Raw genomic sequence first — 72,089 nt, forward strand, 5'->3', positions numbered from 1 at the left:
TATATTTTGTGTTGTCTTGCAAGATTCCCTGCACTGCCTGAGTGAACCAAATAGCAGCATGTTCCTGCCAAAATTCGGGGAGCTTGAGAGCAATGGCGTTTGCAGCCATGATTGTAAAACAAGCGAATCCACTCCGGAATCTGTAACCGGCACACCAGTCGTGAGCTGGAAAGTTCCGAGAGAGGAGGTGGCGCACAGGTCTGGGAGTGAAGTTTAAAAGGGGAAAGCTTCACGGGAACTCAGCTATAACCGGCGCACCAATCGGAAGGTTCAGGCATTAAGGGGATACACTGCCTATTGGAGCGGTCATCAACGGAGTGGTCTGAGGCAGAGTGGTAGGGCTTTGGTTCATTCGGGCTTCAGCGAGGTAGGTGGGAAAGTGGACTTTGTTTTTCCTTGCATATTTTTTTGAGGAATAGACAGCATGTCTGTACGGTTAGTACTTTGCTCTGGGTGTCAGATGTGGGAATCCTGGGATTCTTCCAGTCTCCCAGATGGCCACATCTGCCCCAGGTGCACTGAGATGCAGCTCCTCAGAGACCGTGTTAGGGATCTGGAGCTGAGGCTTGATGTCCTACTGCTTATTAGGGAAAGTGAGCAGGAGATAGATAGGAGCTACAGGGAGTTAGTCACCCTGAGATTGCTGGAGTTAGACAAGTGTGTGACTGTCAGGGAAGGGATGTGAAGAGCTCAGATAGCAGAGAGCACAGCTGTGGCCGTCCCCTTCAGTAATCATTATCTCACTTTGGGTGCTGTTGAAGGGGGTGACGACAGAGGCCGAGCACAGTGATTGGGTCTCTGGCACTGAACCTGGTTCCTTGGTGCAAAGGGGAGCAAAGAAGATAAGGAATCTGATGGTCATAGGTGATTCTCATGACGGCAACAGAGAGGAGGTTCTGTCAGCCTGATAGAGATACCCACATGATGTGTTGCCTCCCAGGTGCCAGGGTACGGGATGTCTCCGATTGGGTGCAGAGTATTGTGAAGGGAGAGGATGAACAGCCAGAAGTTTTGGTACACGTTGACAATGACATAGGTAGAAAAAGGGAGGAGGTCCTGAAGAGAGAATTCAGGGAGTTGGGTAGGAAGCTGAAAAGCAGGACGTCCAGGGTAGTAATCTCAGGATTGCTGCCTGTGCCACGTGCTAATGAGTGCAAGAATGCCATGATCAGGCATATTAATGTGTGGCTGACAGACTAGTGTAGGGGCAGGGCTTCGCTTTTCTGGATCATTGGGGCATCTTCTGGGGGAGATTTCACCTGTACAAAAAGGACAGGTTCCACCTGAACTCAAAGGGATCCAATATCCTAGCAGCACACATAAAAGTTGCTGGTGAACGCAGCAGGCCAGGCAGCATCTCTGGGAAGAGGTACAGTCGACGTTTCAGGCCGAGACCCTTCATCAGGACTAACTGAAGGAAGAGTGAGTAAGGGATTTGAAAGTTGGAGGGGGAGGGGGAGATCCAAAATGATAGGAGAAGACAGGAGGGGGAGGGATAGAGCCAAGAGCTGGACAGGTGATAGGCAAAAGGGATACGAGAGGATCATGGGACAGGAGGTCCGGGAAGAAAGACAAGGGTGGGGGGGGGACCCAGAGGATGGGCAAGGGGTATATTCAGAGGGACAGAGGGAGAAAACGGAGAGTGAGAGAAAGAATGTGTGTATAAAAATAAGTAACACATGGGGTACGAGGGGGAGGTGGAGCATTAGCGGAAGTTAGAGAAGTTGATGTTCATGCCATCAGGTTGGAGGCTACCCAGACGGAATATAAGGTGTTGTTCCTCCAACCTGAGTGTGGCTTCATCTTTACAGTAGAGGAGGCCATGGATAGACATGTCAGAATGGGAATGGGATGTGGAATTAAAATGTGTGGCCACTGGGAGATCCTGCTTTCTCTGGCGGACAGAGCGTAGATGTTCAGCAAAGCGGTCTCCCAGTCTGCGTCGGGTCTCGCCAATATATAAAAGGCCACATCGGGAGCACCGGACGCAGTATATCACCCCAGCCGACTCACAGGTGAAGTGTTGCCTCACCTGGAAGGACTGTTTGGGGCCCTGAATGGTGGTAAGGGAGGAAGTGTAAGGGCATGTGTAGCACTTGTTCCGCTTACACGGATAAGTGCCAGGAGGGAGATCAGTGGGGAGGGATGGGGGGACGAATGGACAAGGGAGTTGTGTAGGGAGCGATCCCTGCGGAATGCGGGGGGGGGCGGGAGGGAAAGATGTGCTTAGTGGTGGGATCCTGTTGGAGGTGGCGGAAGTTACGGAGAATAATATGTTGGACCCGGAGGCTGGTGGGGTGGTAGGTGAAGACCAGGGGAACCCTATTCCTAGTGGGGTGGCGAGGGGATGGAGTCAGAGCAGATGTACGTGAAATGGGGGAGATGCATTTAAGAGCGGAGTTGATAGTGGAGGAAGGGAAGCCCCTTTCTTTAAAAAAGGAAGACATCTCCCTCGTCCTAGAATGAAAAGCCTCATCCTGAGAGCAGATGCGGCGGAGACGGAGGAATTGCGAGAAGGGGATGGCGTTTTTGCAAGAGACAGGGTGAGAAGAGGAATAGTTCAGATAGCTGTGAGAGTCAGTAGGCTTATAGTAGACATCAGTGGATAAGCTGTCTCCAGAGACAGAGACAGAAAGATCTAGAAAGGGGAGGGAGGTGTCGGAAATGGATCAGGTAAACTTGAGGGCAGGGTGAAAGTTGGAGGCAAAGTTAATAAAGTCAACGAGTTCTGCATACATGCAGGAAGCAGCGCCAATGCAGTCGTTGATGTAGCGAAGGAAAAGTGGGGGACAGATACCAGAATAGGCACGGAACATAGATTGTTCCACAAAGCCAACAAAAAGGCAGGCATAGCTAGGACCCATACGGGCGCCCATAGCCACACGTTTAGTTTGGAGGAAGTGGGAGGAGCCAAAGGAGAAATTATTAAGAGTAAGGACTAATTCCGCTAGACGGAGCAGAGTGGTGGTAGAGGGGAACTGATTAGGTCTGGAATCCAAAAAGAAGCGTAGAGCTTTGAGACCTTCCTGATGGGGGATGGAAGTATATAGGGACTGGACATCCATGGTGAAAATAAAGTGGTGGGGGCCAGGGAACTTAAAATCATCAAAAAGTTTAAGAGCGTGAGAAGTGTCATGAACATAGGTCGGAAGGGATTGAACAAGGGGGGATAAAACCGTGTCGAGGTGTGCAGAAACGAGTTCGGTGGGGCAGGACCAAGCTGAGACAATAGGTCGGCCAGGACAGGCAGGTTTGTGGATCTTGGGTAGGAGGTAGAAACGGGAAGTGCGGGGTGTGGGAACTATAAGGTTGGTTGCAGTGGATGGTAGATCCCCTGAGCGGATAAAGTCGGTGATGGTGTGGGAGACAATGGCCTGGTGCTCCTTAGTGGGGTCACGATCGAGGAGTAAATAAGAGGAGGTATCCGCGAGTTGTCGCTGTGCCTCGGCAAGGTAGAGGTCAGTATGCCAGACTACAACAGCACCCCCCTTATCGGCGGGTTTAATAATAAGGTTAATAAGGTTGTTTGCAATATCCTAGCAGGCAAGTTTAATAGAGCTGTTAAGGAGGGTTTAAACTAATTTGGCAGGGGATTGGGAACTGGAGTGATAGGGCTGAGGAAGGGGAAAACAGAAATAAACCAAAGATAGCCAGGCAGGAAATGAGGCATAATCACTGCCAGTGGGATGAGTTACAGGGCAATAGAGGCGTGGTGCAGTTAAAACAGAAAGTAACAAATACTGGACTGAAAGTGTTATATTTGAATGTACACAGCATAAGAAATAAAATGGATGATCTTGAAATTCAGCTACAGGTTGGCAAGTATGACATTGTGGCTATCTCTGAAACTTGGCTGAAGGTTGGCTGCCATTGGGAGCTGAATGTCCAAGGATAGACGGTGTATTAGAAAGATAGGTTAGTAGGCAGAGGGGCTGGTGTGGCCCTGTGTAAAAGAACTAATATTAAATCATTAGAAAGAGACGACATAGGATCTGAAAGTGTAGAGTCTCTATGCGTTGAGATAAGAAATGGTAAGGGTAAAAGGACCCTAATGGCAGTTGTATACAGGCCTCCAAACAGCAGCCGGGATACGGACTACAAATTACAGCAGGAGATAGAAAAGGCATGTCAGAAGGGCAATGTCATGATAATCATTGGGGATTTTAACATGAAAGTGGATTGGGAAAACCAGGCCAGTACTGGACCTCAAGAGAGGGAATTTGTAGAATGTTTAAGAGATGGCTTTTTAGAACAGCTTGTTGTTGAGCCCACTAAGGATCGGCTGTGCTGGATTAGGTGTTGTGCAATGATCCAGAGGTAATAAGAGAGCTTAAGGTTAAGGAACACTGAGGGAACAGTGATCACAATATGATCGGGTTCACTTTGAAATTTGAGAAGGAGAAACTAAATTCTAACGTTTCGGTATTTCAGTGGAATGAAGGAAATTACAATGGCGTGAGAGGGGAGCTGGTCAAGGTTGACTGAAAAGGGACACTAGCAGGAAGAACAGCAGAGCAGAAATTGCTGGAATTTCTGTGAAGAATGAGGGAAGTGCAAGACAGATATAGTCCAAATAAGAAGAAATTTTCAAATGGAGGAAGGACACTACTGTGGCTGACAAGTGAAGTCAGAACCAAAGTAAAAGCAAAAGAGAGGGCATATAATGAAGCCGGAGCTAGTGGGAAGATAGAGGATTGGGAAACTTTTAAAAACTTGCAAAAGGAAATTGAAAAATTGCAAATATTACTCCACTATTTAAGAGGGGTGGGAGGCAGCAGAAAGGAAATTATAGACCTGTTAGCCTGACATCAGTGGATGGGAAGATGTTGGAATTGATAGTTAGGGATGAGATTACAGAATACCTGGAGGCACATGACAAGAAAGGCCAAAGCCAGCATGGTTTCCTGAAAGGAAAATCCTACCTGACTGATCTTTTGCAAATTTTTGAGGAAATTACAAGCAGGGTAGACAAAGGAGATGTAGTAGATGTGGTGCACTTGGATTTTCAGAAGGTCTTTGACAAGGTGCTGCACATGAGGCTGCTTAGCAAGATAAGAGCCCATGGAATTACTGGGAAGTTACCAGCATGGGTGAAGCATTGGCTGATCGGCAGAAAACAGAAAGTGGGAATAAAGGGATCCTGTTCTGGCTGGCTGCCGGTTACTAGTGGATTTCTCGGGTTTGTGTTGGGACCGCTGCTTTTTGCAATGTAGGTCAATGATTTGGACTATAGAATTAGTGGATTTGTGGCTAAATTTTCCAATGATACAAAGATAGGTGGAGGAGCGGGTAGTGTTGAGGAAACAGAGAGCCTGCAGAGAGACTTAGATTGTTTAGGGAAATGGGCAAAGAAGTTGCAAATGAAATACAATGTTGAAAAATGTATGGTCATGCACTTTGGTGGAGGCAGTAAGTGGGCAGACAATTATTTAGATGGAGAGAGAATTCAAAATGCAGAGATGCAAAGGGACTTGGGAGCCCTTGTGCAGGATACCCTAAAGGTTAACCTCCAGGTTGAGTCAGTGAAGAAGGTGAATGCAATGTTGGCATTCATTTCTAGAGGTATAGAATATAAGAGCATTAATGTGATGTTGAGGCTCTATAAGGCACTTGTGAGGCCACAGTTAGAGTATTGCGTGAAGTTTTGGGCTCTTTATTCACTCTGACATTGGAGAGGGTTCAGAGAAGATTCACAAGAATGATTCTAGGAATGAAAGGGTTACCGTATGAGGAATGTCTGACATCTCTTGGGCTGTATTCCCTGGAGTTCAGGAGAATGAGGGGGGAATCTCATAGAAACAGTCCAAACGTTAAAAAGCCTGAACAGATTAGATATGGTAAAGTTATTGCCCATGGTAGGTGTGCCTTGGACAAAAAGGCACGACTTCAGGATTGAAAGTTATCAATTTAGAACAGAGATGTGGAGAAATTACTTTAGTCAGAGGGTGGTAAATCTGTGGAATTTGTTGCCATGAGTGGCTGTGGAGGCCAAGTCATTGGGTGCATTTAAGGTAGAGATAGATAGGTTCTTGATTAGTTAGAGCATCAAAGGATATGGGGAGAAGGCAGGGCAGTGGGGATGACTGGAAGAATTGGATTAACCCATGACTGAATGGTGGAGCAGACACAATGGGCTGAATGGCCTACTTCTGCTCCTATATCTTATGGTCTTATAATCGTTTGGAGGATAGTCGGGGTCACCAATGTAGGAGTGCCGACAAAAATCAACATGAGTGTAATTACTTCCAGTGCACACTTTATTCCCTTGCAAGCAAATGGCGGCATCGCGTGTATGTATTAAAAAAAACCCAGTCCAAACTGTAATAATGTACAACGTAACACAGAGGGTGAACTTAACCCTTAACAGTCTGGGTGGATAATTGTGAACAACATGTTATGAAGAGTCCTTGAAAATAACTGCATAGGTTGTGGGACAAGTTCAGTGATGGGGCAAGTGAAGTTGAGTGAAGTTATCCCCACTGATTCGGGAGCCTGATGGTTGAAGGGTTAAAAATCTGTTCCTGAACCTGGTACTGTGGAACCAGAGCCCCCGTAGCTTCTTCCTGAAGGCAGCAGTGAGAGGAAATTCTGATGAGGAATCCAGAAGCAGTAGACACCTGCTTTCAATTTTGGAACTTTTATGAGCACTCAAAACTGTTAAAATGACAAATAGCTACCTGGGAAATAGTCAATAGATATGCAAAAAGTTGCAATTGTTGAGTTTAATATTCTGAAGGATAATGGAAGCTGCCTTCTGTGTATTTAAATGAGATAATCCTTTCAATGTTTGAACCTTTGAACAGGCAGACTGCTTGGAGTTAAGTACCATCTTTGCCCAGGCTGTACCTTGCACACTCTTACTCACCGGGAACTATTGCCTCGTCTGATTTTTAGTTAGTTTGTATGAGAATCTATGTTGTTTGATTTCAGAATGAAATTGAAGTGCAGCAAGTTTCTAAAATACCGTATTTAATGAAAGAAAACCAATCTTTATCATTCAAAGGTTTTCAAGAAGAAAGCTGTAATTGCTAATCCCAGATACCTTCAGTTGGATAAGCTGGATGGATTTTCTCATTCAGCCCAAGCTTAGTTCCTATCACTCGCATACATCTCTGTGCCAGCTCCTGTATACGTACAGTTCAATCCCACCTGCTAGTAAGCACCTCACATTTGTCAAAGTGCTATCTCCTGTACGTGTGATATGATGAGGGTGAGTCGCGAGCCCACCGTAGCAGATGAACCCATACATTTATGATGAGAGAACTAAGGATCTCTGGACTATTTACCTCACCAGCACACTGAGCCTTTACCAGTTCTATATTGCACCATATATCATCTTGTGACTGTGCTTACATTGAAAATTCACAGCTAGATTTCTGCCTTTGCTGCTGTTTGTTCAGGCATGCTTTGTGAAATGATCCCCTAGAGCCAGAAATGATCACAAATTCATCTTGCAATATTGATCTCAAAAATACATTCAAGATGACCTGAAGCCATGACAGGATGATGGTGACACATACCAGTGCCCAGGCACTTTACACCACAAGTTTCAGGATATGCGTACAAGCCAACAATTCCCCACACAGTGGGATTTCAGTCTCACAGTGCAGAGAGTGAGAGCAAAAATGATAGAGGAAGAGAAGAACAGAACTGAATTTGAATAGAATCGATTTCATTTCTTACATCCTTCAAATACATGAGGAGTAAAAATCTTTACATTACATCCCCGTCTAAATGTGCAACGTGCAATCATAGTAATATATAATAATTTATAACAAATAGTACAGTCAGTGTAACATAGAAATACACTCAAATCAGCATGAGTTAATCAGTCTGATGGCCTGGTGGAAGAAGCTGTCCTGGAGCCTGTTGGTCCTGGCTGTTATGCTGCGGTACCATTTCCCGGATGGTAGCAGCTGGAACAGTTTGTGGTTGGGGTGACTCAGGTCCCCAGTGATCCTTTGGGCCCCTTTCTCACACCTGTCTTTGTAAATGTCCTGAATCATGGGAAGTTCACAACTACAGATGCTGTCCGCTCCGCTCTCTGCAGAGTCCTGCGATTAAGGGAGGTACAGTTCCCATACCAGGCAGTGATGCAGCCTGACAGGATGCTCTCAATTGTGCCACAGTAGAAAGTTTTTAGGATTTTGGGACCCATGCCAAACTTCCTCAACTGTCTGAGGTTAAAGAGGCACTGTTGTGCCATTTTCACCACACAGCTGGTGTGTACAGACCACATGAGGTCCTCGGTGATGTGGATGCCAAGGAACTTAAAGCTGTTTATTGTCTCAACGCCAGATCCATTGATGAAAATAAGGGTTAGCCCATCTCCATTCCTCCTGTAATCTACAACCAGCTCCTTTGTTTTTGCGACATTGAAGGAGAGGTTATTTCCTTGACACCTCTGTGTCAGAGAGATGACTTCTTCCCTGCCGACAACTTGTTATTGTTTGAGATTAGGTCAATCAATGTAGTGTCGTTGGCAAATTTAATTAGCAAATTAGAGCTGTGGGTGGCGATGCAGTCGTGGGTATACAGTGAGTAAAGGAGGGGACTTAGTATACAGCCCTGAGGGGCTCCTGTGTTGAGCATCAGGGGGTAGAGGTGAGGGACCCCACTCTTACCACCTGCCGGTGATGTGACAGGAAGTCCAGGTTTCAGCTACACGAGGCAGGAAGAAGGCCAAGGTCGCTGAGCTTCCTGTCGAGCCTGGATGGAATTATGATGACCAAGAACAGCATTTTCACATAAGCAGCCTTCTTCTCCAGATGTGAAAATGTTTCAGGAACAGTTATTACCCGACAACTATAAGGCTCCTATAGACAAACCAGGTATGACTCGCAGGGGGTTATTTCAAGAGCAAAGAAACAATTCCAAGTGAAGTTTGAGGTGACATTGGATGCATGTCAACTCTGGTATCCATTATTAAGGACACGCATTACCCAGGACATGCTCTCTTCTCATTGTTACCATCAGGAAGGAGATACAGAAGTCTGAAAACACACACTCAGCGATTCAGGAACAGCTTCTTCCCCTCTGCCATTTGATTTCTAAATCGACAATGAACCCATGAACACTACCTCATTTTTTAAATTACTTCTGTTTTTGCACTATTTTTAACTTAATTATTTAATATACAAATATGTACTTACTGTAATTGATTTACTTATTTTTTTCCTATATTATCATGTATTGCATTGTACTGCTGCTGCTAAGTTAACAAATTTCACGACATATGGCAGTGATATTAAACCTGATTCTGATTCTGATAGTGGAGGGTATCCTGACTGGTTTTCTCCTGGCCTGGTATGGAAACACCAATGCCTGGGAATGGAAAAGTCTACAAAGTATAGTGGATACAGCCCAGTCCATCACATTTGAAGCTCTCCCAACACATCTACAAGGACCGCTGTTGCAGGAAAGCAGCATCCATCATTAAGGACCCCCCCCCCCACACCCAGGAGATGCTCTCTTCTCACTGCTGCTGTCAGGAAAATTGTACAGCAGCCTCAGGCCCCACACCAACAGGTTCAGGAACAGTTATTATCCCTTAACCATCAGGCTCCTGTACCAGCATTGGTAACGTCACTCACTTGAACTCTGAACTGACTCCACAACCTACAGACTCTGTGGGAATGAATTACATAGATCCACTACTCTTTGGCTAAAGAGATTCCTCCTCATCGCTGTTCTATAGGGACATCTTTGTATTCAGAGATTGTGCCTAGACTCTCCCACTATTGGAAACATTCTGTCCATGTCCAGTCTATCTAAGCCTTTCAATATTCAATGAGTTCCCTTTTCATTCTTCTAAACTCCGGTGAGTACAGACCAGAGTCATCAAATTCTCTTCATATGTTGCCCAAACAATGAAGAACAAGTCCTGACTGCTTCACACAAGCTCAAGCAGAGGTTTTAATATTAACTCCGTCTTGCCTCTTTTCAGACAATAGACAATAGGTACAGGAGTAGGCCAGTCAGCCCTTTAAGCCAGCACCACCATTCACTGTGATCATAGTTTATCATCCACGATCAGTACCCTTTTCCTGCCTTCTCCCCATATCCCTTCACTCTGCTATCTTTAAGAACTCTATCTAACTCTTTCTTGAAAGAATCCAGAGAATTGGCCTCCACTGCCTTCTGAGGCAGAGCATTCCACAGAACCACAACCCTCTGTGTGAAAAAAGTTTTTCCTCAACTCTGTTCTAAATTGTCTACCCCTTATTCTTAAACTGTGGCCGCTGGTTCTGGACTCCCCCAACATCGGGAGCATGTTTCCTGCCTCTAGCGTGTCCAATCCCTTAATAATCTTATCTGTTTCAATCAGATCCTCTCTCATCCTTCCTTTCAGGGACAATATAATGATAGGTGACTGAGGCAGAGATAAGAATGAGGAATGAAAATGCCAGATCTAAAACTAATGTAAAACCAACTTATGAAATAAGATTTTATATTCACAATGGCAGGTTCTTTGCATATCATTAAGTCAGTAATTCAGGCTCAGGCGCATGTGCTGAATGTATACATGGAGGAAATCTGTTCAAGAGGGAGCTACACTACCTCCACTGTGCCACAGAAAGCAAGCAGCAGTTGTGAAAGAAGATTCTGAGCAACCAAAAGACTCAACCATTAATCACAGCCCCCACTTCCTCGTGCTCACAACGCACCAGAATATGTGGATCCTGGATTGGCCACAACCACCTGAAGACATGCCAATGGACAGCCCCTTCGGAGAACTTCATACTCAACTTGAGTATGGATGTAATGGACTTGGAGTTCAGGAGCAGAGCAGCAAACACAGACCTGTCATCAGAGCATGACCCTAATGTGCTTTCCTCTCTGTTAATCTGCTTTGTTCAATGATATTGTAATGTTATTTGTATTTTGCTATTTTTAGAAATACAGCACAGTAGCAATATCTATGTCAGGCTGCTATTTATTGACTACAACACCATCATACCCTCATACAAATCAAAGCTCCAAAACCTGGGCTCTTTCCTTTTCTCTGCAACTGGATCCCTGACTTTCACACTGGGAGACCACAGACTGCGTGTATCGAAAATAACGTCTTCTCCTCGCTGACAGTCAACACAGGTGCACCCCAAGAATGCGTGCTTAGCCTGCTGCTGTACATCCACGATTGTGTGACCAGGCACAGCTCAAACACCATCTATAAACCTGCTGATGACACAACTATTTCATTCGGAGATTGGGAGATTTGGCACGTCACCAAAGACACTCGCAGATTTCTACGGATGTACCATGGAGAGCTTTTTAACTGGCTGCATTGCCATCTGGTATGGGGGTGGGGGCATTGCACAGGTTCAATCTAAGCTGCAGAGGAGTTGTAAACTCAGTCAGCTCCATCATGGAAGCTAGCCTGCAGAGTATCCAGGACATCTTCAAGGAGAGATGCCTCATCCATCATTATGGATCGCCATCACCCAGGACAAGCCCTGTTCTCATTGCTACCATCGAGGAGAAGTTACAGGAGATGAAGGCACACACTCCATGATCCAAGAACTGCTTCTTCCCCTCTGTCATTAGATTTCTGAATGAACATGGAACCCAAGAACACTAACTCAGTATTTTTCCTCTCTTTTTGTACTAAGGAGAGAAGATGGTGGCGCAATGCAGCGCGCGCGGCCGCTCTGAATTGATATCGTATTTGTGAAGTAGGATGCCGTGCGCAATCCTGATTTGATGAAGACAGCCGTAAGAAGCATGGAGGAACATCTGGAGAAACTTCTGAAACGCCCACTTTGCTGCTGCTGCTACTGAGCGATTGAGAATCTCTGGAGAGGAAGGCCCCAAATCCTCGGCTTTGCCTATTGCCGGGGCTGGGGTCGAAGCGCTCGGCAGAGATGGTGCTCGGTGCTCAGTGTCGGAGGGCTGGTCGGAAGCTCGAAGTTTCCGGATGGACTCAAGAGTCGGCTGTGGTCAGGTGCTTCCAGGGTGCTGCATCGGCAAGTTTGCGGCGCTGGAAGCTCATGGCAGAAGAGAGTTTTTCTTCCTTCTACCGTCTGCGTGAGATGATGGGACTTTCGAGAGACTTTGAGATTTTTTTACTGTGCCCATGGTCTGTTCTTTATCAAATTATGGTATTGCTTTGCACTGTTGTAACTATTTGTTATAATTATGTGGTTTTTGTCAGTTTTTCAGTCTTGGTCTGTCTTGTGTTTCTGTGATATCACTAAATGACAATAAAAGAGGACTGTGTGTCCTCATAATCTAATTTAGTCTAACCTACTACCTATTTAATTTAATTTAATTTGTTTTTTAAATATATACTTCTTACTGTAATTCATAGCATTTATTATTATGCCAATGTACTCCTGTCGCAAAACAACAGATTTCATGACATATGCCGGTGATATTAAACTGGATTCTGTAGGCCGAGTAACCTGCTCAGTGTGTCATAGCAATGTGGGAAGAAAGCAGAGCACCAGGAAAAACACACTTGGTCACAGAAGAAACATACAAACTCCTTAAAGATAATGAACCCAAATTGTTGGTGCTGTGATAATGTTATGCCAGCCACCATACTACTGTACTGCCCTAAATAAAAAATAATTTTGGAGACAGCCGGAAAGAAGGTCGGTGTCCCAACAGACTGGTGTGTCGTGGGAACTGGAAGATCTTTGGCTGTTTGCCTAGAGACTTGAGATCTTTGGGCACAGAGCTCAGCAAAAGCAACGCAACGGACTATTAACATCATTAACCAATGAGTTGTTTGTTACGCTTCCCCTCTCGCTATGAAACGGAGACACCTCTTTGTCCCTTATTAGGAAGAGAGAGAGCCTGTGGTATGTCGAATACCGGGTGAACAAGTACTCTTTGGGCTACTGCACGTCTGTGTTTTTGCTGTACACTTGAGTGCTCGGTGACGGGTACCAATGCATCTTTTTTTTACTGGTGGAGGGGAGGGGAATCATGCTCGCTGCCGCTTACGCGCAGGAGGGGGGAGCTGGGGGGGACTTTGAGATTCTAACATTTAACTGTCATTCATTCTTTGGGGCACTCCTCTGTTCTCATGGATGTTTTGCGAAGAAAAAGCATTTCAGGATGTATATTGTATACATTTCTCTGACATTAAATGTACTTTTGAAACCTTTGAAACCTATGTAAATAACACTCAAAGATCAAAGTTCAAAGTTCAAAATAAACAGTACGTACTGTATATGTCACTATATGCTGCCCTGAAATTCAATTTCTTGCAGGACTTCACAGTAGAACAAAGAAATACAATAGAATCAATGAAAAACTACACACAAAGACTGACAAACAACCAATGTGCAATAAAAGACAAAATGTGCAGGTTCAAAAGTAAACATGTACATACTGTAAATAATACTGTTACTGTTGTTCGTCCATCGTTGACGTCGATGAGGACCTCAACACCATAATGATGGTGTCGAGACTAGCGCGTGATTTGGATTTAAGTGAGGGAGAGTTGCGCAGCGTCAGCCTCACTCTCTCTTTCCAATTCCCATCTGGATCCAGTGGCAAGACAGAGTCTAGACGGCTGGAGATGGGACTAGGTGCAGTGGATGACCAGGACGTCTTCTGTGTCTTGCCCTGCTCTACACATTCCACGACGCTTGCAGAGACCGTCTTCTTGACCGTTGGAACTTCCGCTGGTCTCATCCACTCAGTCCGCCAGAGTCTGTCTTCACATGCTGGGATAGACAACTCCCTATCTCACCAAGGGTTTGAGACCCGTCGGCTACCCTCACCTGGTTTAGTCGGCTTGTCGAAGCCGTTGCCCCGCGGTGTGGCTGCTGTCGCATGCAAACAGCTACGAGGAGCCACAGGTGACAGCTGAGTGCCAGGTGGGGACCAAAGGTGGGGGAACTGTAAATAATACTGAGCCATGGGTTGTAGAGTCCTTGAAAGTGAGTCTGTAGGTTGTAGGCTGTGAGTTTGAATCAGTTCAGAGTTGAGGTGAGTGAAGTTACCTACACTGGTCCAGGAGTCTGATGGTTGTAGGGTAATAACTGTTCCTGAACCTGGTGGTGTGGGACCTGAGGCTCCACATCTATTGGTGGAGTAAATTATTAAATTGGTAAATTTGATTATTATTGTCACATATACAAGAAACAGTGACAACCCGTCACATTATCTCCATTGGGCAGGAAGTACTGAGGCCTTAGGTGCACTTCTATTGCACCCCTATCACGCTCTTAAATAGACCTCTTGTTCGATAAATTGACCTCACAATCTACCTTGTTATGATCCTGCGCTCTATTGTCCACCTGCACTGCCCCTTCTCTGTAACTGTTACACTTCATTCAGCATTGTTATTGTTTTACCTTGTTCTACCTCAGTACACAGTGTAATGATCTGATCTGTATGATCAGAAATGACAACAATAATCCAATTCCAATACTTCCCAGTAATTTGCTCTGAAAGAACCACAGTGCAAAAACTAAGAAACTTTTTTCCGTTCAAAAACAACTATCGACTTATACGTTTCATCAATCACAAAGACAGTTTAGTTCCACCCCCCCCCCCCACCACCACCAACTCTTCTGTCATTATTCTTCTAGAAGATCTGGTCAGAATTTAATTTAATTTCGTTAATACCTGCCTTGGCAACTATCCATTTTCTGTTGTTCAGCAGTTCCATTGCCCAAACCTCAAGTACTAGTGCCCTGTCTAGCACTGTTCCACTCAGCTAGACACTCCATTCTTATCAGATGGTTTTAAATCCCCAGTTTTAAATCTTATCTATTAACTTCCACATGAAATGTCCCCTAATCTGAGGAAAGACATCTTTGCCATAGAGGGAGTACAAAGAAGGTTCACCAGATTGATTCCTGGGATGGCAGGTCTTTCATATGAAGAAAGACTGGATGAACTGGGCTTGTACTCGTTGGAATTTAGAAGATTGAGGGGGGATCTGATTGAAACGTATAAGATCCTAAAGGGATTGGACAGGCTAGATGCAGGAAGATTGTTCCCGATGTTGGGGAGGTCTAGAACGAGGGGTCACAGTTTGAGGATAGAGGGGAAGCCTTTTAGGACCGAGGTTAGGAAAAACTTCTTCACACAGAGAGTGGTGAATCTGTGGAATTCTCTGCCACAGCAAACTGTTGAGGCCAGTTCATTAGCTATGTTTAAAAGGAAGTTAGATATGGCCCTTGTGGCTACAGGGGTCAGGGGGTATGGAGGGAAGGCTGGGTTCTGAGTTGGATGATCAGCCATGATCATAATAAATGGCGGTGCAGGCTCGAAGGGCCGAATGGCCTACTCCTGCACCTATTTTCTATGTTTCTATGTTTCTATGTTTACCTATCCCCAATGTCCAACACGCTCAAAGTCCCTCACACAAACACACACACATGCACACTCACACACTCACACACACACACACACTCTCTCTCTCTCACACACACACACACACACAAACACAGACACACACACACATGCACACACATACACACACACATACACACACACACGCGCGCACGCACGCGCGGACATTTCCCGCTTTTCGAGAGGCGGTGTCTCAGGAAGGCGACATCCATCATTACGGATCCTCACCATCGAGGACATGCAAGATCAAAGTTCAAAGTAAATTTATTATCAAAGAACACACATATGTGTCACCATATGGAAATAAATCTCAGGGTTCTATATGGTGACGTGTATATGTACTTTGATAATAAATTTATGTTGAACTTTGAAGGATGAGGGAGGGGCCTGAAAGCCCACACTCAGTGTTTTAGGAATAACTCCTTCCCCTCTACCATCAGATTTCTGAATGGTCCATGAGCCCATGAACACGCTCTATCCCTCTATTGCACTATTTACTTAATGTAACTCACTGTAAATGTTACGTCTTGCTTTGTACTGGTGGCACAGAACAATAAATTTCACAACATATGTCATCGAAAATAAACCTGATTCTGATTATGTTCTGAATAATGTTTTAGCCTCATCATTATTCGTACTCCTGAACCCCTTCACACAAAAAATGTGTCACTTAACTATATCAAACAAGTCTGATACATTATAGGTGCATTCACAGGATAAAGTAAATCAAAGATCAGAGTAAAGAAATAAAGTGAGCAATATCAAATTCACTATGAACTAATGTTATTTGGGCATCTGGAATGAACATTACTGGCATAGTTGGTCAGAATTTGGACATAGTACAGTTTCTAGGCTGTGACACTAAACCAAAACCATGTATTTCTTCAGGTGAGCCCATTGCTCTATAAAAACAAAGACTCCTTCACCTTTCCCTTGACCAATGTCCTCCCCTCCTAAAGCTCCATCAGAACATTGTCACATGCAAGTCATCAGTAAGAAGTTTGTATGCTCCTCCTCGTGAACTCTTGGGTTTCCTCCGGGTGCTACGGTTTCCTCCAACAGTCCAAAGATGCACTGGTTAATAGGTTAATTGGTCATTGTCAATTGTCCTCTGATCAGGCTCAGGTTAAATCAGTGGGTTGCTGGGTGGTGTGGTTCATAGGGCCAGGAGGGGCTGTTCCGCACTGTATCTCCAAATAAATAAATGTCAAATGCTGCCTGCACACGTACTGTACCTTGTTGTAAACTAAATGTATTTGTCCATCATTGACTGTGTTTCAAAAGTAATTCAGTTCTAACACAGAGCTTTGGGACAACCTATGGATACCATGGGATTTATCTCACTCCTTTTTTCTCTCTTTCCCTTATTGAATATGCAAATTTTGAATCCAGGGTATGAAGAGTTTAATTGTAATTAGTAGTTAATTCAAAATTAATTACATTCAAGAAATAATTAATAAGTTTCATTAAAACTGAAAAACACCTTGCTTGATTAATCCAAAAACCTCAGGAGTAATTTCATAAAATTTTCTTCCCAGTGGGTAAGAAGCATGTCTTTGTAAAAGCCACCCCACTCGTGTTATCTACCAAGCCATTCACATGACTCTGTGATTACATATTACTGCTCCCCGGCACTTACGTCTTCATCATATTATTTATAGCACTAAGCCCATCATGTGACTATACACTCAATGACTACTGTACCTAATAAAGTGGCCACTGTGTACGTCTGTGGTCTTCTGCTGCTGCAGCCCATCCACTTCAAGGTACAACGTGTTGTGCGTTCAGAGATGCTCTTCTGCACATCTCTGCTGTAATGTGTGATTATTTGAGTCACTGATGTCTTCCTGTCAGCTTGAACCAGTCTGGCCAAGATGGAGTTCAACCCAGATAAGTGTGAGGTGGTTCATTTTGGTAGGTCCAATTTGAAGACAGAATATAATATTAATGTTTTAACTCTTGTCAGTGTGGAGGATCAGCCAGATCCTAGGGTTCACGTCCATAGGACACTCAAAGCTGCTGCGCAGGTTGACAGTGTTGTTAAGACGACGTATGGTGTGTTGGCATTCATCAACTGTGGGACTGAGTTCAAGAGCCGAGAGGTAATGTCACAGCTATACAAGACCTTGGTCAGACCCCACTTGGAGTACTGTGTTCAGTTCCGGTCACCTCACAACAGGAAGGATGTGGCTACTATAGAGAGAGTGCAGAGGAGACTTACAAGGATGTTGCCTGGATTGGAGAGCATGCCTTATAAGAAAAGGTTAAATGAACTTGACCTTTTCTCCTTGGAGTGACGGAAGATGAGAGATGACCTGATAGAAGTGTATAACATGATGAGAGGCGTTGTTCATATGGATAGTCAGAGGCTTTATCCAGGCTGAAATGGCTAGCATGAGGGGGCATAGTTTTAAGGTGCTTGGAAGTAAGTACAAGGGGGATGTCAGAGGTAAGGTTTTCACACAGAGAGTGGTGAGTGCGTGGAATGCACTGCCAGTGAAGGTGGTAGAGGCAGATACAATAGTGTCTTTTAAGAACCTCTTAGATAAGTACATTGTGCCTATTTTTCTAGGTGGCTATGTGGTGGGGAAATTCTTGGCAGTTTCTTGAGTAAGTTACATGGTCAGCACAACATGGTGGGGCGTAGGGCCGGTAATGTGCTGTAGATTTTTATGTTTCTATGACCATTCTCATCTGACCTCTGCCATTAGCAAGGTGTTCTCACCCACAAAACTGCCAGTCAAAGTACATTGATTATCAAAGTATGTATGCAATATGCAACCCTGAGATTCGTCTTCTCACAGACAGCCACGAAACAAAGAAACACTGTAAAACCCATTCAGAAAAAAACATCAAGCATCCAACACACAAAAGGCAAAAAAAAAGACACGCAGAATATAATACATCACACCGCTGAGTCACGGAAACAAGTGGGGAACATTCTCACTGGTTGCATTTTGGGTTTTTTTGCACTATTCTCTGTAAATCTAGAGACTGTTGTGTGTGAAAATCCCAGGAGATCTGCAGTTTCTGAGATACTTAAACCACTCCACCTGGAACCAATAGTAATTGCATGGTCAAAGTCAGCTGGATCGTATTTGTTCCCCATTCTGATGTTTGGTGCTGCTATATGATTGGTTAATTAGATATTTGCATTAACGAGCAGGTGTACAGTTGCACCTAATTAAGCATATGCACTCTGGAACAGTTCTGATGTAATCAACTTTTAAGTTCCTTCATGTCATACCAAAACTGATCGTCAAAACAAACACATTGTTTGTTCCAATGCTACCGTATTTCCTCCACACAGAGGAGGTTATGTTTTCTTTACAAAGGCAATTCCTCTTCTAGGTTTCTCCTTTGAGACATCTTTAACTGCCTCTGAAGATGTTAGGATCAGCTTTATTAATGTCACATGTATGAAGGGATATGGGTAGCGGGATGTTGGTACTTCTCTACCAAAGGAAGTGTAAGGCGCTCGTTTCCTCAGCTAGCCTGCAGGGTCAAGGTGTAGCATCTGCTTAGCCCCCGATCAAGGTCACGTGAAACCATGGGAGCAGGTGGTGGATGGTTGTATGAGCAACTGGTGCATATCACAGGTCCTGGTCATGTGACAGCTGACACCAGGCAGACAATCTCTGAAGAGTATTGATCATGGCTGGTGTCACGTGTCTTGTAAAGAAGCTGCACAGAAGAAGACAATGGCAAACTAGTTCTGTACAAAAATTTGCCAAGAACAATTGTGAACAAGGAAAGTCTATGATCTAGTCTGAGACTAGTACGAGGGGCCTCAAGATTTGGGGGAGTAAATTTAGGATGGAGATGAGGGGGAACTGCTTTTCCCAAAGAGTGGTGAATCTGTGGAATTCTCTGCCCAATGAAGCAGTGAAGGCTACCTCAGTAAATATATTTAAGGCAAGATTGGATAGATTTTTACATAATTGGGGAATTAAGGGTTATGGGGAAAAGGTAGGTCAATGGAGATGAGTACATGGTCAGATCAGCCATGATCTTATTGAATGGCGGGGTAGGCTCGTTGGGCCAGATGGCCTACTCCTGCTCCTATTTCTTATGTTCTTATGTATCACCAATGTAATATGACATGGCATAGCATGAACAAACTAAGGATAATGTAAACTTGTCTTGCATACTGTTCATATAAGGTAACATACACAAAAAGCTGGAGGAACACAGCAGGTCATGCAGCATCTATGAAGAGGAGAGGAATAAACAGTCATGTTTATTCCTCTCCATAGATTCTGCCTGATCTGCTGAGTTCCTCATACATTTTATGAGCATTGTTTCAGATTAAGGAGCAGCGCAGGCAGATAATATCTGCAGCTTAATGTGATAAAAACTAAGGAGCTGGTGGTAGACCTAGTCATAGTCATACTTTATTAATCCCGGGGGAAATTGGTTTTCATTACAGTTTCGTTACTGAGGAGAGCTAAGGTACCGGCGACCCCTGTTTCCATCCAGGGGGTCAATGTGGACATGGTGGAGGATTACAAATACCTGGGGATATGAATTGACAATAAACTGGACTGGTCAAAGAACACTGAGGCTGTCTACAAGAAGGGTCAGAGCCGTCTCTATTTCCTGAGGAGACTGAGGTCCTTTAACATCTGCCGGACGATGCTGAGGATGTTCTACGAGTCTGTGGTGGCCAGTGCTATCATGTTTGCTGTTGTGTGCTGGGGCAGCAGGCTGAGGGTAGCAGACACCAACAGAATCAACAAACTCATTCGTAAGGCCAGTCATGTTGTGGGGATGGAACTGGACTCTCTCATGGTGGTGTCTGAAAAGAGGATGCTGTCTAAGTTGCATGCCATCTTGGACAATGTCTCCCATCCACTACATAATGTACTGGGTGGGCACAGGAGTACATTCAGCCAGAGATTCATTCCACCGAGATGCAACACAGAGCGTCATAGGAAGTCATTCCTGCCTGTGGCCATCAAACTCTACGACTCCTCCCTTGGAGGGTCAGACACCCTGAGCCAATAGGCTGGTCCTGGACTTATTTCCTGGCATAATTTACATATTACTATTTAACTATTTATGGTTTTATTACTATTTAATTATTTATGGTGCAACTAACGAAAACCAATTTCCCCCGGGATCAATAAAGTATGACTATGACTATGACTATAATAAGGGGCAAAGTCACAACCAGATACTGTAGATAGATTGATCCTTCTCATCGTCGTAGAGAACCATTGAAGAGTCTAATAACAGTGCGTCAGAATCTGTACTTGAGTCTGGTGGTATGTGCTTTCAAGCTTTTGTATCTTCTGTCTGATCGGACGAGGGAGAAGAGAGGATGTCCATGGGGTGTGGTCTTTGATTATGTTGGTTGCTTTACTGAGGTAGCACCAAGTATAGACAGAGTCCATGGAAAGAAGGCTAGTTCTGTGATATGCTGAGTTGTGTCAAGGTCAGGTAGAAAGGGAAACCTCATCTGTACGGAGCGACAAGTTCCAGTTATAACGTCTGTAGGTTCTTTGGTGCTATGCTTAGCAAAGCAACTAATAGAAATGATCCAATCAATGAATCATTTACAGAGACAGATGGACAGGTGTGTGAGTATGTTGATTAAGCTACTGGATTGACAGCTGGAACTCAAGGCCATTGATCCATGGCTGGGAATTCAAATCCCACTTTAGCAATTCAGCTAAATAAATAAATGTGGAATTACTTTATACTATATGGTCGCCAAACAATTGATACTAGAGCGTACAATCATCACAGCGATATTTGATACTGTGCTTCGCACTCCCTGGATTACAAATCGATAGTTAACATTAAACATTTATATTATAAATCATAAATAGAAAATAGAAAAAGGGAAGTAAGGTAGTGCAAAAAAAACTGAGAGGCAGGTCCAGATATTTGGAGGGTACGGCCCAGATCCGGGTCAGGATCCGTTCAACAACTATTTTCTGTTTTCAACAAGGTGAAATAACACAACTAATTATTTACAAGAGCTAGAGATACTGATGCGGATATGTGGTGTAGTATGTCTGCACTATTTATTTATCCTGTAGCTTACAGCTGAATTATATCTTTGCACCGTCCTGCTGCCACAAATCAACACATTTCATGTCAGACAATAAACACAAGTGATGTTGTAGATGCTGGAAAACTTGAGCAATGTACACAAAATGCTGGAGAAACTCAGCAGGTCAGGCAGCATCTATGGAGGAGAATAAACAGTTGAAATTTTGGATGGAGACCCTTTATCAGTACTGGAAAGGAAGTCTTCACTCTCCAGGGCGCAGGCCTGGGCAAGGTTGTACGGAGGACTGGCAGTTGCCCATGCTGCAAGTCTCCCCTCTCCACGACACTGATGTTGTCCAAGGGAAGGGCATTAGGACCCATACAGCTTGGCACCGGTGACGTCACAAAGCACTGTGTGGTTAAGTGCCTTGTTCAAGGACACAACACGCTGCCTCGGCTGGGGCTCGAACTCATGACTTTCAGGTCGCTAGTCCAATGCCTTAACCACTTGGCTGGCCACGAGCCCACATAACTGGAAAGGAAGGGAGAAGATGCCCGAATAAGAACGTGAGGGAACAGGAAGGAGGACAAACAAGAAGGTGGTAGATGCAGCTGGGTGGGTGGGGTACGGGCGGTGAAGTAAGAAGCTGGGAGGTGATAGATGGAAAAGGTAAAAGGCAACAGAAGAAGGAACCTGATAGGAGAGGAGAGTCGGCCATGGGAGAAAGGGAAGGAGACGGGGAACCAAAGGGAGGTGTTGGGCAGGTGAGGAGAAGGGAAGAGGTAAGAGAGAAAACAGAATGGGGAATGGAACAAGAGGAAAAGAGGAGAGGGAGAAATTAGAAGATATTTTCCTTCCTTATAATCTCAACTAAGCATTTGTAAAGGTTGGTAACATTACATGCTATTGTAAAGATTTTCATTAACATCGTTTCAGAACTGAAACTGCATGTCAAATAGATTTTGGCTTTGCTGCTGTGGGTCTACATACACAGGGATTAAAGGCAAACTGACAGCAGCATATTTCACTTGTAATCATTAATTGGCTTCAATAAGAGTTCACCTGCATCTATTGCTCTTGGGAGTGTGTGCCTTGAACTCTGACCTCCAGAAATTAGAGGTAGAGATTCAGCAACGTGTCCTTCAGAAAGAATCAATGAAGGTAAAAGCAAGCTGATGGGGAAGCCATGAAACACTTATACAGTTGGACAGAAAAGATTTTTTTAATAGTTGTGGCTTCGGTGTGTGTGTGTGTGTGTGTGGGTTTGTGTATGTGAGTGTGTGTGCATGTGTGTGCGTGAGTGAGAGTGTGTGTGTGTATGCACAAGTACGTGTGTGTGAGTGTGCATGTGTGTGAGAATGTGCATGTGTGTAAATGAGTGCACATTTGAGTGTGTGTGAGTGTGTAAGTGTATGTGTGAGTGAAAGCATATGTGGGTGTGAATGTGAGTGCATGTGTCCTTGTGTGTAAATGCAAGTGTAGAGTGTGTGTATGTGATTGTGCATGTGTGGGTGAATTGTGTGAGTGTGTGTGAGAGTGTGAGTGTGTGAGTGTGAGTATATTTGTGTGTGTGTGAGTGTGTGCAAGAGCGCATGAGAATGTGCGTAGGTGTGTGCGTGAGTGTGAGTGAGCATGCATGAGTGTATGTGAGTGTGTGTGGGTGAGTCTGTGTGAGTGAATGTCTGAGTGTGTGAGGATGTGTGAAAGAGTACATGTGGCTGTGTGTAAGTGTGTGTTTGAGTGTGTGTAGTGTGTATATGTGAGTGTGTATGTGAGTGTGTATGTGAGTGAGTGTGCATGAGTGTGTGTTGGTGAGTGTGTGAGTGACCGTCTGTTTGAGTGTGTGAGGATGTGTGTGAGGAGTGTGTGTTTGAGTGTGTGTGAGTGTGACTGAGTATGTGTGAGTGTGTGTAGTGTGTGTTTCTATATGTGGGTGTGTGTGTGAGTGTGTGTGAGAGTATGTGTGGGTGTGTGTGAGTGTGTGTGGAAATGTGAGTGTGCATGAGTGTGTGTGGGTGAGTCTGTGTGAGTGAGTGTGAGTGTGTGTGAGAGAGTATGTAGTGTGGGTGTGTGTGGGTGTGCGTGAGTGTGTGTATGAGTGTGAGTGAGTGTGTGCAATCATATGGAGGAAATGGTTGTTGGGCAGAAGGCTGTTGGGAAAGTGTTGATCTGATATTCTGTCAAAATCTTCAGATATGATCAAAGGCAATCCTTGTATTCTATGACAGCCACAGGCAATATTATGTTGCAACAACAATTCCTTAAAGACATATTAAATCTGGGATAAATAATTGACTAACTTCCAAAATAAACAAAATACTTGCCAGTCTCTATTTCTTGTAACATGGACTGTAAGAAGACAAAAAATGTAAGGAGCAGCAGGAGATGGTAAACTGCAGAAACAAGCCCCAGAGCTCAAACGCTCTATGGATCACAATCTGTAATCTATATCTCAAAGCTTAACGAAAAGTACAGATAACGCCTATACACCAGCTGGATTATCTTGCGACTAGAGAGAGAGTCACAGGAGCTGGGAGTGGTGTAAGCCAGTGATGCGAGTGAAATTCTCATTAACTTACAAAAACAAGATGTGGGCTCATGAGACATGTAGTCACATAGCGGTGAGAGTCGTGGTTAGCAATATGCTATCACAGATCCACGTCTTGCAGTTTAGGGTTCAATTCCTCTGTAAGCAAGTTTGTACCTTCCTTCCCGTGTGCACATGGGTTTCCTCCAGGTGCTCCGGTTTCCTCCTACAGTCCAAAAATGGGTCAGTTAGTAGGTTAATTTTAAAGTTAAAATCTGTCCCGAGCCTTGTGGCCCATCAGGCCGGTGCTTATGCCAGTTTCTGTGGTGTGAAGCGACTGATAGTATGAGACTCCCCCCGGATAAGACGCCAGTCTATCGCGAGGTTAACCCCAGGCATTTGCTGGTACCCATTTTCAGCTGGATGGACTGGAGCAGTGTGTGGTTAAGTGCCTTGCTCAAAGTCACAACACGCTGCCTTGGCCGAGACTCGAACCCACGACCTTCAGATCGTGAACCCAATGCCCTAACCACTTGGCCACGTGCCACACAGTAGGTTAATTAGTCATTGTAAATTGTCCGGTGATGAGGTTAGGATTAAATTGGTGGGTTACTGATGGGTGCAGCTTGAACAGCCAGTGGGGTCTGTTCCGTACTGTCTCTAAATAAATAAATAAAACAATCTTCTTTCATTCTGTTCTGTTGATGTAGTGCCGGTTAATAAGCACATGATGGTAAGATATTGGAGCAGAACTAGACCACTAATTTATTATCCCCTCAAACCCATTCTCCTGCCATCTGCTTGTGACCTTTGACGCCTTTACTAATCTAGAATTCATAGCGAGAGGATTCGAGTACAGGAGCAGGGAGGTACTACTGCAGTTGTACAAGGCCTTGGTGAGACCATACCTGGAGTATTGTGTGCAGTTTTGGTCCCCTAATCTGATGAAAGATATTCTTGCCATAGAGGGAGTACAAAGGTTAACCAGATTGATTCCTGGGATGGCAGGACTTTCATATGAAGAAAGACTGGATGAACTGGGCTTATACTCCCTGGAATTTAGAAGATTGAGGGGGGATCTGATTGAAACATATAAAATTTTAAAGGGATTGGACAGGCTAGATGCAGGAAGATTGTTCCTGATGTTGGGGAAATCCAGAACAAGGGGTCACAGTTTGATAAAGGGGAAGCCTTTTAGGACCGAGATGAGGAAAAACTTCTTCACACAGAGAGTGGTGAATCTGTGGAATTCTCTGCCACAGGAAACTGTTGAGGCCAGTTCATTGGCTATATTTAAGAAGGAGTTAGATATGGCTCTTGTGGTTAAAGGGATCAGGGGGTATGGAGGGAAGGCAGGTACAGGGTTCTGAGTTGGATGATCAGCCATGATCATACTGAATGGCAGTGCAGGCTCGAAGGGCCGAATGGCCTACTCCTGCACCTATTTTCTATGTTCTATATTTCTAGAAATATAGAACCTATCAACCTCTGCTTTAACTATAACCAGTGACATGGATTTCACAACTGTCTGTGTGGTAATGAACTCCACTGATTCACCACATTTGACTGAAGAAATTCCTTCTCATCTCTATTCTAAAGGAACATCTTTGTAATTCTGAGGCTGTGCTTTCTGGTCCTAGACTTTCCCAATATTGGGAATGTTGGATAGTCACATCAGATACGATAGACTGACCCTTCCTGAACATCAGAAAGACAACATTTACCCACTATGTGCTGCCTTTCCTACACTGAGATCCCCTGCTTACACGATCCATGGGAGACTCATCTCTTACACCGCCACTACCTCGGAACAAGCACCAGAGGTGAGGGAGAGGGGCCGGCGTCCTGGTGAGGCTGAGACAGCGTACAAATTGGCTGCCGCTCCCTAGCATACTCCTGGCTAACGTTCAGTCCCTGGATAACAAGCTTTGTGAACTGAGAGCCAGAATCTCCAATCAGCGGGAAACAAAGGAAAGCAATGTTTTGTGCTTCGTGGAGACCTGGCTGATGGAGGATTTTCCGGATCATGCCATCAAACCCTCTGGGTTCTCCCTGTTCCAGGCGGGCAGGTGGAAAAACCTCACTGGGAAGAGTAAAGGAGGAGGGGTATGCTTCATGGTCAACAATGCTTGGTGTGACCCCCAGAATGTGCATGCACTCAAATCCTTTTGTTCCCCAGACCTGGAATACCTGGTGCTGTTGTGTAGACCCTACTGGCTGCCTAGGGAGTTCACGGTTGTTATCATCACAGCAGTGTACATTCCATCGCAGGCTGATATCGACCTGGCTCTCAAGGAACTGTACATCAACACACTGGAGACTGCATACCCAGAGGCTGACTTCATCATCACCAGTGACTTTAATCGAGCGTCGCTGATGAAAGTCTCTGTGAAGTTTTGTCAGCACATCCAGGTGAGCACTCGTGGAGATAAGACACTTGACGACTGCTACAGTCCCTTCTGCAATGCTCACAAAGCTCTCCTTCGCCCAGGTTTTGGAAAATCAGATCACTCTTCGATCCTGAATTTGCTGATGTACAGGCAGAAACTGAAACAAGAGGCAGCCACAGTTAAAACCACCCACTGTTGGTCCGACCATTCAACCTCCATGCTGCAGGACTGCTTCGATGACGTTGACTGGAATGTCTTCCATGATGAGGGATGTCTCCAAGTTCACTGATGGAGTCACCTGCTTCATCCAGAAATGCATCGACGATGTTGTCCCCCAGAAGTCGATCAGGGTCTTCCAAACCAGAAACCCTGGATCAATAGTTCCGTGTGAGCAGCATTTACAGCCAACATCGAGCTTACATCGTTGGAGATCAACTAGAGCTCATAAAAAGTAGCTATGATCTGCACAAAGCTATTAAGGCTGCAAAACAGCAATATAGGGACAAGACTGAGTCAAGATTCACAATGAATAGCACATTTGACTTGTGGTGAGGGTTGCATACCATCACAGACTTCAAAGCCAAACATTGTGGTGCCGCTAATATCGCGGCTCCTCTCCCAGATGAGCTCAATCGCTTTTACGCTCAGTTCGATGTCGCTAACTCTGAGCCTCCGAGGAAAGCCACCGCTGCAACGTGCAACCTGGTCATCTCCAAGGCTGAGGTATGCAGATGTTTCCAACGAGTGGACAGTGGCAAGGCTGCGGGACCAGACGGCATCCCAGGGCGAGTACTCAGGATGTGCGCAGCACAACTGGCAGGTGTGTTAATCTCTCCCTCTCCCAGTGAAGAGTGCCCTCCTGCTTCAAAACATCCACCATTGTCCCTGTACCTAACAGGTCCAAGGTAACATGCCGGAACGACTGGCATCCTGTGGCACACACATCAATAAAACCATTGAAACCATAGAAACTACAGCACAGAAACAGGCCCTTTGGCCCTTCTTGGCTGTGCCGAACCACTTTCTGCCTAGTCCACTGACCTGCACATGAACCATATCCCCCCATACACCTCCCATCCATGTATCTGTCCAATTTATTCTTCAATGTTAAAAAAGAACCCGCATTTACCACCTCGTCTGGCAGCTCATTCCATACTCCCACCACTCTCGGTATGAAGAAGCTCCTCCTAATGTTCCCTTTAAACTTTTCCCCCCTCACCCTTAACCCATGTCCTCTGGTTTTTTTCTCCCCTTGCCTCAGTGGAAAAAGCCTGCTTGCATTCACTCTATCTATACCCATCATAATTTTATATACCTCTATCAAATCTCCCCTCATTCTTCTATGCTCCAGGGAATAAAGTCCTAACCTATTCAACCTTTCTCTGTAACTGAGTTTCTCAAGTCCCGGCAACATCCTTGTAAACCTTCTCTGCACTCTATCAACCTTATTTATATCCTTCCTGTAATTTGGTGACCAAAACTGAACACAATACTCCAGATTCGGCCTCACCAATGCCTGAAACAACCTCATCATAACATTCCAACTCTTATACTCAATACTTCGATTAATAAAGGCCAATGTACCAAAAGCTCTCTTTACGACCCTATCTACCTGTGACGACACTTTTAGGGAATTTTGAATCTGTATTCCCAGATCCCTCTGTTCCACTGCACTCCTCAGTGCCTTACCATTAACCCTGTATGTTCTACCTTGGTTTGTCCTTCCAACGTGCAATACCTCACACTAGTCTGTATTAAACTCCATCTGCCATTTTTAAGCCAATTTTTCCAGCTGGTCCAAGTCCCTCTGCAGGGTCTGAAAAGCTTCCTCACTGTCTACTACACCTCTAATCTTTGTATCATCAGCAAACTTGCTGATCCAATTTACCACATTATCATCCCGATCATTGATATAGATGACAAATAACAATGGACCCAGCATGGATCCCTGTGGCACACCACTAGTCACAGGCCTCCACTCAGAGAAGCAATTCTCTACCACCACTCTCTGGCTTCTTCCATCGAGCCAATGTCTAATCCAATTTACCACCTCTCCATGTATACCTAGCAACTGAATTTTCCTAACTAACCTCCCATGCGGGACCTTGTCAAAAGCCTTACTGAAGTCCATGTAGACAATATCCACTGCCTTCCCTTCATCCACATTTCTGGTAACCTCCTCAAAAAACTCCAACAGATTGGTCAAACATGACCTACCACGCACAAAGCCATGTTGACTCTCCCTAATAAGCCCCTGTCTATCCAAATGCTTGTAGATTCTGTCTCTTAGTACTCCCTCCAATAACTTACCTACTACTGACGTTAAACTCACCGGCCTATAATTTCCTGGATTACTTTTCGATCCTTTTTTAAACAACGGAAAAACATGAGCCACTCTCCAATCCTCCGGCACCTCACCTGTAGACAGCGACATTTTAAATATTTCTGCCAGGGCCCCCGCAATTTCAACACTAGTCTCCTTCAAGGTCCGAGGGAACATACTGTCAGGTCCCGGGGATTTATCCACTTTAATTTTCCTCAAGACAGCAAGCACCTCCTCCTTTTCAATCTGTACAGTTTCCATGGTCTCACTACTTGATTCCCTCAATTCCATAGATTTCATGCCAGCTTCCTTAGTAAATACAGACGCAAAAAACCTATTTAAGATCTGCCCCATTTCCTTTGGTTCCGTACAAAGCCGACCACTCTGATCTTCAAGAGGACCAATTTTATCCCTTACAATCCTTTTGCTCTTAATATACTTGTAAAAGTTCTTTGGATTATCCTTCACTTTGACTGCCAAGCCAACCTCATGTCTTCTTTTTGCCCTCCTGATTTCTTTCTTAAGTATTTTCTTGCACTTCTTATACTCCTCAAGCACCTGATTTACCCCCTGTTTCCTATACATTTCATACAACTCCCTCTTTTTCTTTATCAAAGTTGCAATATCCCTTGAGAACCAAGGTTCCTTATTCCTATTCAATTTGCCTTTAATCCTGACAGGAACATACAAACTCTGCACTCTCAAAATTTCCCCTTTGAAGGCTTCCCACCTACCAATCACATCTTTGCCAGAGAACAACCTGTCCCAATCCACGCTTTTTAGATCCTTTCTCATTTCTTCAAATTTGGCCTTCTTCCAGTTAAGAACCTCAACCCTAGGACCAGATCTATCCTTGTCCATGATCAAATTGAAACTAGTGGTGTTATGATCACTGGAACCAAAGTGCTCCCCTACACAGACTTCTGTCACTTGCCCTAATTCGTTACCTAACAGGAGATCCAATATTGCATCCCCTCTAGTTGGACCCTCTATATATTGATTTAGAAAACTTTCCTGAACACATTTTACAAACTCTAAACCATCTAGACCCCTAACAATATGGGAGTCCCAATCAATGTATGGAAAATTAAAATCCCCTACCACCACAAATTTATGTTTCCTGTAGTTGCCTGCTATCTCTCTGCAGATTTGCTCTTCCAAGTCTCGTTGACTATTGGGTGGTCTGTAATACAATCCCACTAATGTGGCCATACCTTTCCTGTTTCTCAGCTCCACCCATAAGGACTCAGTAGACAAGCCCTCTAATCTGTCCTGCCTGAGCACTGCTGTAATATTTTCCCTAACAAGCAATGCTACTCCCCCACCTTTCATTCCTCTGCCTCGATCACATCTGAAACATCGGAACCCTGGAATATTAAGCTGCCAGTCCTGCCCCTCCTGTAGCCACGTTTCACTAATTGCTACAACATCATAATTCCATGTGTCAATCCACGCCCTCAACTCATCCGCCTTCCCCGCAATACTCGTAGCATTGAAATATATACACCTCAGAAGATTTTTACCACCACTCACAGCCTTTCTATCAGCGGATTTGCTTAAACTTTCAACACATTTATTTTCACCCCAGCCACACTGTCAGCTCTGGCACTCTGGTTCCCATCCCCCTGCAAATCTAGTTTAAAGCCTCCCCAATAGCACTAACAAACCTCCCTGAAAGGATATTGGTCCCCCTGTGGATCAAGTGTAACCCGTCTCTCTTGTACAGGTCCCACCTACCCCAGAAGAGGTCCCAATTATCCTGAAATCTGAAACCCTGCCCCCTACACCAGTTCATCAGCCACTTGTTCCTCCTCCAGAGCATCCTATTCCTACCCTCACTGGCACCTAGCACAGGTAGCAATCCTGAGATTACCACCCTCGAGGTCCTGCTTTTCAACTTCCTACCAAGCTCTCTACACTCACTCTCCAAGACCTCCTCACTCTTCCTTGCTATGTCATTGGTACCGATGTGCACCACGACATCTGGCTGGTCACCCTCCCACTTCAGAATGTCATGCAATTGATCAGAGACATCCTTGACCCTGGCACCTGGGAGGCAACAAACCATCCTGGATTCTCTGTCACGACCACAGAACCTCCTATCTGCACCTCTAACTATCAAGTCCCCTATCACTACCACTCTCCTCTTTCTCCCCGCTCCCTTCTGCACTGCAGAGGCAGTCTCGGTGCCAGAGATCCGGCTACTGCAGCTAGTCCCAGGTAAGTCATCCCCCCCAACAGTATCCAATGGGGTATACTTTTTGCTGAGGGGAATGGCCACAGGGGAACCCTGCTCTGCCTGCCCTTTCCCCTTCCCTCGCCTGACAGTGACCCAATTTCCTGTGCTTTGCTCCTTTGGCGTAACTACTTCCCTGTAGCTACGATCTATAATCTCCTCATTCTCCCGAATGATCCGCAGGTCATCCAGCTCCTGCTCCAGTTCCCTAACGCGGTTTGTCAGGAGCTGCAGCTGGATGCACTTCCTGCAGGTGTCGTTGTCAGGGACACTGGAGGGCTCCCTGACTTCCCACATCCTGCAAGAGGAGCATTCCAACATCCTGCCTGGCATTCTCTCTACGCTAGACAATCTGAACAAAAAACTTACCAGAACCTACCCTGACCTCTGCCTGTTCTCGCCGAAGCCTTTTTGAGCCAAAGCCGCCCCACTCTGACTCAGTCCACTCCGACGATGGCCGCGACAACGATGGCCGCTGTATATGGTGGTCTGCTTTTAAACCTTGGCGCGCTACGTCACATGCCTGCGCAGTGCAGACCCTTTTCCCCGAGCAGTGTTTAAAAAAAAAACGACTTTTTCGACCCGAATTCTTCCGCTCACTTCTTCAGCTACTTGCTTCGACAGAAACAAGAACAGTTGAAATTTGTAATAATAAGCAAATACTTTGAGAGGCTGGTCAAGGATTACATCTGCAGCTTGCTACCACCCACACTGGACCCCCTACAATTCACCCACTGACACAACCGATCGACAGACGACACAATAGCCACGGCTCTACATACTGTCCTTACAGATCTGGAGAAGAAGGATGCTTATGTGAGAAAGCTGTTCTTGTACTGCAGTTTAGCATTAGTCAAGTCAAGTTTATTGTCACTTCGACCATAAGCTGCTGGTACAGTACACAGTAAAAACGAAACAGCATTCCTCCAGGACCATGGTGCTACATGAAACAACACAAAACTGCACTGGACTATGTGAGACAGCACAAGGCTATACTAGGCTACGTAAAACAACATAAAAATTGCACAAGCACCATAGTCCCATCCAGGCTCGACAAGAAGCTCAGAGACCTCAGCCTTCACCCTACGTGGTGCAGCTGGATCCTGGACTTCCTGTCAGATCGCCAGCAGGCTGTAACAGTGGGCTCCCTCACCTCCACCCCTCTAACTCTCAATACAGGAGCCCCTCAGGGCTGCATACGGAGTTCTCTCCTTTACTCACTGTATATTCATGACTGTGTTGCCACCCACAGCCCCAATCTGCTAATTAAATTTGCCGACGACACTACATTGATTGGTCTAATCTCAAACAATAACAAGGTGGCCTATAGGGAAGAAGTCATCTCTCTGACACATTGGTGTCAAGAAAACAACCGTCCTTAATGCCGCAAAAACAAAGGAGCTGGTTGTGGATTACAGGAGGAATGGAGATGGCCTGACCCCTACTGACATCAGTGGATCTGGGATTGAGAGAGTAAACAACTTCTAGTTCCTTGGCATCCACATCACTGAGGACTTCACGTGGTCTCTATACACCAGCTGTGTGGAGAACAAGGCACAACGGCACCTCTTTCACGTCAGATGGTTGAGGAAGTTTGTAATGGGCCCCTAAATCCTAAGAACTTTCTACAGGGGCACAATTGACAGCATCCTGACTGGCTGCATCACTGTCTGGTATGGGAACTGTACCTCCCTTAATCACAGGACTCTGTAGAGAGTGGTGCGGACAGCCCAGCGTATCTGTAGTTGTGAACTTCCCAAGATTCAGGACATCTACAAGGACATGTATGTAAAAAGGGCCCGAAGGATCATTGGGGACCCAAGTTATCCCAACCACACTCTATTCCAGCTGCTACCATCCAGGAAACAGTACTGCAGCTTAAAAGCCAGGACCAACAGGCTCCGGGACAGCTTCTTCCACCAGGCCATCAGACTGATGAACTCACGCTGACTTGAGTCTACTCTATATTACATTGACTGTTCTATTTATTATAAATTACTATGATTGCACATTGCACATTTAGATGGAGACGTAATGGAAAGATTTTTACTCCTCACGTATGTGAAGGATTTAAGAAATAAAGTCAATTCAATTCATAATATCCACTCACATTCACTTGATATTTGATAGGCTTCAATGAGATCCTCTCTCAGGCTTCCAGACTCTGGCAAGTGGAAACCCAGAGTCACCCAACACTTCCTTTCATATATTTTTATGTGAGTAGGTAATGGTCTGGTCAGGTCTTCACAGCAGAAGTGCACTGGGACCTGAGAAGCATGTTGAAGGCCAAGTTTTGCTCATGTATCTTCATATCATTGTACATCACTCAGTGTTAACTTTATTCACTGATCCAATGAAGATCTTAAGGACTTTTAAACTAGTGATTGTGTTCTATAAGTAAAAGTTTTTCGAGGAGCAAAGCAGACGGATGACATCTCAAAATCAGGAACTGCTTCCCAGAAACTAAGAAACAATAATGACTGACTGAGGACAGGAGGTAGAGGCTACACACCGATAACAATGGGCAGCACAGTGGTTAGCACAAAGCTTCACAGCAACAGCAAACTGGGTTCGAATCGTGCAACTACATGTAAAGAGCTTGTATGTTCTCTCTGTGACCACATGCGATTCCCCTGGGTGCTCCCATTTCCACTCACATTCCAAAGATGTATTGGTTGGTATGTTTATTACTCATTGTAAATTTTCACGTAATTAGGCAAGGGTTAAATAGTCATAGTCATACTTTGTTGATCCCGGGGGAAATTGGTTTTCGTTACAGTTGCACCATAACTAATTAAATAGTAATAAAACCATAAATAGTTAAATAGTAATATGTAAATTATGCCAGGAAATTATGAAATAAGTCCAGGACCAGCCTATTGGCTCAGGGTGTCTGACCCTCCAAGGGAGGAGTTGTAAAGTTTGATGGCCACAGGCAGGAATGACTTCCTATGACGCTTTGTGCTGCATCTCGGTGGAATGAGTCTCTGGCTGAATGTACTCCTGTGCTCCTGTGGCGATAGCCAAAATTGCAGTAGGTCCAAGTTCCTGCTGAGGCAATTCAGTCTAGTCAGGATCAACATCTCAAAGCATTTCATTACTGTAGATGTGAGTGCTACTAGGTGATAGCCATTAATGTAGTTCACATTATTCTTCTTAGGCACTGGTATAATTGTTGCCAGTTAGCCTGACCTCAGCGGTTGGGAAGATGTTAGAGTCATTTGTTAAGCATGAGGTGGTGGAGTACTTGGTAACACAGGACAAGATAATACAAAGTCAGCGTGGTTTCCTTCAGGAAAAATCCTGCCTATCGAACCTGTTGGAATTCTTTGAGGAAATTACAAGTAGGATAGATAAAGGGGATAGAGTGGATGTTGTATATTTGGACTTTCAGAAGGCCTTTGACAAGGTGCCACACATGAGGTTGCTTACCAAGTTAAGAGCCCATGGTATTACAGGAAAGTTACTATCATGGTTAGAGCATTGGCTGATTGGTAGGAGGCAGCGAGTGGGAATAAAAGGATCCTTTTCTGGTTGGCTGCCAGTGACTAGTAGTGTTCCGCAGGGGTTGGTGTTGGGACCACTTCTTTTTATGTTGTATATAAATGATTTAGGTGATGGAATAATGGCTTTGTTGCCAAATTTGCGGATGATACGAAGATTGATGGAGGGGCAGGTAGTGTTGAGGAAACAGGTAGGCTGCAGAAGGACTTGGACAGATTAGGAGAATGGGCAAGAAAGTGGCAAATGAAATACAATGTTGGAAAATGCATGGTCATACACTTTGGTAGTAGAAATAAATGTACAGACTATCTTTAAAACGGGGAGAAAATCCAAAAATCTGAGATGCAAAGGGACTTGTGAGCCCTTGTGCAGAATACCCTAAAGCTTAAATTTCAGTTTAATTTGTTGGTGAGGAAGGGAAATGCCAAGTTACCATTCATTTCAAGAGGTCAAGAATACAAGAGCAAGGATGTGTTGCTGAGGCTTTATAAGGCACTGGTGAGGCCTTACCTTGAGTATTGTGAACAGTTTCGGGCCCCTCATCTTAGAAAAGATGTGCTGGCATTGGAGAGGGTCCAGAGGAGGTTCACAAGGATGATTCCAGGAATGAAAGGGTTATCATACGAGGAACGTTAGATGGCTCTGGGTCTGTACTCACTGAAATTCAGAAGGACAAGAGGGGGATCTTATTGAAAGGCCTAACCAGAGTAGATATGGAAAGGATGTTTCCCATGGTGGGAGAGTCTAGATGGGCATCATTTCAAAACAGATGAAGAGAAATTTCTTTAGCCAAAGGGTGGTGAATTTGTGGAATTTATTGCCACGTGCAGCTGTGGAGGCCAAGTAGTTGGGCCTATTTAAGGCAGAGATTGATAGGTTCTTGATCGGACATGGAATCAAAGGTTATGAGGTGAGGGCCTTGAAATGGGGTTGAAGAGGAGGGGAAAAAAAGGATCAGCGAAGCAGACGCGATGGGCCAGATGGCCTAATTGTGCTCCTATGTCTTATGGTCTTATGGAAGGCAGAGGATACACATGGAAAGCGGAGTATAACACAGAAAGTAGAAAATGCACAGTAAGAGAAGAGGATCCACACTGAAAGCTGAGAATACACACTAACTGCTGAGGGTACAGACTGAAAGCAGAGAATACGTAATAAATACAAAAGATACACACAAAATGCAGAGGATACTCACTGAGCACAGAGGATACATACTGTAAGCATAGGATACACTCTCAAAGTATGGATACACACTAGGAGCAGAGGATATAAGGGGAAAACAGATGATGCACTCTAACAGCAGAGGATACACACTAAATGCAGAGGATACGCACAAAAAGCAGAGGACACACATTAAATACAGAGGACACACAGTGAAAACAAGGGCACACATTGAAAGCAGAGGATACACACCAACTACCAAGGACACACACTGAATGCAGTCTCTATATAATGTACGAATGGGATACACACTGAATGTTGAGAATACACACTGAAAGCAGAAAATGCAAAGAAAAAGAAGAGGATACACATTGAATGCCAAGAATTCACACTAAATGTAGAGGATACACACAAATAGAAGAGGATACACTCTGAAGGAACAGGACACATTGTAAGCAAAGGATAAATTCTATCGGCATAAGGTACGCACTAAATGCAGAGGACATACTCTGAAAGCATAGGATACACACAGAAGGGAGGGGATATATACTAAATGCAGAGGGTACACACTGAAAGTAGAGGATACGCACTGAAATAAGAATATACACTCGTAATGCACTCGTTATTTATAAATAGATTAATAGATAAATCTGGTGTAAACAAATCATAAAGTCCCCCACCATCCAAGACATGAGCTCTTTGCATTACTACCCTCACTGAGGAGCTACTGGAGCCAGAAGACTGATGGCAGAAGGGAAGATAGCCCTTCCATAATGCATATGGAGAAGAGCTTCTGCCCCTCTGCCATCATATTCTGAATGATCCATGAACTCATATTCACTACCTCACTATTCCTCTTTTGGAATATTTTTGTAACTTACCGTCATCCTTATGTATTACAATGTACTCCTGAAACAAAGCCAAAAAAATTCACAAGCTATGTCAGTGATAATAAACCTGAATTTTATTCTGAGTGACAGCACAAAATTAGCTATTTGAATTTGCCATTATTGACACAATAGGCCAATGGCCTCCTTATCTATTGGGTCATTCGAGGACTCTTACTGTTCATTACATTGCTGGTGTTTAGCGCAGCAATGAAGGGCCCTCATCTCTCTCTGTCCTTGGCCATCTTCTCTATTGTGCCCTCTATTTTGTGCTTCTCTATTTTTCCTCTCTGCTATGGCATCAAGTTGTCTTTGGTCTCCCACGTTTCCTCTGCCCTTCAGGTCTCCAATGAAGTGCGGTCTCGATGATAGAGTTGGCCTCTCCTCTCATCACGTGCCCAATTAATCCCCATGACGATTGTGGCCATGTCCTTTTGGTCGACACCGAAGGAGTAGGATGTGGTTGGAGGTCCTTCTTTGCCACCGCGCGCGGCCTCTCCAGTGACTGATACCTGTTATCTGTCAAGTAGGGGACTGTGCACAATTCTGATTTGATGGAGACGGACGTAAGAGTACGGAGGAACATCTGGAAAACTTCTGAAATGCCCACATTGCTGCCGCTGCTACTGTGTGGTAACCGGAATCTCCGGAGCAGAAGGCCCCGAAATCCTCGTCTTTGCGTGTTTCAGCGGCCGGGGCGAGGTCAAAGCGCTCGGCAGAGGATGGCACTCGGGAGGCTGTATTGGAGCGGCTGGTTGGAGGCTCGAAGTTTTCGGACGGATGGACTCAGTGTCGGCTGTGGTCAGCTGCTTCCAAGGCATCGGCGAGTTGACGGTTTCTGGAGGTTTATGGCAGAGAGTTTCTCCCTTTTGCCGCCTGCTATCGGGGACTCAGGAGTTGATCAACTCGGGGACTTTGAGACTATTTTTACCGTGCCCATGCTTCATCAAATTATGCTATTGCTTTGCACTGCTGTAACTATATGTTATAATTATGTGGTTCTGTCAGTGTTAGTTTTTGGTTTGTCCTGTTTTCTGTGATATCACTCTGGAGAAACATTGTAACATTTCTTAATGCACGTATGCATTTCTAAATGACAATAAAAGAGGACTGAGTGTTCTCATAATCTAAATACAGAGGATCTTCTGGAGTCTCATGGTGTGGAATGATGACAGTGATTGATTGGACCATCGAATGGTTGGACAGTGGTGCACATGCAGCTGAAGCCTTCCCAGGTCTGTAGTGGAGCTTAAAAAAGCAGCCAGATTTCAGTGGGAGTCTTTGATTGAACAGTGGTACATACGTAGGAGAAGTGTTCCTATACAGGTTGAGACTGGAGCTTGGGAAACCCAGTTTCCATAGAAGAGAGGTACTGTCTAACAGAGCGGTTATCGTGGAAGTGGTCTGATTCAGAATGGTAAGGCTTTGGCTCAACAGGCTTCAGTGAAAACAGGCAGAGGTGAGGTAATTAGGCATGTTTATTTCTTATTTAACTCTTGAACGAATGTCTAAAGGACCAGTGTTCTGTGTGTCAGATGTGGGATGCCCAGGAGACTTGCAGACTCCCCATTGGCCATATTGCGCCAGGTGCATCGAGATGCAGCTCCTTAGAGACTGTTAGGGAACTGGAGCTGCAGCTCGATGACCTTCGGCTTGTTAGGGAGAGTGAGGCAGTGATAGATAGGAACTACAGGGAGGTAGTCACCCCGAGGCTACAGGAGACAGATAAATGGGTAACAGTTAACAGATGGAAGGAGAAACATCAGAGAGTGGAGAGCACTCCTGTGGTCATCCCTCTCAACAATAAGTACTCCATTTTAAGTACTGTTGATGGACGACCTACCTGGGGGGAGAAACAGCGGTCATGCCTCTGGCACCGAGTCTGGCCCTGTGGCTCAGAAGGGTAGGGAACAGAAGAGGATAGCAGCAGTAATAAAGGGACTCTGTAGTCAGAGGGACAGATAGGGGAATCTGTGGACATGAAAAAGAAACACAGATGGCAGTTTGCCTCCCAGATGCCAGGGTCCAAAATGTTTCTGAACGCAACCACAATATCCTAAAAAGAGAGGGTGAGTAGCCAGAAGTCGTGGTACATATTGGTATCAATGACATAGGTAGAAGATGGAAGGAGGTCCTGAAAAAAGAATACATGGAGATAGGAAGGAAGCTGAGAAGCAGGACCTCAAGGGTAGTGATCTCGGGATTGCTGCCTGTGCCACACGACGGTGAGGATAGGAATAGAATGAGGTGGCAGATAAATGTGTGGCTGAAGAATTGGAGGAAGTGGCAGGGATTCAGATTTCTGGATCATTGTGACATCTTCTAGGGCAGGTGGGACCTGTACAAAAGGGACAAGGCACACTTGAATCCGATGGGGACTAATATTCCTGCAGGCAGGTTTGTTAGAACGGTTGGGAGTGATTTAAATTAATATGTCAGGGTGATGGGAACCAGTATGACAGAGCTGAGGATGAGCCAGCAGGTTTACAAGTAGATGATGGATGTAATGTGAATGTAAGGAAGGACAAGCCAATGACTGGGTACAAATGCAGACAGAGCAAAGAGTTAAATTGTACCACGGAGGCAAAAGGTAGAAGAATGCAGACTGAAGGTGCTGTATTTAAATGCACATAGAATTCAGAATAAGGTGGCTGAACTTTTGGCACAATTAGAGATTGGTCAGTGTAACGTGCTGGGCATCATTGAGTTGTGGCTGAAAGAAGTTCATTATTGGGACTTTAACGTCAAAGGATATACTTTGTATCGAAAGGGCAGACAGAAAGGCAGAGGCGGTGGTGTGTTTCTGTTGATAAGAGATGGAATTACATCCTTAGAAAGAGGTGACATAGGGTCAATCAGTACTGAGCCTTTGTGGGTGGAGTTAAGAAACTGCAAGTGTGAAAAAACCATTATGGAAATCAGATGTAGGCCTGCAACTAGTAGCCAAGATGTATGGTTGAGATTGAAAAGAGAGCTGGAAAGGGCATATATTAAGGGTAATGTCACAATTATGATGGGGGACCTCAATATGAAAGGGGATTGGGCAATCCAGGTTGCTGTTGGATCGCAAGAGAGGATATTTTTTCAATGCGCTTGAGATGGCTTTTCAGAACAACACGTGCATGAGCCAATGACATTGGTAAATGACAGCTTGACAAGATCATCCTCTGTCATGTGCCAGTGTTCCGATCCGTACAAGAGTGTGGACAGAACATAGGTCTGATATTGCTTCACTTGGGTGTGGACACTGTATTTGGTTGATTCTCATAGGTTGCTCATTGACCTGAAGATGTTTCTAGCTTTGCTGAGTCTACACTGGATGTCATCCTTGTTCCCACCATCCTGCTGAATCTTGCTGCCCAGGCAGGTGAATCTGCCAGTGCTGGGTAAGTCGATACCATATGCCTTAATGGGAGGAGGAGAGTCTACTTGGATCTCCTGGTTTCAGTTTTGCTCTGGCTGCCTCAGATTCCAATCTGTCCACCAAAGGTACAGAGGCCAAGATTCTATGGTGCCTATTTTCATATCACACAGTTTTTCTTTACATTATCCTACATTATCATCTAAGGTGCTAATTATATTTATCTGGTCTTTCTCAAGAGATACAGAGTAAAAAAGCTTATTCCCAATTGAAATCAATAACTGATTCTCAGCCACCTGTTAATAATGGTGGAATTTGGCAAGGAAGAATTTCTTTACAGTGATGTTTGTAGATAAGGTAAACTGGATGGGTAATTTAAGTCATTTTGTTATGTACAGACAGAATTAATGACAGTCACAGAAAAGTCTTTTCACTCTATGTATTTTTCACTGGAGAGCAAAGCATACATCAGATTGAAGTTCACTTATTATCTACTCTCAGTAGCCACTTGGTGAATTACCACCTGTACCTTACAAAGTGGCCACTGAGTATACGTTGATTGTTTTCTGCTGCTATAGCCCATCCACTTCGAGGTTCAACGTGCTGTGCGCCACTGCTGTAACTTCTTTGAGCTACTGTCACCTTCCTACCAGTTTAAATCAGTCTGGCCATTCTCCTCCGACCTCTCTCATTAACAAGGCATTTTCACCCACAGAACTGCCGCTCACTGGATGTTATTTTTTGTTTTTTGCACCATTCCCTATAAACTCCTGAGACTACTGTTCATGAAAATTCCAGGAGATCAACAATACCTGAAATATTCAAACCATTCCGTCTGGCACCAACAGTCATTCCACGGTCAAAGTCACTTTGATTACTTTTCTTCCCCATTCTGATGTTGTGTTTGAACAGAACTGAACCTCTTGACCATGTCTACATGTTTTTATGCATTGAGTTGCTGACCCATGATTGGCTGATTAGCTGTTTGCATTTACGAGCAGGTGTACCTAGTAAAGTGGCCACTGAGTGCATCCAATGAAACTGTAATCCTGAATTATTTCTCCTGCTTCAGAATGTTTTTCCTTCTAATTTGATGACATTAGCTGCAAGTTGCCTACTTTAACATCAGCACAGTATGGTAGAGTAATGTATTACAATGCTAGTGAACTTGGTTCAATTCCTGCTGCTGATTGTAAGGAGTCTGTAAGTTCTTCCTATGAGCACATGGATGCTCTGGTTCCCTCCTCAATCCCAAGGATGTAGGAGTTAGGGTTCGTAAATTGCAGGCATGCTATGTTGGTCATCCTTGCAGGCTGTCCCTAGCACATCCTCTGTGTTGGTCGTTGATGCAAACGACTCATGTCTCTATTTGCTTTGATATGCTACATTAAAAATAATCTTAAAATCCTTAAAAAATTTGAAAAGGAAGATGCAAATCTTTATGAATATGTTTGAAACATTTGCAATTTCACCAAAGCATGAAGGACCTATCAGCATTTTTTTGTTCATTGATTATGGAGTATTCTCTCACCAAAGTGTGTGATATCTGTGCAGTTATCCACCTTAAGAGCTTTTTTAAGATTTGCTGTCATTTGACTAAGCATCCTCCTGGGTTAGAAGTCCAGCATCTGCAACACATCAGCTGAGCCCTCAGGTCTCCTTTCTAATTATACTTAAAATTAATTCACAATGTCCTATAGTCATCATCATAATTTATTCAAATTATCCATACACTACATTGGTTGAGGTCATCTGCTCTAAACTCACTTTCTCATTGCAATTCGATGCCCTTGAAAATGCATTCCAACACAGTTTAATTGAAATTGGCTGTAAGATAGGGAGAAGGTGGCTTGTTCCTTGTCAGCAAACTCCTTTGGCTCTTTCATATCTCATCGTAGAAAGAGATTTTTGATTCATATGCCTCCTTCATATCTCATATTTACCATAACTAGGGGCCGTGGACAATTCTGATTCAATGGAGAACGGACGTGAAAGCACAGAGGAACATCTGGAGAAATTTCTGAAACGCCCATCCACTGTGTGGTCGGGAATTTTTCGGAGGGCAGGCCTCAAAATCCCCAGCCTTGCCTGCTTTTGGCGACTGAGAAGGAGGTCGAATTGTTCAGACAAAGATGGCGCACAGTACTCGGTGTCGGAGAGCTGATCAGAGCTCGAAGTTTTTGGATGACTCAGAGTCGGCCCGTGGTCGGGTATGGCAGGGAGAGTTTTTCTTCCTTCTCCTGTCTGTGTGAGATGTGGGACATTTGAGAAACTTTGAACTTTTACTGTGCTCACAGACTTCTTCATCAGGTTATGGTATTGTTGCACTGTTGTAACTATGTGTTATAATTATGTGGTTTTGTCAGTTTTTTCAATCTTGGTCTGTCCTGTGTTTTGTGATATCACACCGGAGGAAATATTGTATCATTTCTTATTGCATGCATTACTAAATGACAATAAAAGGGACTAAGTGTTGTCATAATCTAAAATGTAAAAAACTACTTGAAAACGATGACAGACTGAGTTCAACTGTTGAAATGTGAATTGACTCACCCCTGTCTGTACCAAGAATGAGGACATTCTATATTCAGACCATGGACCGTTCCACCACATAAAAAAGCAGATATTATTGTGAACATGAGAAATATTGCAGATGCTAGAAATCTAGAACAACACCCACAAAATGCTGGAGGAACTCAGCAGGTCAGGCAGCATCAATGGACGGGAATAAATAGTTGATGTTTCGGGCTGAGACCCTTCGTTAGGACTCAATGAAATCCAGATTAGAATCATGAAGTCCAGATTAGATTGCTGTATTAGTCACAGAGTCATAGAACATGATGGCCCTTCAGCCCATCTTGCATATGCAAAACTGTTATTCTGCCTGGTATCATCGATCCTCACATGGGCCATAGTCCTCCATACTACTCCTATCTATGCAGTTATCCAAACTTCTCTTAAATGTTGCAATCAACCCCACCTTTACCACTTCCACTCCAGCTTCCTCCATCCACATTCTTACCACTCTCTGAGTGAGGGTGTTCTCCCTAAAGTTCCTTAAACTTTTTACTTTCACCCATAATGTATGATGTCTAGCTCTAGTCTCACCCAACCTCAGTAGAAAAAGCCAGCTTGCATTTACCCTATCTATACCCCTCATAATTTTGTATACCTCCATCAAATCTCCCCTCAGTCTCATCTGCTCCAGAAAAGAAAGTTCTAACCTATTCAACCTTTCCCTATAATTCAGGCCCGCAGGTCCTGGTAACATCAACTTTATTGATATCTTTCCTGTAGATTGGAGACAAGATCTGCACACAATAGCAATACACCAAATTGCAAACAATTATATCCATAGTAAACAACAGGAATTCTGCAGATGCTGGAAATTCAAGCAACACACATCAAAGTTGCTGGTGAACGCAGCAGGCCAGGCAGCATCTATAGGAAGAGGCGCAGTTGACGTTTCAGGCCGAGACCCTTCGTCAGGACTAACTGAAGGAAGAGTGAGTAAGGGATTTGAAAGCTGGAGGGGGAGGGGGAGATGCAAAATCAAATCCCTTACTCACTCTTCCTTCAGTTAGTCCTGACGAAGGGTCTCGGCCTGAAACGTCGACTGCGCCTCTTCCTATAGATGCTGCCTGGCCTGCTGCGTTCACCAGCAACTTTGATATCCATAGTAATTTAGATTTGTTCCTATCCCACCGCTAAGTACTTGCATCTCAGATATCACAACCTCTGAGGAATATTTACATGATGTACCCAAACGTGAGCTCAGGATTTCAGGAAACAACTCAGTTGAACCACATGAATCAGCATTAGGCTTAATATCACCGGCACACGTTGTGAAATTTGTTAACTTTGTGGCAGCAGTACAATGCAATGCATGATAATATAGAAAAAAACTGAATTACAGTAAATATATATATATATTATATACATATCTGTATGCATATTAAATAATAATTACATTAAATAATTAGTACAAAAGTGGCAGAGGGGATTCACTGAGTTTTTGTCTTTAGGCTTTTGTTCCACTTTCCTAGTGGTAGGAATGAGAAGAGGGCATATCCAGATTGATGGGGTTTTGATGATGGATGCCACCTTTCTGAGGCACCTGAAGATGTCCTGGATTCTACAGAGGCTAGTTCTCATGATGGAGTTAACTCAGTTTACAACTCGCTGCAGCTGACTTTGATTCTGTGCAGTAGCCCCATCCCCACCCCCCACAATACCAGCCGGTGATGCAGCTGGTCAGAATGCTCTCCATTGTACACATGTAGAGATTTGCAAGTGTTTCAGGTGGGCTATGTCACCTGCCTAACTTTGGATCATATTTCCATCTTGTAATATTCAAGATCAAGATTCAAGCACATTTATTATTGAAGAATGTGTAAATTATACACCAGTCTGCTTACCGGAGGCCACAAAGCAAGAAACCCAAATAACCCATTTTTAAAAAAATCTAAAATCCACTGTGCAGAGAAAGAGAGAGAAAACTTAGCACATCATGCAAACATTCAAATAAAGCCGACAGCAACCTGAACACAGAATGAGCCCCAGATCCATTCCTGGAGTGCCGGAGCAGGCCCAAACCGGGACTCAGACACCAGTTCATCACTCCAGTAGGGCAGAAGGCAGAGCAGCTGGATCCGTTCACAGCCTCAGCACCATGGCGAAAGGAATAGATAAATATGGGACAGCATGCAAGATCAACCCCACTTTTGCCTCCAAAACTGACCCTCGGCTTCCAGTCTGTCTGGGCCAACCTTTACATTGTCCAAGCACCGAGTGGTGCCATGCTCCAGGACCTGGATCCAGGTGCCCAAAGCTGTTCTTGATCTCACCAAATCAACTCACCACTGGGAGCAATCCAACCTCACACCCGGTTTAGGTGGATGAGCATCAAAACTCTTCGGCATTGACTCCTTCCAAGTCGTTCACTCCATTTTGGCACTGATGAAAAATCTGTCTAGGAGCCCATCTTGAACACATTGTGCCTTGCAATACCCCAGCATGCTTCATCCTCCAAACCAACCTCCCCTTCACCTGCCTCCTCATTGTCAGTGATGATAGTCCACCACAATTTGCCTCAGAAAAGAGATCATAGGGATATATTCAGTCAAATCTCTTGCCTCATGATTTACCAGTAAGCTGTCACACATCTTCGGTAGCGTCATCTCAAATTGGAAGTATCTGTCAAGGCATCGTCTTTCAGAAATGTGGCTCACTCTCTGATGATGGATACATTGTTTTATCTGCACTCTCAGATGATGGGTATATTGTTCTAATGGCACTCTCAGTTGGCGGTACCTTTCTCAAGCACCACTCTCAGATGATGGGTACGTTGTCCTAATGGTACTCTCAAATGGGGGGTACATTGTTCTAACTGCACTCTCAGATGGTGGTACATTTCTCAAACTGCACTCTCAGATAGTGGGTACATTGTTCTAACTGCACTCTCAGATGGTGGGTACATTGCTTTATCTGCACAATGGAATTCTAATACTTCACCAGATTATCTAATTTTCCAGCAAGTTGGTAACAGTATGCCTTTAGGGCATTACAGGATATATTTTAATATGTTTGCTCTCTTTCCTCTAAACTCCTGAGAATATTGATCTAATTTCTTTGGAGACAATCTAGATTCTCCAGATTCTGGAAATCGCCAGTAACACACACAAAATATTGGAGGAATTCAGAAGGTCAGGCAGCATCTATGGAGGGGAAATGAACAACCAGTCCTGACAAAGTTTCTTAGTCTGTAAAATTAACTGTTTATTTGCCTGAGTTCCTGGTGAGCTCTTCCATAATTTTGTGTCTACTTTTCTAATTTCTTTAGCCATCCATGACAGGAAAACCCTTTTGTTTAACTTCAGGCTGAGAAGGATATGGGCCAAAAGCAGGTAGATGGTACTAGCTCAGAAAGACATCCTATGGGTACGAATGAATAGTGCTGTAGGGACTTCCCATGCTGGACATCTCCATGATTCTATGACGTCAGTCTTCAATATGACATGTGACCAGGGCGAGAATGGCTTTGATGATCCATTGCTAAAAAAATGTAGATTCATTTTAATAGCTCAAATAACTCAGCAATAAAGGAAACACTACAGTCGAACAGTGATACTGTTTGGGTAATCAATAACTAATTTCCAATTTGACTTGTGATCTGCAGATTTGTCCACATTTGCAATTATAATAATGATACATTGATTTTATGCTGCTGTTTTAATGTGCACCCTTCGCAGTGACTCGGGAAAGAGTGAAAGGCAAATGTCTCTCTCTCCTACTCCCAGGAATTGTGACAAGCTGAATGGTCAGAAGCCAATAAATCATTCACAAAATCATGAGTGTCAGGACCGAGATTCAGTTTACAAACAGAAAATCAATTTACAACAGAAGCTTAGAGCGGGACAATGTTCTTAATTACAAGAATGGCTCTTGTGTATTCAGAAAGTTCACAACACACTGGCCCAGGTTTAGTACTCACAACGAGCCTACACTCAGTGGCCACTTTATGAGTTACTCCTGTATCTGTTCATGGTCTTCAGCTGCTGTAGCCCATCCATTTCAAGGTTCAATGTGTTGTGCATTCAGAGATGCTTTCCGGAACACTACTTTTGTAACACATTGTTATTTGCATTTATTTTGCCTTCCTGTCAGCTTGAACCAGTCTGGCTATTCTCCTCTGAATTCTCTTATTAACAAAGCATTTTTGTCCACAAAACTTTTTTTTTGTCTCTTGCATCACTGTCTGTAAACTCCAGAGACTGTTCTATATACAAGTGCCTGGAAATGAGCAGTTTCTGAGATACTCAAACCACCCTGTCTGGCACCAACAATTATTCCACGGTCAAAGTCACTAGAATCACATTTCTTCCCCACTCTGATGTTTGGTCTGAACAACTGATCCTCTTGACCATGTCTGCATGCTTTTATGCATTGAGTTGCTACAACATGTTTGGCTGATTAGATATTTGCATTCACGAGGAAATCTGCAGTGCTGGAAATTCAAGCAACACACACAAAAAATGCTGGTGAACACAACAGGCCCGGCGGCATCAATAGGAAGAGGTACAGTCGACGTTTCAGGCTGGGACCCTTCGTCAGGACTATAGATGCTGCCTGGCCTGCTGCGTTCACCAGCATTTTGTGTGTGTGTTGCTAGGTATTTGCATTAATGAGCAGGTGTACAGGTGTACATAATAAACTGGCCACTAAGTGCATGGTGAATAGCTGAACATATTTTACTTGCTTTCTGGCCAAATCAATCTTGGAGCTGATGGGGAAGTCTTGGATGGTGTATGGCATTATGTGACAAAATTCGGCCAGGTGAACACATGCATCTCATGCATTGCTTTCAAAAAGCATTGCCTAACAGCAAAAGCCTTGTAACCTGCCACATTCTTTTGAGATCTTAGAATATAGAACATATTGCACACAGCACAGTACAGTCCCTTCAGCCCACAATGTTTTGCCAGCCATTGATTCTACCCTAAGATCAATCCGACCATTCCCTCCTACATTGCCTCCATTTTGCCATTACCCATATACTTGTCTAAAAATCAGAATCAGAATCGTGTTTAATATCACCGACACATTGTGAAATTTGTTAACAGCAGCAGCAGTACAGTGCAATACATAATAATAGTTTAGAAAACCTGTGAATTACTGTCAGTATATATATATTATATAAATAGTTAACTTAAGTAAGTAATGCAAAAACAGAAATAAGAAATAGTGAGGTAGTGTTCACGGGTTCAATGCCCATGGCAGAGGGGAAGGAGCTGTTCTGAATTGCTGAGTGTGTGTCTTCAGACTTCTAGATTCCCTTCCTGATGGTAGCAATGAGAAGAGGGCATGATGATAGGGGTTCTTAATGACGGAAGCAATCTTTTTGAGGTTCTGCTCCCTGAGGGTATCTTGGATACTATGGAGGCTGGTACCCATGATGGAGCTGACTAAGTTTACAACTCTGCACAGCTTACTTCATTCTGTGGAGTAGCCCCCCACCCCACCGCCCCCATACCAGCTGGCGATGCTGCCAGTCAGAATGCTCTCCATGAAACATTAATATGCATCGATATGTTGGGGCCCGGTAACGTCCTCAGAGATATTAACACCAAGGAACTTCAAATTCTCCACTCTCTCCACTTCTGATCCCCCTCTAACAGGACCTAATAATTCCTCTCAAATGTTCTTAATGTATCTGCCTCTACCACCCTCCACGTACCCACCACTCTCCATGTAAAAATTTTAACTCTGACATCTGCCCCGCCCGTACTTTCCTCTAATCATCTTAAAATTATGCCCCCTCATTTTAGCTGTCTCCACCCTGGGAAGACGTCATGCTTATTGTCATCTTGTACATTCTATCAAGTTACTTCTCATCCTCCAAAGAGAAAAGCCCTAACTCGCTTAACCTATCCTCATAGAGAAATATTTAATTATTTTTACAGAAAATCAGTATAAATGCGTGCCATATTCCTCAGTTAATACTACGATCAAGAAAATGTGTGGTGGAAATTTCACTCGACTCCTTTGCTCACAGGTTGAGGGAGGGAGCAGTAAGAACCTCGTGCTGGATATGGATCAGGCAAGAGGAGTTGAGCTGGAAGTCAGGAGCAGATGGACAGTGACTTGGCCACCAGTGCTGACCCGCCAACTGGACAGAGTAGTGCTTAAGGGTTGAAAGAGTCTGAGTGAGTGCCCACTCTCACGCCCTAATCCATTCATCAAGGGAAGAGAGGACCAGATGGCCTAGATCTTCAGACAATCTATCTTGGAAGCAGTTTGATGACGACCTTCATTGTATCTTGGAAGCTACATTTGCAGGACCTGTCTACAGGAAAATTGAGTCCCGCACAGCCATTGTGTTCAACTTTACTAAAGTGCAATTTGGCCCAATGGAGAAGAAAGGGGATCTTAAATCATCATGGCAACCAAACAGGAAGGAAAGGGAGGTTCACCACCTGAGATGCAAGACAAAGACCCTGAACGAACAATTCAAAAACAGTTCGCCTGACCAAAAGGAAACTGTCACAGATCTAAGCAGCAAACTGCGGGAACAGCTGGACAGGCTTAGGAGGGAGGAGCAGCTGTGAAAGCGAAGAAGAGCGCAGTTTGTTAAAGACCCATTCGGGTCCACCAGGGCTCCTCTCAGCCAGCGAAAATCTGGCATCCTAGCCAGCTCAAAGCAATAGGTGGCATAATTTCTGCAGGAATCACACAGCAATCCTTGTGGGAATCAGGGACTAGAATTCAATCCAAAAGTCCCCCAACCATGATTCCCAGCAACTGAGCGGAATGCAGCAGAGCCCATGTGGCAGGAGGTCCGGGATATCATCAAGAGAGCAAAGTCATCTGTTATCCCAGAACCAAGTGGTGTACACTATACGGTATATAAGAAATGCCCAAAACTCATAGAAACATAGAAACGTAGAAAACCTGCAGCACAATACAGGCCCTTCAGCCCACAAAGCTGTGCCAAACATGTACTTACTTTAGAAATTACCGAGGGTTACCCATAGCCCTCTATTTTTCTAAGCTCCATGTACCCATCCAGGAGTCTCTTAAAAGACCCTGTTGTATCCACCTCCACCACCGCTGCCAGCAGCCCATTCCACACACTCACCACTCTCTGCGTAAAAAACTTACCCCTGACTTCTCCTCTGTGCCTACCTCCAAGCAACTTAAAACTGTGCCCTCTTGTGCTAGCTATTTCAGCCCTGGGAAAAAGCCTCTGACTATCCTCTCTATCCTATCAATGCCTCTCATCATCTTATACACCTCTATCAGGTCACCTCTCATCCTCCGACGCTCCAAGGAGAAAAGGCCAAGTTCACTCAACCTGTTCTCATAAGGCATGCTCCCCAATCCAGGAAACATCCTTGTAAATCTCCTCTGCATCCTTTCTATGGTTTCCACATCCTTCTGGTAGTGAGGTGACCAGAACTGAGCACAGTACTCCAAGTGGGGTCTGACCAAAGTCCTATATAGCTGCTCTAGAGGTTGTGAAAGATAATGAGGAAGATTTGGATCAAAGGCTCTATCCCACCAAGCTGGAAAATGGCTGAAGGATGCTTTGTTCCCAAGGAACAAGATTCCTCTACAATCACCCAGATTAGGACAATCTCCCTCCTCAGCATGGAGTGCAAGTTATTCTTCTTGGTGCTTGCGAGGTCTGAACTCTTACTTAATGGTGAACCACTGTATCACACGTCCATCCAGAAAGGTGGTGTCCTGGGTTTTTCTCGGTGCCTTGAACACACCTCAGTAATCAGCTAATTGATCTACAGAAGAAAGGCACCAAACAGTTGTCTGGTTAGACCTAGCCAGAACCTACAGATCAATTCTACACATCCTCATCCAAGTTGGCCTGGACCACTAGCATATCCCGCCAGTAACGTGAGGCACAGTCACCAGCTACCTTGGAGAACTCAAGATATGCTTCACTTCAGCCCACTTTAAACCAGGAGGTAAGACCACCAAAAAAGGGATTCCAACCAGCTGTACCATCTCCCCCGTCTTGCTTGTCGTGGGGATGAACCTCCTCATATCAGCAGCAGCTGACGCAACCCAAGCCCCAGTAGTGGAGCCTGGCATCCGACAGCCTGCAATATGGGTGTTCATGGGCAACATCACAGTAACCACTGTAACCCACGTCTTAGCAAGCTGGGACAACCCAGTAAAGTGGTTTTCATGCAGCAATGACAGACAGTGCCAACATCACCAACACTGCAAATCAGACTGAAGAGTGGCTGAAGAAGATCAACAAAACCGGACTCCCTGGTAAATTTAAGACATGGCTGAACCAACATGCTCTTCTACCAAGGCTGCTCTGGCTTTTAATGGTGTACGAGTTTCCCATGCTGTCTGTAGAAGGCATCGAGAGGACAGTTAACAAGCAGCTGCGGAGCTGCTGAGGATTCCTCCCTCCCCCAGGTTTTTCTTCAGTGGGGCTCTACATAAGATCAATTAGGGTCCTCTCCAACGATGCAAAACATCTTTAACACACAACGGTTTAGGTGTTGCCACGACCAGGTCCTACCGTCCCTAGCTGACATACTGGAGCGGGAGAGGTGTAAAAGACACCAGCCGGTAGAGAGGCAAACAGGGCAGTCATTTTCATCAAAGAGAGGGCCATGCCAGTCATATCAAAGAGACGTCAATCCAATCTGCTGTAAAGTCCCAAATCTTGGGACGTGAGGGTCGATGTGGGGAGGTAGCTGCAGTTCCCGGAGGTGGTGCAAACCACGCTTCGACCAGACATCATACCATGGTCCACCAAAGACAAGAAGATCATCCTGGTGGGGCTCACAGTACCAAGGGAGAAAGGATGCGAGGAGGCTCATGAGAGGAAGGCCCTGAAGTCCCAGTCCGTAGTCCAGGAGTGCAGAGACAAAGAGTAGCAGACGTCGATATTCCCTGTGTGATCAGCCGTAGAGGGTTTCCAGCAAGGTTGGCATGGAGGTTGCTGTCCACGCTGGTCCTCGATGAAAAGAGCAGGAACCAAGCAGCCCACAGGAGGGGGAGGAAGCAGAAAGAGCCGCTTGCTGGGTATAGAGCAGGCGAGAGGAGTTGAACTCGATGTCAGGGCAAATGGGCAGTGATTTCAGTGACTTGGCCACCACTGCTGACCCTTCAGCTGGAGAGTGCAGTGGTTAAGGGTTGAAACACTCTATGAAGTTTGGGCATCCCCAGAGGACATTAACTCCTGACCAAAGGCTCTGGTTACCTCATCAGGTAACTGTAGAGAGCACCCCGGTGTATGATGCAAGCTGTTTTTCACATATGCCAGATGAGTTTGCAATAAATCCAAAGATAACACTGAAAACATGCAATTAAAAAAAGACAATGTTATGGTTGATAATGTGGCCAAGAAATTTGTTCTAAACACAAATTTCAAATATTAGTATTGGTTCAGTTAGAGAATTGTGGGCATGTTGTGTTGGTGTTGGTGCCGGAAGCGTGGCAACATTCGAGAGCTGCCAGTATAATGTTCACTGATTTGATTTGACGCAAATGGCACATTCTATTGCATGTTTTGATGTATTTGTGATAAATAAAGCTAATCTTTAATCTTTAATCTTACCCTGAAGCTGCAAAAATATTTGTTGTTCCCCATGCCCAGAAAATAAGCAACTCGCTCAGAAGCTTTGCAAAGAACAAACTATATCTACTGTAGGCAAAATGCAACTCTGAATGAAAATGACAGCAGAATACAAAACAGAAGAAAAAAACAAGGCAGTGACATTGGCAGAGAGGCTGAGATTGATGAGAATGCCTCCACTGTGATCAATTAGTTGGATTCTTATCTTTGAGATTTGATGCAAGATAGCTTGTTAACTTGCAAAGCATCTGGTCACTAGGGTGGTATGATTTCAGAAAGCCACTCGGCTCTGCTTCTAGGGTTTACTGATACCAGTCAGCTGTGGCAAGTTGTAGCAGTGGCTTGTCTCTCCAGCACAGCCCCTGGTTATAACCTTGATTGACAGATCTGTCTACTCCAGAAAGCAACATCTGCTACATCCCCTGGAGTGGATGGATAATATTTTCCCCAGCACTAATGTATGTTTTCATTATTGATTCATTCTTTCTTTGTGAATCTTTGCAATATTTTTGCATATTCTTCTTAAAAATTATAAAGAAGTATGTAATTATTTTGTATTTATAATTTTTACGTAACGGCTGAAGGATACAGTAGCTATATGGGAAAGAATGTGATTACAGATCATTTGCATGGAATAGGAGCAGAGATTATTAACACAAGAAATTCTGCAGATGCTCGAAATCTAAAGCAACACACACAAAAATGCTGGAGGAACTCAGTAGAACAGGCAGCATCTATCGAAATGAAACAACAGTTGACATTTCGGGCTGAGACCCTTCAACAGGATTGGAAAGGAAGGGGGAAGATGCCAGAATAAGAAGGTGGGTGGAGGACAGTCTGGGATTTGTAAAGAATTTTGGCAGCAATTCTGCACTGAGCTGTCAGCCTCTCCCACATACAACATTGGAAGCCCCATTTTTGCCAGTGGTGGTTACATGACAGTCTCCCAGCTGTGATCTACACTTTGTACAACTCAAGAAGAAGACAATGAAGAATAGTTTTATTTATCACATGTACACAGTGAAATGCATCAACAACCAAGAGTCCAAGGATGCGCAAGGGGCAGCCCACAAGCGCCATCATGCTCTGGTGCCAACACTACATACCCACAACTCACTACCCCTAACCTGGGCATCGTTAGAACATGGGAGGAAGATGGAGCAGCTGGCGGAAACCCATACGGTCATGGGGAGAGTATACAAACAGCAGAGGGAATTGAATTCTGAGCGTTGGTGCTGTAAAGCATTCTGCTAACTGCTACTCTACAGTAACGCCCCATAGACTTTGTGAAACATAAAATATGAAATGCCCTTTACAAATTTAGAAAGATCTTTATTTTTGGCAGCAATAATATTTTGTCATCTGTTTTAGACAAATGAAGTCTCTCATAAATATTTTAATAATTCTGTCATCCAAACTTACTGCATGAACATTTACGGTTCTACATGGACTGGAGTTAAATATTCACAGAACTCAACATGTGTAATATGTTTTTTCCCAGTTTACTTCCCAGCTCTTTGCTTCATTCCCTCCCCCTCCAGTTTTCACCTATCACCTGGTATTTCTCTCTCCTCTCCCCCCCCGCCACATTTTAAATCTACTCCTCAGCTTTTTTTCTCCCACCCTGTCAAGGGGTTTTGGGCCGAAAAGTCAACAGTACTCTTTGCCTGGCTGACGGAGTTCCTCCAGCATTTTGTGAGTGTTACTCAGGTTTCCAGCATCCGCCGATTTCCTCGTTTGTCGCATTTATCAGTATCACAATGTAATAAAGGGAATTACAGAGGCATGAGACAGGAGCTTGCCCAGGTGGATTGGAAATGGATATTGGTAGAGATGATGGCAGAACAAAGATGGCTGAAGATTCTGAGAATTGTTCATAAGGCGTATGATAGATATATGCCTCAGAAGAAGAAGTTCTCAGATGACAAGGGTAAGCAATTGTGGCTGACAAGAGAACCTAAGAACTTCATAAAAGCCAAGGAAAGAGCATATAAGGTAGCAAAAGTCAGTGGAAGTTGGATGATTGAGACACTTTTAAAATCCAACAAAAGGCAACTAAAAAAGCAATCGGAAGGGAAAAGATGAAATATGAGGGCAATCTAGCCAATAATATGGAGCAGAATACCAAAGGTTTTTTTCATTTATATAAAGAATAAAATGGAAGTGAGAGTTAATATTGGACTACTGGAAAATGACATTGGTGACATAGTAATGGGGGACAAAGAAATGTCAGATGGACTTAATGGGTACTTTGCATCTGTCTTTGCTGTGGAAAACACTAGTGTTGTGCCAGAGGTCCATGAGTGTCAGGGAGCAAGAGTCAGTGCCATTGCTATTACAAAGGAAAAAGTGCGAGGCAAACTGAAAGGTCTTAAGGTGGATAAGTCACATCGACCAGATGGACTACATCCCAGAGTCCTGAGAGAGGTTGCAGAAGAGATAACAGATACATTAGTCATGATCTTTCAAGAATCACTTGATTCTGGCATGAAACCAGAGGACTGGAAGATGGCAAATGTCACTTCACTCTTTAAGAAGGGAGGAAGGCAAAAGAAAGGAAATTATAGACAAGTTAGCCTAACCTCAGTGGTTGGGAAAGTGATGGAGTCCATTATTAAGGATCAAGATTCAGGGTACTTGGAGACTAAGGATCAAATAAGTCAAAATCAGCATGGTTTATGTAAAGGGAAGTCTTGCCTGACAAATCTGTTAGAGTTATTTGAGGAAGTAACAATCAAGGTGGGCAAAGGAGGGACAGTGGATGTCCTTTGCTTCGATTTTCAGAAGGCATTTGATAAGGTGCCGCACATGAGGCTGCTTAACAAGACAAAATTCCATGGTGTTACAGAAAAGATACTGTCATGGATAGAGGAATGGCTGACCAGCAGGAGGCAATGAGTGGGAATAAAAGAGGCCTTTTCTGGTTGGCTGCCAGTGACTAGTGGTGTTCCTTAGGGGTCAGTATTGGGACCACTACTTTTCACATTGTTTGTCAATGATTTGGATAATGGAATTGATGGCTTTGTTGCAAAGTTTGCGGAATTGATGGCTTTGTTGCAAAGATAGGTGGACGGGTGGGTAGTGCTGAGGAAGCAATGTGATTGCAGCAGGACCTAGACAAATTGGAAGAATGGGCAAAAAGTGGCAGATGGAATCCAGTGTTGGGAAATGTATGATAACGCATTTTGGTAAAATGAGCTATAGTGTGGAGTATAATCTAAATGGGGAGAAATTTCAAACATGAAAGGTGCAGAGGGACTTTGGAGTACTTGTGCAAGAATCCCAGAAGTTAATTTATAGGGTGAGTCTGTGGTAAGGAAGACAAATGTAATGCTGGCATTTATTTCAATGGGAATAGAATATAAAAGCATGGAGATAAGCAAGGAGTACAGAAGGGACAAGCAGAGTGGCCATTGTCGGGAGTAGGCCAGTGGTGAGAGTAGAAGCGTCAGACTTCGGCTCAAATGAGGCTTCGGCTCTGAAGAGGCTGTGGGTAAGCTTCTCTTAAGTTTTTCTTTTTGTTTTTCTCGTACTGTACCTGGTATAATAAATGGAGGTTGTGTGTTCTTCCAGCCGGATGTTGGAGAACTGGAAGACCCAGAGTTTCCCAGGCAACTGCATCTGTAGGAAGTGCATCCGGCTGCAGCTCCTTGAAGACCGTGTTGGGGATCTGGAGCAGCAGCTGGATGACCTTCGGCTTGTATCGGAGTGTGAGGAGATAATTGATCAAAGTTACAGGGAAGTAACCACACTGAAGTTGCAGGAGGTGAGTAACTGGGTGACCGTCAGGAGAAATGGAAATGGGCAGTTAGAGTAGAGCACACCTGTGGCTATTCCCCTTAAATATAAGTATACCGCTTTGGATACTTTTGTTGGGGATGACCTCCCGGGAGAAAGCCATGGTGACCGGGTTACAGGCACTGAGCATGGGTCCGTGGTGCAGAAGGGAAAGAAAGAGAAGAAGGGAATGTTAGTGATAGAGGACTCAATAGTGAGGGGAATTGTTATGATTTCGTAATGTACCAGCAGCAAGAGATGACAAATTGAGTCGGGTTTTAATATTAAATCCTCTACATTTATTTACGTCTACTCAAAAATATAAAAAATTAAATAAACTACTTTCTTAAACGGAAGTTAACAGTGTTATGTGTCTATAGCTCCCTTACAGTCAAACTTAGAACCTGTTCTTAACAAATCTTACTCAAGCACAGTTTGAAGTGGCAGTTCAGAGAGTCCCAGTAATTCATAAAATAGGTGAGAGGAGAGACTTGTGGATTCACAATGCAGCGACGAGGTGATCACGACGAATTCCAAAGATTCCACGTCTATCGAACGAAAAAATGGTTACCGAAGATCCCAGCCAAGGGATACTGTTCCGAAGTCCACGAAGAGTGATTTCACAAAGTGACTGTCTCGAAATCCACATCCAAAGATCATACGAAGGACAGACACGTCTCCACAATGCACAGTGTGATGCTGATTAACCCAATCCTTTGGGTATGGGTAAGCATTAGACTTTACCCTTCTTGATCGTGAGTTGTTCCTGGATAGCTCCAAAACTGCAATCTTCACACTCTGTCTCTCTCTCTTTCCTTCGACTCCTTCTCAGCATTATGCCCACATTTCTTTTATACCGTCGGCATATGTCATAAGGTAATGCTCACAGAAACGAAACTGTGGACTCCCAGTAAAACGAAACTGGGGACATGTGACACCCACAGTAAAAGAAACTATGGACTCCCAGGAAAATGAAACTGTGGACATGTAACACCTCTCCCCAAGAAGAAAACATTTTAATCTGTAAGAGCAAAATTTTAACTACAATCTACAATATGTGGAACAATACATATACGGTTATCATACAGCACACTAGAAACTAATACAACATATTGCAGGAGCATATACAAATATTAAATTCCACTCCATTATTAAAATTACATTGCAAATTTAACATCTGGAAAGACGATCAGCAATTACATTATCTTTGCCTTTAATGTGAGTTATCGTGAGATCATACTCTTGCAAAATAAAACTCCAATTCAGCAACTTTCTATTTTTGTTTTTTAACTTACTCAAGAACACCAATGGATTATGTTCTGTATAAACCACAAGTGGTTTCTGAGCTGTGCAAACATACACATCAAAATGCCGCAAAGCCAAAATAAGTGATAATAATTCCTTCTCTATGGTGGAACAAGTGTGGGCACGTGGCCAAGTGGTTAAGGCATTGGACTAGCTACCTGAAGGTTGTGAGTTCGAGCCCCAGCCGAGGGAACATGTTGTGTCTTGAGCAAGACAATTAATCACACATTGCTCTGCGACAACACTGGTGCCAAGCTGTATGGGTCCTAATGCCCTTCCCTTGGACAACATCAGTGTCGTGGAGAGAGGAGACTTGCAGCATGGGCAACGTGGTGACTAAACACAAGTTCAAAGGGACTAAAGCCTAGGGACTCTTGTACTGACTCCCTTACTTCACATAAAAGCAAATGAACTCTTTCATCCCAATCCTTCTCATTTTCAATATAGAATGTCCTAATCATGGTTTTGAGGGTAGAATGGAATCTCCCTGAGGCCCCTTGGGATTCTGGATGATACGCAGACAATGTAATCTATTTGGCTCCCAGCTTGTAAACTACCTGCTGGAATAATCCTGACATAAAATTACTCCCTTAATCAGACTGAATTTCTTTAGGCAAACCAAATAAAGTAAAAAACCGTACGAGAGCCTTTGACACAGCTTTGGCTTTTATATTTCTGAGAGCTATTGCCTCTGGATATCTAGATGCTGTACACATGATAGTTAGCAAATACTGATGACCAGCTTTAGTCTTTGGCAATGGGCTAACACAATCCCCAATAACTTTAGAAAAGGGTTCACCAAATGCAGGAATAGGCTGCCGTGAGGCCACTGGGGTGACCTGATTAGGTTTACCCACAACTTGACAAGTGTGACAAGTCCTGCAAAATGTTGCAACATCTTTCCTCAAACTAGCCAGAAGGATTGTTTTAAAACTTTGTTCGCAGTTTTCTTCACACCTGGATGGACACTCAAGGGTTTACTTTGGGCCAAAGTTAAAATCTCATTCCTATAGGCTTTAGGAACTACAACCTGGTGAACAATTGCCCATTCCTCACTTTCAGAAATATCAGGTGGTCTCCACTTCCTCATTAACGCTCCATCTTTGAAATATTACCCAACTGTCACTTTATCAATCTCCTCACCTGAGAAAGCTTTTTCTCTTAAAGCTTCAATCTCAGGATCTCTGCTCTGTTCTGCTATAAACTCCTTCCTGGACAGAGATAAATCTTTATTATCAGATTTAATCCCTGGATCCTGCTGAAACAATGAAGGCAGAAAAGTCCCTGACAAATCATCAATATCTGATTCCCTATTTGGGCTATCATGAGTAGCCGAATCATTCTGTACAGGATCATCTGCATTGGCAAGTTTCTTGGCCCCAGCTCGAGTTACTGCACACGAGGGATAAATGTTAGGGTCTATCTTTGAATCATCATTGATTGGTTTAGTTGTCAGCTGTACTGCAGGAACAACTTTACCACCTGCTAGGTCATTCCCTAACAACAAAGAAACACCTTCCACTGGTAAACTGGGTCGTAGTCCTACTTTAACAAGTCCTGAAACTAACTCTGACTTCAAAATTACCTTGTGCAGAGGTACAGGAACAACGTCGCACTCAATACCTCGAATAAGATTTACCTCACCAGTGGCAGTCTCATCACCAAACTTTAGAACACTGTCTACCATAAGTGACTGAGAAGCCCCAGTATCTCGAACAATTTTAGGAAATTATAGACCTGTTAGCTTAACATCAGTGGTCGGGAAGTTGTTGGAGTCAATTGTCAAGGATGAGGTTACAGAGTACCTGGAGGCATATGACAAGATAGGCAGAACTCAGCATGGATTCCTTAAAGGAATATCCTGCCTGACAAACCTATTACAATTTTTTGAGGAAATTACCAGTAGGCTAGACAAGGGAGATGCAGTGGAAGTTTTATATTTGGATTTTCAGAAGGCCTTTGACAAGGTGCCACACATGAGGCTACTTAACAAAATAAGAGCCCATGGAATTACGGGAAAGTTACATACGTGGATAGAGCGTTGGCTGATTGGCAGGAAACAGGAAGTGGGAATAAAGGGATCCTATTCTGGTTGGCTGCCGGTTACCAGTGGTTTTCCACAGGGATCAGTGTTGGGGCCGCTTCTTTTTACATTGTACATCAACGATTTGGATTATGGAATAGATGGCTTTGTGGCTAAGTTTGCTGACGATACGAAGATAGGTGGAGGGGCCAGTAGTGCTGAGGAAATGGACAGTCTGCAGTGAGACTTGGATAGATTGGAAGAATGGGCAGAGAAGTGGCAAATGAAGTACAATGTTGGAAAGTGTATGGTTATGCACTTTGGCAGAAAAAATAAACGGGCAGACTATTATTTAAATGGGGAAAGAATTCAAAGTTCTGAGATGCAACAGGACTTGGGAGTCCTTGTACAGGATACCCTTAAAGTTAACCTCCAGGTTGAGTCAGTAGTGAAGAAGGCGAATGCAATGTTGGCATTCATTTCTAGAGGAATAGAGTATAGGAGCAGGGATGTGATGTTGAGGCTCTATAAGGCGCTGGTGAGACCTCACATGGAGTACTGTGGGCAGTTTTGGTCTCCTTATTTAAGAAAGGATGTGCTGACGTTGGAGAGGGTACAGAGAAGATTCACTAGAATGATTCTGGGAATGAGAGGGTTAACATATGAGGAACGTTTGTCCGCTCTTGGACTGTATTCCTTGGAGTTTAGAAGAATGAGGGGAGACCTCATAGAAACATTTTAAATGTTGAAAGGCATGGACAGAGTGGATGTGGCAAAGTTGTTTCCCATGATGGGGGAGTCTAGTACGAGAGGGCATGACTTATGGATTCAAGGGCACCCATTCAGAACAGAAATGCGAAGAAATTTTTTTAGTCAGAGGGTGGTGAATCTATGGAATTTGTTGCTACGGGCAGCAGTGGAGGCCAAGTCATTGGGTGTATTTAAGGCAGAGATTGATAGGTATCTGATTAGCCAGGGCATCAAAGGTTATGGTGAGAAGGCAGGGGAGTGGGACTAAATGGGAGAATGGATCAGCTCATGATAAAATGGTGGAGCAGACTCGATGGGCCGAATGGCCTACTCTCGCTCCTTTGTCTTATGGTCTTATGGTCTAATTTTCACTGGTACCAGGGTTGACCCATCCTTTACTGAAACAAACTCATCTGATGTAAAATGAAGGAATTTTTTCCTAACCTAACCAGACGTTTTAGCCTTTGACAGAGCTTCATCAGAACGTGCAGTACCCTGTGGGTTCACGGGTGTTTCAACATTTTGAACACAGGCATCTGGAACTGCCTCCTTTTCCTTCTTTTTCAGAAGGAAACAGTTAGCCATAACATGACCAGGTTTCCTACAATAGGGACAAGTAGGACCAGAAGGCTTCTTCTTTCATTGTTTCCCTTCACTAGACCCAGATTTGATTTCTGGTTTACCATGACTATCCATGCTACTTTTTTGGAAGCTCTTACTTGGAGTAACTTAAACTTGTGGATTAGAGCAAACTCATCTGCTAATTTAGCATATCTTTGCAAAGTGGCAGCATCCTTTCCATCTAAATATGCCTTTATATCATTATGGACGCACCTTTTAAATTCTTCAATTAAAATTAACTCTTTCAGTTTCTCAAGATTACCATCCATATTTTTAGATGTGCACCATCTTTCAAAACACACAGATTTCTCATAAGCAAATTCCACATGAGTCTGGTTTACAGATTTCTTCAAATTCCGAAACCTTTGTCTATAGGCTTCTGGAACCAGTTCATATCTATGCCTCTCATAATCTTGTAGACCTCTGTCAAGTCCCCTTTCATCCTTCTACATCCAAAGAGAGAAGTCCCAGCTCTGCTTACCTTGCCTCATAAGACTTGTTTTCCAATCCAGGCAACATCCTGGTAAATCTCCTCTGCACCCTCTCCATAGCTTCCTATAATGAGGTGACCAGAACTGAACACAACTCTCTAAGTATGGTCTCACCAGAGATTTGTAGAGTTGCAACATGACCTCTCTACTCTTGAACTCAATCCCCGTATTAATGAAGCCTAGCATCCCATAGGCCTTCTTAGCTATCCTATCAACCTGCGCAGCAACCTTGAGGGATGTATGGATCTGAACCCCAAGGTCCTTCTGTTCATCCACACTCTTAAGTAATCGACTATTAACCCCATACTCAGCCTTTTGGTTTGTCCTTCCAAAATGCATCACCTCACAATTATCCGGATTGAACTCCATCTGCCACTGTTCTGGCCAACTCTGCATTCTGTCTATATCCTCCTGTAACCTTTGATAACCTACAGCTCCATCCACAACTCCTCCAATCTTCGTGTCATCCGCAAACTTACTCACCCATCCTTCCGCCTCTTCATCAGGTCATTTATAAAAATCACAAAGAGCAGGGGTCCCCGGACAGATCCTTGCAGCATCCACTAGGCACCGACCTCCAGGCAGAATACTTTCCTTCCACTACTACCCTCTGCTTTCTTCCTGTCAGCCAATTTTTTATCCAAACAGCCAAAGTTCCACTGATCCCATGCCTCCTGACTTTCTGGATGAGTCTTTCATGGGGGACCTTGTCAAATGCCTTGTAGACCACATCTACCACCCTACTCTCATCAATTTCTTTTGTTACCTCTTCAAAAAACTCAATTAGGCTCGTGAGGCACGACCTTCCCTTCACAAAGCCATGTTGACTATCCTTGAGTAGACTGTACTTCTCCAAGTGCTCGTAGATCCTATCCTTAAGAATCCTTTCCAATAGTTTGCAGACCACCAATGTAAGACTCACCGGTCTATAGTTCCCAGGATTCTCCCTATTACCTTTTTTGAACAAGGGAACTACATTTGCCATTCTCCAATCCTCCAGCACCTCCCCTGCAGCCAAAGAGGATTCAAAGATCATAGCTACTGCTCCAGCGATCTCTTCTCTCACTTCCCACAGCAACCTGGGGTATATCACGTCGGGACCTGGGGACTTATCAATTTTGATGTTTTTAAAAAGATCCAACACTTCTTCTTCCTTAATCTCCACATTGTCCTGCACACAGGCCTGTTCTATTTCGACCTCACCCTGATCAGGGTCCTTTTCACATGTGAATACTGAAGCAAAGTATTTATTTTGGACTCCCCAACCTCCTCTGCCTCCAGGCACATGTTGCTTTCTTTATCCTTTAGAGGCCCCACTTTCATTCTTTTAATCCTTCTGTTCTTCACATACGCATAGAACGCCTTGGGGTTCTCCTTAATCCTACATGCCAAGGCCTTCTCATGCCCCCTTCGATCTCTCCTAAGTCCTTTCTTAAATTCCTTCCTGGCTACCCTATATTTCTCATGAGCCCCTCCTGCTTCCTGCTTCTTATATCTAACATATGCTTCCTTCTTCCTCTTGACGAGTTGCCTCACGTGTTTTGTCAGCCACGGTTCCCTTTTCCTACCATTTTTTCCTTGTCTCAGTAGGACAAACCTATCCTGAACCCAGCACAAGTGATCCCTAAGCTTCCTCCACATTACTTCTGTGCTTTCACCCTTGAATATCTGTTTCCAATTTACTCTCGCTAGTTCCTGCCTCATCCCTTCATAGTTAGCCCTTCCCCAGTTAAGCACTTTCCCATTTTGTCTGTTTTTATCCTTTTCCATAGCTATGCTGAAGCTAAGGGAGCTGTGGTCACTCTCACTAAAATGCTCCCCCACCAAGACGTCTGCTACCTGACCAGGTTCATTACCCAGAACTAGATCCAGTATGGCCTCTCCTCTCGTCGGCCAGTCCACATACTGTGTCAGGAATCCTTCTTGAACACACCTGACAAAGTCAGCCCCATCTATCCCCCTTGCAGTCAGGAGGTGCCAGTCAATATCAGGGAAGTTGAAATCACCCATAACTATAATCCTGTATTTCCTGCACCATTCTAAAATCTGCCTGCTTATCTGCTCCTCGGTTCCCGAGGGCTATTTGGGGGCCTATAGACTACTCCCAGCACAGTGATTGATCCCGTCCTATTTTTGACTTCCACCCACACCGATTCAGTGGACACTCCCTCTGCAGCGTCCTCCCTTTCTATATCCATGATACTATCCCTGACCAGTAATGCTACTCCCCCTCTTTTCTACCTCCCATCCTATTCACTTTAAAACACCTAAACCCCAGTACCTGCATCAGCCAATCCTGCCCTTCCTCCAGCCAAGTTTCAGTAACGGCCACAACATCGTAGTTCCACGTATTGATCCATGCTCTAAGTTCATCCCCTTTATTCCTAATACTCGTAGCGTTGAAATGGACACATTTCAACCCCTCTAACTGGCTACATTTATGTTTTGTCCCTGCCTGTCCTTCTTCACCAACTCAGAACACACAGCATCATGCCCTTGTCCTTCTACCCTAATCTCTGCACTCACATTCTGATTCCCACCCCCCCCCCGCCAAACTAGTTTAAACCCTCCCCAACAGCTCTAGCAAACCTGCCCGCCAAGATATTGGTCCCTTTCCAGTTCAGGTGCAGCCTGTCTTTTTTGCACAGGTCAGACCTTCCCCAGAAGAGATCCCAATGATCCAGAAATCTGAACCCCTGCCTCCTGCACTAACTCTTCAGCCACACATTCATCTGCCATAACTTCCTGTTCCTACCCTCTCTGTCTCGTGGCACAGGCAGCAATCCCGAGATTACCATCCTTGAGGTCCTTGCTTTTTAATTCCTTTCCTAACTCCCTATATTCCTTCTTCAGGACCTCATCCCTACTCCTATCTATGTCATTGGGCCCCACGTGGACCACGACATCTGGTTGCTCACTCTCTCTCCTCACCCTCATCAAACTGCTTCGTAGATATATAGTGCTCAACTATTTTCCTCTGAATCCCTGACTTTTTCATATCCCGCTTTACCTCTGTAAGGTTCAGCTCATTAGCAATGGCCAACAATTCATCCTTTTTGGCATCCCCTAATGCGTTAGGGGTTGGCGATGCCAGAAATGCCCCAATATCCATGGCTGCTGCTTTCCCACACAAGTCAATCAAAAGCGTAGTAGCCAATGAGATCGATAATCAATCAATCAATAAGCTCCAATTTTGTTCATATCCCGGACAAGCCCCAATTTTGTTACGATTTCATAACGAACCAGCAGCAAGAGATGACAAATTGAGTCGGGTTTTAATATTAAAACTGTTATACTTATTTACATCTGCTGAAAAATATAGAAAGTTAAATAAACTACTTTCTTAAACAGAAGTTAACAGTGTTATGCGTCTATAGCTTCCTTACACCCTTACACTCAAACTTAGAACCCGTTCTTAACAAATCATACTCAAGCACAGTCTTAAAGTGGCAGTTCAGAGAGTCCCAGTAATTCACAAAATAGGTGAGAGGAGAGACTTGCGGATTCACAATGCAGTGACGAGGTGATCATGATGAATTCCAAAGATTCCACAGCTAGCGAACAAAGAAACGGTTACCGAAGATCCCAGCCGAAAGGATACTGTTCCGAAGTCCATGAAGAGTGATTTCACAAAGTGACTGTCACGAAATCCACACCCATAGATCATACAAAGGACAGACACGTCTCCACAATGCACAGTGGGCCGCTGATTAACCCAATCCTTTGGGAATGGGTAAGCATTAGACTTTACCCTTCCTGATCGTGAGTTGTTCCCGGATAGCTCCAAAACTGCAATCTTCACTCTCTCTCTCTTTCTCTCTCTCTCTCTTTCCTTCAACTACTTCTCAGCACTAAACCCACATTTCTTTTATACCGTCGGCATATATCATCAGGTAACGGTCACAGAAACAAAACTGCGGACTCCCAGAAAAACGAAACTGGGGACACGTGACGCCGACAGTAAACGAAACTATGGACTCCCAGGAAATCAAAACTGTGCACATGTAACAGAATAGACAGGAGATTCTGTGGATGTGAACGGGATATCCAGATAGTATGTTGCCTCCTAGGTGCCAGGATCAGGGACATCTCAGATCGTGTCCATAACATTTTGGAGAGGGAGGGGAAGCAGACAGATGTCCTGGTACATAATGGTAGCAATGACATAGGTAGTAATTTCTGGATTCCTGTCTGTGCCACGCATCAGTGAGGGTAGAAACAAGATGCTTTGGCAGGTAAATCTGTCGCTGAGAAACTGGTGCAGGGGGCAGGGCTTCAGGTTCTTGGATCACTGGGATCTCTTCTGGGGGAGGTATGACCTCTTCAAAAGTGAGGGGTTGCTCCTGAACCTGAGGGGGACCAATATTTTCATTGGCAGGTTTGTTAAAGCTGTTGGGGAGGGCTTAAACTAATTTGGCAGGGGGTGGAAACCAAAGTGAAAGGACTCAGGATAGGACAGATGATGAAAAAGTAAAGATAGCGTGCAGTCAGACTGTCAGGAAGGGCAGGCAGGCGATGGGACATAGTCACATTCAACAGGGTGCGTATCAGTACATTAGAAAGGCAAAATCAAAAAGGTTAGCAAATACTGTACTCAAGGTGATATATCTCAATTGGTGGAGAATAAGAAATAAGGTGGATGATCTCGTTGCACTTTTACAGATTGCCAGATATGATGTTGTGGCCATCACTGAATTGTAGCTGAAGAATGGTTGTAGTTGGGAGGTGAATATTCAAGGTTACATGTTGTATCAGAGGGATAGCAAGGTAAGCAGAGGAGGAGCTGTGGCTTTACTGGTAAAGAAATGACCTTTCAAAAATCTTTGGACTCTGGCATGGAAGATTGCAAATGTCACTCCACTCTTTAAGAAAGGAGGAAGGCAGCAGAAAGGAAATTATAGAGCAGTTAGCCTGACCTCAGTGGTTGGGAAGATGTTAGAGTCAATTGTTAATGATGAGGTGATGGAGTATTTGGTGACACAGGACAGATAGTACAAAGTCATCATGGTTTCCATAACATAAAATCTTGCATGCCGAGCCTGTTGGAATTCTTTGAAGTGATTACAAGTAGGATGGATAAAGGGGATGCAGTCGATGTTCTATATTTGTACTTTCAAGGTGCCACACATGAGGCTGCTTACCAAGTTAACAGCCCATGGTATTTCAGGAAAGTTACTGAAATGGTTAGAGCATTGTCTGATTGGAAGAAGGCAGCGGGTGGGAATAAAAGGATCCTTGTCTGGTTGGCTGCCAGTGACTAGTTGTTTTCCACAGGGGTCAGTGTTGGGACCACTTCTTTTTATGTTGCATATAAATGTTTAGATGATGGAATAGATGGCTTTGTTGCCAAGTTTGCAGATGATACGAAGATTGGTGGAGGGGCAGGTAGTATTGAGGGAACAGGTAGCATGCAGACTGGGAGAATAAGCAAGAAAGTGGCAAATGAAATACAATGTTGGAAAATGCATGGTCATGCACTTGGTAGTACAAATAAATGTGAGCACTATTTTCTAAAGGAAAAAGGAAAGGTATGTCGCATCTGGAGTTTCACCGGTTAGCGGACGATTTCCCTCCACGCCTTTCTGACGTAGTGAGGAATCGCATATGCGGCAAGTTACAGCGGTGGTTTGCCATTGCCTTCTGCCAGGTGAGTTTCCAAAGAGATCACCAGCTCGTAGCTCAGCACAGATGGAAAACGTGAAGGGGAGCCGGCTGGCTGGATTCGAACACGGGTTCTTTTGTCCCAAAGTCCGACGCTGATGCTACTACGCCCTCAGCGGGGTCCCCCTATTTTCTAAAAGGGGAGAAAATCCAAAAATCTGAGATGCAAAAGGACTTGGGAGTCCTTGTGCAGAACACTCTAAAGTTTAATTTGCAGGTTGAGTCGATTGGGGGGAAGGCAAATGCCATGTTAGTATTCATTTCAAGCGGTCTAGAGTACAAGGGCAGGGATGTGATGCTGAGGCTTTATAAAGCACTGATGAGACCTCACCTTGAGTATTATGTACAGCTTTTCGCTTCTCATCTTGGAAGAGATGGGCTGGCAATGGAGAGTATCCAGAGGAGGTTCACAAGGATGATTCCAGGAATGAAATCATATGAGGAACGTTTGATGGCTCTGGGTCTGTACTCGCTGGAATTCAGGAGAATGAGGGGGGAACCTCATTGAAACCTTATGAATGTTGAAAGGCCTGGACAGAGTAGATGTGGAAAGGATACTTCCCATGGTGGGAGAGTCTAGGACAAGAGGGCACAGCCTCAGGATAGAGGAGCGTCCATTCAAAACACAGATGTGGAGAAATTTCTTTATCCAGAGGGTGGTGAATTTGTGGAATTTGTTGCCACATGCAGCTGTGGAGGCCAGGTCATTGGGTGTATTTAAGGCAGAGATTGATAGGTTCTTGACTGGGCATGGCATCGAAGGTTACAGAGAGAAGGCCGGGAAATGTAGTTGCGGAAGCGAAAAAAAAAGATTGAATGGTGGAGTAGACTCAATGGGCCAAATAGCCTAATTCTGTTCCTATGTCTTATGGTCTTATGTCTTATAATGCTGAGCCTTCATGAGACACTAGTCAGGCTGCACTTGGAGTATCGTCAACAATTTTGGGCCCCATATCTCAGAAAGGATGTATTGTCATTGGAGAGAGTCCAGAAGAGGTTCACGAGGATGGTTCTGGGAATGAAGAGGTTAACATATGAGGAGTGTTTGGCAGCTTTGGGCCTGTACTCACTGGAATTTAGAAGAATGTGGGGGAATCTCATTGAAACCTACCAGATGTTTGAAGGACTAGATAGGATGCATGTGGAGAGGATGTTTCCTCTGGTAGGAGTATCCGGAACTGGAGGGCACAGCCTGAAAATTGAGGGGCGACCTTTTAGAACAGAGGTAAGGAGGAATTTTTTCAGCCTGAGAGTAGTGAATCCATGGAATTCTCTGCCACAGAATGTGGTGGAGGCCAAGTCCACGGGTATATTTAAGACGGAAGTTGATCATTTCCTGATTGGTCAGGGCAAAAAATGATATAGCGAGAAGCCAGGTGTATGGGGGTTCATTGGGATCTGAGATCAACCATGATGAAATTGCAGAGCAGACTTGATGGGCTGAATGGCCCAATTTTGCTCCTACGTCTTATGGGCTTATGAAATTGCAATGCCATCTTAGTAGTGCATCAGATGAAATAGGGGAGCTATTGGCCAGAGAGGAATTACTGTCAGAAGCCCAGACAATCACAATCATGAAGAAAGGCTCAACTTGCAAACACCATGGACACAGAGAATTCGTGAGCCAAGATTTGAACAATAAGCAAAGGTGTACTTGGGAAGTAGGAGGCCTTCAAAAGTGAAATATTGAGAGGATAGTATTTGTATGTTTCTGTCAGAGAACTTTTGTTTCTGAGATATGTTGAGGCCCTGGTTAAGAAACTAAAGGGGGAGCATAGCAGGTTTAGGCAAATAAGAACAAATGAGGTGCTTGATGAGTATAAAAATTCAAGAGAACACTTAAGAAAGAAATCAGGAGGTTAACAGAAGACATGAGGTTGCTCTGGCAGGCAAGGTGAAGGCAAATGCTAAGGGATTCTACAGATATGTTAAAAGCGAAAGGATAGCAAGAGACAAAATTTGTCCTCAGGAAGATGAGAATGGTAATCCATGCATGCAGCTGAAATTGAAGGGAGAGATATTAGATGGGCTTTTTTTGCATATATTTACTTGGGAGATGGACACAGAGACCATAGTTGTGAGGCAATGCAGCAGCAAAGTCATGGACCCAATACAGATTTCAAAGGGTTTGCTGTCTTCAGGCAAATTAGGGTGAACAAATCACCAGGGCCTGACAAGGTGTTGCCTCAGACCTCATGGGAGGCTAGTGTAGAAATTACAGGGAGATATTCTAGCAGAGATACTTAAAACATTGTTAGCCATAGGAGAGGTGGCGGAGGATTAGAGGATAGCTAATGTTTAAGACAGGCTCTATGAATAAGCCAGGAAATTATAGGCCAGTGAGCCTGACAGCAGTGCTGAGAAAGTCATTGGAAGGTATTCTAATGGAACAGATATATAAGTATTTGGATAGACAGGGTTTGTTTAGGGTTAGTCAACATGGTAAGTCACGCCCATCTGATGTTATAGAGTTTTTTGAGGAATTTATCAGAAAAGTTGATGAAGACATGGCAATGGATGTTGTCTACATGGTCTTTCCCAAGGTCTTTGACAAGGTGTCAGATGGGAGGTTGTTTAAGATGGTTCAGTTACTTGGCATTCAAGTTGAGGTAGTAAATTGGATTAGACATTGGTTTTGTGGGAGAAGCCAGAGAGTAATAGTAAATGGTTGCTTCTCTGACTGGAGGCCTGTGACTAGTGGTGTACCACAGGGATCAGTGCTGGGGCTATTGTTGTTTGTCATCCATATCCATGATCTGGATGATAACGTGGTCGATATTTCGAGCCAAGATCCTTCATGAGTCCAGATAAATGTTCTCAACCCGAAATGTCGACTGTACTCTTTTCTATAGATTCTGCCGGCAGGCTGAGTTCCTCCAGCATTTTGCATGTGTTGCTTGGATTTCCAGCATCTGTAGATTTTCTCTTGTTTGTGGATGATAATGTGGATAACTGGATCAGCAAATTTGCAGATGACATCAAGGTTGGGGGTGTAGAGGACAGTGAGGAAGGCTATCAAAGCTTGCAATGGGATCTGCAGCAGCTGGAAAAATGGCTGAAGAGTGGCAGATGGAATTTAGTGCAGACAAATATGAGGTGTTGCATTTCAGTAGGATCAATGAGGGTGGGTCTTATACAATAAATGGTAGGGCACTGAGGAGAGTGGTGGAACAAAGGGATCTGGGAATAGAGTTCCACAATTAATTGAAAGTGATGTCACAGGTAGCTAGTGATGTAAAGAAATCTTCTGGCACATTGGCCTTCATGAATTAAAGTATTGTGTACAGAAGATGGGATGTTATGATGAATTTGTATAAGATGTTGGTGAGGCCTAACTTGGAGTATTTTGTGTGCAGTTTTGGTCACCTACCTATAGGAAAGATATAAATAAGATTGAAAGAGTGCAGAGAAATTCTACAAGGATATTGCTTGAGGATGTGAATTATAGGGAAAGATTGAATAGACTAGAACTTTATTCTGTAGAATGTCGAAGATTGAGGGGAGATTCAGTCGGGGTTTCTAGAATTATTAGGGGTATAGATAGGGTATATGCAAGCAGGCTTTTTCCACTGAGTTTGGGTGAGACTACATCTAGAGGGCACGGATTAGTGGTGAAAGGTGAAAAGTTTGAGGAGAACATGAAGGGGAAACCTCTTCACTCAGAGGGTGATGAGATAGTGGAATGAGCTGCCAGTGAAAATGGTGGATGAGGGATTAATTTTAACATTTAAGAGAAATTTGGATCAGTACATGGACGTGAGGGGTATGGAACCTTGTCTTAAATAGGTTGGATAGATTTTTGCATCGTAGGGGAATTAAGTGTTATAGGAAAAAGGCAGGCAGGTGGATAAGATAGAGGCAGCAAAATCGTTTCCACTGGTAGGTGAGACTATAACTATGGTACACAGTCTCAAGATTTGAATGAGCAGATTTAGGATACTTTATACTTGATACTTTATAATTTATTGTCACCAAACAATTGGTACTAGAACGTACAATCATCACCGTGATATTTGATTCTGCGCTTCCCACTCCCTGGATTACAAATATTAAATATTAAAAATATTAAAAATTAGTAAATATTAAAAATTTAAATTATAAATCATAAATAGAAAATAGAAAAATGGAAAGTAAGGTAATAGTGCAAAAAAACCAAGAGGCAGATCCGGATATTTGGAAGGTACGGCCCAGATCCGGGTCAGGATCCGTTCAGCAGTCTTATCACGGTTGGAAAGAAGCTGTTCCCAAATCTGGCCGTACGAGTCTTCAAGCTCCTGAGCCTTCTCCCGGAGGGAAGAGGGACAAAAAGTGTGTTGGCTGGGTGGGTCTTGTCCTTGATTATCCTGGCAGCACTGCTCCGACAGCGTGCGGTGTAAAGTGAGTCCAAGGATGGAAGATTGGTTTGTGTGATGTGCTGGGCCGTGTTCACGATCTTCTGCAGCTTCTTTTGGTCTTGGACAGGACAACTGCCATACCAGGTTGTGATGCACCCTAGAAGAATGCTTTCTACAGTGCATCTATAAAAATTAGGGAGGGTTTTAGGGGACAGGCCAAATTTCATTAGTTTTCTCAGGAAGTAAAAGCGCTGTTGGGCCTTCTTGGCAGTGAACTCTGCTTGGCTGGACCAAGTCAGGTCATTTGTGATATTGATCCCAAGGAAGTTAAAGCTGATGAGGAAGAAATGCCTTTCTCAGAAAGTGGTGAATCTATGGAATTCTCTGCTCAACAAAGCAATGGAGGCTACCTCAATAAGTATATTTAAGACAAGGCATAGTAAGGGAATTAAGAGTTATGGCAAAAGGCGGGCCAGTGGAGATGAGTCCATGGTCAGATCAGCCATGATCTTATTGAATAGTGGAGCAGGCTTGATGGGCCAGATGGCCTAATTCTGCTCCTGTTTCTTATGTTCTTATGTTGATTCACTCAGATTCGTTCTCACAACATTTATCCAAATCACCCTTGGATTCTCTTACAGCTTAAACATGCTTAAACATATGGAGGAGAGATGAATTTATGAAACATTAAAAAAACAACTTACTATATTTTTCCTCAGGTCGAGATTAGTGGGATTAACACCTAAAGAGACGAAGAGAAAGGAAGAAATGGATAAGTTGTTTCACGACATGAAATGGTATACTTCTTAAACCAAAATAAATGATATGTGACAGACCACATTAGCTATGAAGTAATAGAGGTCTTGCTCTCAACTTCACTACTTTTAAATTTTGAAATAAGGTGATCCTAGTTGCATCATCCTTTCTGCAATGCATACTGTACTTCCACTAACAATATAACAAACTATTTCCAAATGTCATATTTATGAAGCAGTGCGAGCAAAGAAGTTTATCTTGCTGTTGGAGTTATTTCTCCCCTTGTCTTGAGTCATAGTTTTGTTCTGCTCAACTTTGTCTCCTTCAGAGCCCTTTGAATTAAGTTCAGTTAAATTCTGGGTCTTGAAGGCAAGACAAACCTAAAATGACCTTTTCTCATTACCACCACCAAGGAGGAGGTACAGAAGCCTGAAGACATCTCTCAATGATTCAGGAACAGCTTTTCTCTCTCTACCATCAGATTTCTGAACAGTTCATGAACCCATGAACCCTACCTTGCTATTTTGCTCGCATTTTGTATTATCAAT

The sequence above is a fragment of the Mobula hypostoma genome, chromosome 2 (assembly GCF_963921235.1).
Source record: "Mobula hypostoma chromosome 2, sMobHyp1.1, whole genome shotgun sequence".
NCBI classification, from domain to species: domain Eukaryota; kingdom Metazoa; phylum Chordata; class Chondrichthyes; order Myliobatiformes; family Myliobatidae; genus Mobula; species Mobula hypostoma.